Source organism: Theobroma cacao, chromosome 5 (genome assembly GCF_053813885.1).
Source record: "Theobroma cacao isolate CCN51 chromosome 5, ASM5381388v1, whole genome shotgun sequence".
In the NCBI taxonomy this organism is placed as follows: domain Eukaryota; kingdom Viridiplantae; phylum Streptophyta; class Magnoliopsida; order Malvales; family Malvaceae; genus Theobroma; species Theobroma cacao.
Genome location: NC_142643.1, coordinates 5557296 through 5629384, shown reverse-complemented (window position 1 = coordinate 5629384; position 72089 = coordinate 5557296). Strand labels below are relative to the sequence as shown.

At 33.1% G+C, this 72089-nt stretch overlaps 3 protein-coding genes across 3 annotated transcripts; all 3 read left to right on the top strand.

Moving 5' to 3' along the window:
* Window positions 1–22136: 22136 nt before the first annotated feature.
* Window positions 22137–25743, top strand: URH1 (uridine-ribohydrolase 1). The gene is made up of 9 exons (XM_007027624.3): window positions 22137–22467; window positions 23221–23336; window positions 23457–23516; window positions 23898–24080; window positions 24175–24279; window positions 24756–24852; window positions 24950–25057; window positions 25173–25308; window positions 25394–25743. The coding sequence occupies exons 1-9, from the start codon at window positions 22347–22349 to the stop codon at window positions 25500–25502; spliced, it is 1035 nt and encodes a 344-aa protein (XP_007027686.2). The 5' UTR covers window positions 22137–22346; the 3' UTR covers window positions 25503–25743.
* Window positions 25744–26886: 1143 nt separating this feature from the next.
* On the top strand, window positions 26887–27864 carry LOC108662080 (peptidoglycan-binding LysM domain-containing protein). The gene has a single exon (XM_018121214.2). The coding sequence runs from the start codon at window positions 27140–27142 to the stop codon at window positions 27458–27460; it is 321 nt and encodes a 106-aa protein (XP_017976703.1). The 5' UTR covers window positions 26887–27139; the 3' UTR covers window positions 27461–27864.
* A 17071-nt stretch (window positions 27865–44935) lies between these two features.
* Window positions 44936–48413, top strand: LOC18598201 (GDSL esterase/lipase At5g03610). Its single transcript, XM_007027622.3, has 5 exons — window positions 44936–45128; window positions 45215–45418; window positions 46276–46547; window positions 47595–47901; window positions 48004–48413. The coding sequence occupies exons 1-5, from the start codon at window positions 45068–45070 to the stop codon at window positions 48219–48221; spliced, it is 1062 nt and encodes a 353-aa protein (XP_007027684.3). The 5' UTR covers window positions 44936–45067; the 3' UTR covers window positions 48222–48413.
* Window positions 48414–72089: the final 23676 nt, after the last annotated feature.

The window sequence follows — 72089 nt, the reverse complement described above, 5'->3', positions numbered from 1 at the left end:
CCATTGGATCAACTTAAACTTTTTTAGGGTCGACTATTGACTTGTGTCTTCAAGATTTCTTGTCTTTTGGGCGTCTTTCTTCAACTCTTTCTTTCTTGCCTTATTCCTATAATCAAATATTAATTCAAGGCATGTTTGCTTTGCATTTTTTTAGCTGAAGATTCATTGTTTGAAAGCTTTTATGATGTTTTCTAATCATGCATGGCTTTTCAAATAGATGTGTGACTTTAGGGGATGAAAAACATGATTGAGACCATTTCAAATGCTTGACATTTAAATCAAGATATCATGTAATTTTCGTCAAATCAAAATATAATATAACTCAAGGCTAACAGAAAGTACTCGAGGTGAAGGATATGGCAGTGCTAGTAACATGCATGGTGAATGGAATGGTTTACAAGCTTTGGTACTTAACGATTGCCAATACTCATATTATGTGCATTGTTTTGTTCACAGGTTACAATTAGCATTGGTTATAGCATCTAGAGAAGTAGTTCATATTCATGAATTTTTAACAAAGTTGACTTGATTATAAATATTGTTAGTGTTTCTTCCAAAAGGCATGACCAATTACCAGCTACTGAAGCAATTGACATTGCAATCATAATTGCTAGTGATGAACTTGAAATAGGTAGAGGAGCAAATCAAGTGAAAACTTTACAAAGAGCTAGAGATACTTGATGGAGCTCACACTTTCATTCTATTTGTAGCTTAATGAGAATGTTTGATGTAAATTACATTGTTATTGAAATATTACTGACACAAAGGCCATTTATTCACAAAAAGGTGATGCTTTTGCTGCTAGTAAAATCTTATCATCATTTAAATTTATTTTCATATCACACTTGATGTTTGAGATCATGAGAATCACTAATGTTCTTTGTCAAGCATTACAATTACATTCTCAAGATATTTTAAATGTAGTTCATCTTGCTTTTTCTATAAAATCACTTTTTCAATGGTTAAGAGATGATGGGTGGTCTAATTTGCTTGAGAACGTGAAAAAATTTTGTCAAAAACATGAGATAGAAATTCCTAAGCCGCGGGAGCGAGGGAGAGAGAGTCTGCAGATTGGCGCCAAGGATCTGCTGCTGGCGCAAGGGAAAGAATAGTTGAGCGGAAGAATAGAGAGAGGAGCGGCTGCCGACGCAAGGGAAAGAAGAGTGAGCCTAGTGTCACGGCATCAGATCCGGTGAAAGACGGACGGCAAGAACCTTGGATCCCATCGCCGGTGAAGGGGGTGGAGAGAAGAAAGAGAGCAAGAGGGAACAAAAAAATGGAGATTATTTTTTAGAGAAAAAGGCAACATAATAGTCAGGAACAAGAAGAACGGAGAAGAAGGGACGAAAACCATACCTCAGTGCAAAAAGAGGCTCCAAACGACACCGTTCAAGAGAGGATAAAGTCATTTCTTCAGCTACCCATGGTGCGCATGGCAAAAGGGTGCAGTGGGTTGTGATCCTTCCACCCGGGCTACCATCTAATTCCAAGTGAGGTAAAAAAAAATCATATTTCTTTCATAATTTATTGTGTTTTGTATGAATTGGGTTTATTGTGGTGATTGATGATATATGGCAAAGTTAAATCATTTTAGTATAATGCTTTAAAATCTTCAAATAGCATTCTGTAAGTAGGGAAATTAGCGTGAGCAAAAGTGTAAAGATGCAAAAGGGGTAGAATGACAAGAATTTCATTTTAAAGATGGTTAGTTAAAAACAAAAACAAAAAAAATGAAATAGGTAAGAATAAAAATAGAATGTTTCATAATATAAAAAATGTAAAAAATGGAGATAGATAAGAATATAGGAGTATATATATATATATATATGTTTAAATGTATAATAAGTAATAATAAAATTATGAAGAGGTAGATATTTGGTTACAAAGGTAAATAAAAAATAAATAAATATATAACAAAACAAAGAAATACATCTAATTGCTAAAACTAAATATATATAATATGTATACATGTAAAATGTAATGGAATAAGATCGGTAAAATGACAAACAAATCAAAGGAGATAATTTTACGTAAAATGTAGAGTTGATAAAAATGGGATGAGATAATAGATTATTTAATATAGATAAAGAATCATTTAACTTGGTGCTGATGATGGGATAATCGATCGGGATGCGAGAAGTCGCAATCCCGAGCTTATGTTCCCTAGGCTCGGAATCCTGATCAAGGCTCCACCAGTACGATAGGAGGGCTTCGATTTCAAGATTTCGAAATTCTTAATAAATAAAGAGTTTGATTATACAAAAAAAATTACTTGATAAAAATAATAAATAAATAATAAGTGATAAAAAAACGATAAAATAATAAAAATTCAAACATATAATAAATAATTAATTTGTGAAAATACAATATACATGACATTAAATAAATAAAAATAAATAAATAATAAAAAAAAACAACTAATTTAAAATTAAGCATCGAATATTAAATGGCATAAACTATAAAAAAAATGTAAAAAATTAAAAATAAAAAAAATAAAAAAATGGTAATATATATATATATATATATATATATATAAAATAAGATCTTAGGCATTAGGTTTTGAATAAAAATCGCTTATGAAAAATATAATAATAATAAAAATATAAAAATACATAAAATAAAAATAGTATAATAAAAAATATATAATTTTTGTTCACTAAAATAACATAGAATTATAAACAATTTGTCTAATTATAAATGAAAAACATAAGAACTTAGAACAAAAAATGTAAAGTATAAAAAAAATGATAATAAGAAATAAGAATAGAAAATATGATAATAAAATATATAATAAAATAAAAATAATTAATTAATAATAACAAAAAATATAGATAATTGCATTAGCATAGCATATATATATCGCATCATACATATCATTGCATATAAATATTTCTGTTTTCGAGTTTAAGCCCCGATGATGGGATCTTCCGGGGATCCTGCGAAGGCGGGTATTTCTCGAAAAGTTCCTTAGGTGAAAAGATGTTCTCGGGTCTCACCAGTATGATGGAAGGGCCCGAGAACCATCTTTAATAAAAGACTTTTGCCCGAATTAGGTTCATTATACACAAAAATATTGTTTTAAAAAGAAAACGTACGATGACCCTGATGATGGGAATTATTCGTCGAATTTGCTAAGGCGAGTTTCTCGGATAATTCCCTAGGTGAGAGAATATCCCGAGTCCCACCAGTATGATGGGCGGATTTGGGAAAATATCCTCGATAAAAGGTTATTCGTCCGACATTTTTATCTCACGCCATGCATTCCATCTTGCCACCCATTTGCATTCCATTTTAGGTTAAATAGGAGAAAAAATAAAAAATAATAATTAAGGAAATCTAGTGAAATTAAAAATTAAAGCCCAATAGGATAATCTAAAAATGGTACCGTTCATGGAACGGGCGTCCGAGGGGTGCTAATCCTTCCCCGGGCGTAACCGTACTCCCGAACCTAGATCCAGAAAATTGTAGACCGGTTTAAGGTTCTTTTCGGTGGGCTTAAAATTAATTTAAGTTTTCATCGATTAGAATCGAGTCAATAGGTGGCCAATCGCACCTAGTAAAAAAAAAAGATTGGTGGCGACTCCTAGTTTAATTTTTTAGTGAGTTTTCACATTCACGTCTAGCGATCGGTTCCTGGACCCGCACGTTACGACAGCTGGTGACTCCACTGGGGACTGCCGAGAGTCGAACCATTAAATAATAATAAGTTATCCAAGGCTTTAAATAATTCAATATTTTCTTAGTGTTAATGATTTGTTCTGCATATTTTGTTTGGTGCATTAGTTTATTTCCCATTTATTACTTTTAATAATTGTGGGGATTTAGGATAGAGGGATGTGAGATTGTTACTTTGAACTCATGATTTCCTTCACACACACAACACATTTTGCATTCATGCATAAACCCTCCACCCGGGTTATGTCCTTTTTAGGAGGAAGTTTAGTAGCTACGCTCTCGTGAGGTGATAACCTCCGCACGGGCTAGTGAAGACTCCCACTCAAATCGAACTTAGTCCGTTTGAAGCCTGTAATGGGTGAGGACCGGGGTGCCTTACTAGTCCGTGTGGACGACAGTAAGGAACGATTTGGGAACTTTAGCTCTGTTTATAAACCTCGCTTAGCATATAGAGTACCGAGAGCAGCTTAACCCTAGAAAGGGCCATACCCATGAGAATATACCTTATAAGTAGGTACACATGAAGGAATTTCTTCCACTCCCTCTATTTTAAATTATGCCACGAGATAATAAAGAATCGTGGAGTAGACAATAATACCCACGATATTGCTTGTTATCCTCTCATTATTTTTAACATTTCATTCTTTCTTTTTACCATACTAACTTAAGTTTATTTTGCTTGTCATGCGCACGTTACATGTTCATTTGCATGCATCGTAATTGCATATAGGAGAAATATTGGCTACACAACATTCAACCTAAGAGATCCCGGTGATATCCATGGCATCGTCATCGGCAGGTCCGCTCAACATATACAGAAATGACTATGAGATAGAGTTACAGATGGGGCAGATCCAACAAGAAAAAGGAGACTGTTTGACCCAAGGACATGTCCCAATTTTACCCGAGAGAGTTCACTTGGACCTTCAGCAGAATGACTTTACAGAGATGGTAGGAATTTGGGAACAGTGGAGACGTGCTCACCGAGACAATTTTCAGAACAAGTATGGACACATTGCGTGGCTCCTATATGTACCTGTCGATGACCACATGCTCCGAGCCATTGTCCAGTTTTGGGATCCCTCATACCGTTGCTTTGTCTTTAACAAGATGGACATGACCCCTACCATAGAAGAGTACTCCTCTCTGCTCCGGATAGACCACATGCAGCCTGACAAGATCTATTGGAGGGCCCAGAAGACGGGACACCGACGAAAGTTGGCCAAGTTGTTAGGAATGACTACGGTAGAAGTGGATCAGCATTTGAAGAAGAAATGAGACACAGAATGCCTTCCGTGGAGTTTCTTGAACGGATATATTAAAAAACACATGGAGGATGAACAAGGTCTCTTGGCTTTTGCGATGGCAATTTACGGCTTAGTGGTCTTCCCGAAGGTTCTAGGTCATGTGGAGGTGTCAGTCATAGATTTTTTTGATCAGGTGACAAGGAGCATCAACCCGGCCCCATCCATCTTAGCTGAAACCTTCAGATCCTTGAATTTCTGTCGACGCAAAGGTGAGGGACGATTCATCGGATGTGCTCAACTCCTAACCATATGGATCAAAAGCCACTTCGAATGCAAAGAGAGTAAATTTCGAAAGCTTTATCTGTCTGCGAGTTGTCCTATCCTTGAGTTCTGCGAAAGTGAATGGCCAGACTGCAAAAGGAAAGAAGAGTGGGTCGTAAAGCTCCGGAGGTTAATGAGCATTGAAGTGACTTGGAGAGCTCCATGGATGCCACGAATGCAAGTAATGTATAAATGTGGGGATAAGCCATGGGTACCACTGATGGGACCATGGGGAGCCATCAGCTATGCCCCGATAATGGTACGGAGACAGTTCGGATCTGAGCAATTCGTGCCCATGACTCACCAGCTCGACCAGTTAGAGTTTACATATGGAGAGCCAGAAACGCTAAAGAGAATTGAGGAAATTGCACAAGACTGGAAGAAAACTTGCCGAGTAGATCAAGGAAGGGTTACCGATGAAGTCACCACAGGATATCATACTTGGCACGACCAAAGGGTGAAAAATGTCATACGTCCCTCGAAAAATCCATCAAAACATCTCATAAACCCAGAACCTTAAGACGTCCTGCTGAAGAGTGAGTTGACGAGAAAAAGACTTGAAAAGGAGATGATGAATATGAAGCGAAGACATGAGGATGAGCTAGAAGAAGTGAAGAAAGAGACTGTAAGAAAGGTACGGGTGGCTTTGAAAGAGCGAGATGAGTGGCAAAGCAAGTTTGAGGAAGTGAGCGTGGCAAATTCTTCTTTGTTAGCTAGAATACAAGAACTCCAAAGTGCCAACAATGCTTTGCAGCACGAGGTACGAAGACAAGGACAAACCATCCAAGAGTTGAAAAATGACTGCGACTTGTTGAAAACTGCCATGGAGGGCTACAAGGCACAGTACGAAGCAGTAAGGCAAGAATATTTCCAAATGAGGGAAAGAAACAATTCATGCACACAAAGCCTTCAAAGGAAAGAAGCTGAGATGCAATGGATACTGAGACAGATGAGAGAAGTGGCATTTAGAGCTCGAGTAATGGCAGACAAGACCGAAGAACTCAGGCTAGAGATTCTTCCCAAGGATGAATTAAGTGAGCGGTTGATTGATCACCTCAAGATGGTTAGGGACCAATATGACAAAGTCGGTTTTTCTTTTTGATAGTTATGTATGGTTTTAGACAATGATGTAATTGGATATTTAAGTTTTATGGATGCGGATTTTCTTATGGTAAATGTTGGATGGCCAATATTTTTCCTATTCAAATACATTTCATTTGCATCATAATGCATGATTCAAATAAAAGTAATAAATAATAATGCACTCAACATAAAATTCTAACTTATTCCTTGAACTAATAGAACAAAATTCTAGAAAAATAAATTCTCCACAGATACAATACAAGAGCCCGTTCTAAGATCATGGGGGACGAGCATTCAGAGAGGATGGATAAGATTGAGAAGAAGCAAGAAGAAATCATGGGTCAGTTATAAAAAATTTTGGAGTTAATATCTACAGATAAAGGAAAGAAAGCGACAGGGAGTTCTGGTACACCAGAAGACGTTCAACAGACAGAAACCAATACAGACCCCGTGTATCCACCAGGATTTACACCTCCACCTGCAAGGAATGCGTCTATTCCCATGCCATCCGTGGGTCAATATCCATTTTTTGAGATGCCAATAGGACCACCACCGACTTATGCTCAACAAAGGCCAATTGGAGGGGCAAGTCTTTCAGATCCCATCTCTGTACCTGATCTGGATGATCCAAAGGAACAAGAGAAGCTCAAATGTGGATCCGTTGAATCGAAAGATAATCCCGATACCCATAAAAAATTTGACCTTTTTGAGGAAAGACTGCGCATGGTAGAAGGAATGGGAATGTATTGTTCTATGGATGCAATTGAGCTCTGTCTGGTTCCAGATGTGGTTATACCCCCAAAGTTCAAAGTTCCAGACTTTGAGAAGTATGATGGAACCAAGTGCCCGGTCACACATATCACCATGTATTGTATAAAGATGGCCGCATATGCTCATGATGACAAACTCTTGATACATTGCTTCCAAGATAGCCTTACTGGTGCTGCAGCAAAGTGGTACGTCCAACTGGACCGCAATCGAATCCACACATGGAAAGACCTTACTCTAGCGTTTGTAGCTCAGTATAAGCACGTTACAGATATGGCTCCAGATCGCCTTTCTTTACAAAACATGGAGAAGAAAACCACTGAAAGCTTCAAAGAATACGCTCAAAGATGGAGGAATGTGGCCTCCCAAGTTCAGCCACCATTGACTGAGAAAGAAACCACTGTAATGTTTGTTAACACCTTGCGAGCCCCTTATTATGAACGATTGGTTGGTAGTGCCATAAAGAACTTTGCTGATATGGTGATTTCTGGAGAAATGATAGAAACTGCCATTAAGCAAGGGAAGATAGAAGGAGGTGATACGGCAAACACAAGGAAAGGGGGAACTTTCAAGAGGAAAGAGGGAGAAGCCCAAGCCATCACTTCAGGACAACACCAAGGAGGAACATACAACCCTTACCAACCATACCTACCATACCCCTATTACCCAGCTGTGAACAACACTTCACAAAGCCCATACCCATACCCGCCTATGCCAAATGCCTTCCCTAACCCGTACCCATATAATCCCATCCAACAGACACTTTACCCCACAAATATTCACCCACCTACTTCTACACCTGTTACAGCTTCAACCACACAACAAACAACACCTTCAAACAACCATACTACTGGTGAATCAAGAGGATGGCGAAACAAGCAAGAGAAAGTGCAGTTTGACCCAATCCCAATCCCTTATGCTGAACTCTTCACTCAATTAGTTGCAAACCATCTAGTAGCACCCTTATACATAGAGCAATTAAAACCTCCGTTCCCGAGATGGTATGACACTTCCGCCCACTGTGATTATCATTATGGAATCGAAGGTCACTCGATCGAGAATTGCACGGCATTCAAGCATAAGGTGCAAGGGTTGATCAAGGCAAGAATCTTGAACTTTGAAAAAAAGCCGAAACAGAATGTTAACAACAACCCACTGCCAAATCATGTTGGGGCAGGGGTAAATGCAATCGAAAGGGAGGTGTATGTTAAAAGGAACATTCGGGAAGTGGAAACCTCCATGGAGAAAGTATTTGAAGCCTTGGTAAAAGCCAATATGCTAGAGGTGTGGCCGGAATGTCCTAATGTGAATGACTAAGGAGATATCCAAAGACTATGTTGCTTGTATCACAAAGGATGTGTGGGGCATTTAATCCAGGATTATAGTTCTTTCCGGAAGGAAGTGCAAAGAATGATGGATGAATCAAAGATCGAGTTTTATACGGAAGTTTCAGAGTCAGCAGTAAACATGATATCCAAGGAGTCCACTCACCCAATGAAGATAAAACCTTTAACCATTTTCTACGAACCAAAAGGAAAGTTTGTGGAGGAAAAAACCCATGCCAAGATGATCATCGAAGTCCATAGACCCTTCCCCTACAAAGACAACAAAGCTGTCCCATGGAACTACAACGACAGTGTACAAGTTTCAAAAGCGAAGAAATGGATAGCTGAATCTCAAGATGATGCTGCGAATATAACTGGTGTTGGAGGGATTACCCGCAGCGGACGCTGCTATTCACCGGAAGCATACGAGAATCTCAAGAATGAGAAGGGAAAGGAAAAAGAGCAAAGTCCTAGAGAAGAAAAAGAACAACCTCCGGAATCGACAGATGACTCAAAAAGATCTGTGACAGAAAAAGAAGCTGCCGAGTTCCTCAAGTTCATCAAACATAGTGAGTACAATGTAGTCGAGCAATTGAACCAGTTGTCTGCTCGTATTTCACTACTATCTTTGCTCCTCAGCTCAGAACCACATAGGAACTCTCTGATGAGGATTCTGAACCAAGCATATGTGGATCACGATATCTCAGTTGAGAATTTGGACTACATCGTTGGGAACATTTCAGTGGGTAACATAATATCCTTTAGCGATGAAGAAATCCCTTCTAAAGGTAGAGAAAATTACAAAGCCTTGCATATCACTACCAAGTGTAAAGGTTGTACAGTAGCGAAGGTACTGCTTGACAACGGATCGTCTTTAAATGTGATGCCGATGAGAACCTTGGCCCGTTTACCCATCAACATGTCCTACATGCGAAAGAGTCAGATGATCGTGAGAGCTTTCTATGGAACAAGGAGAGAAGTAGTAGGGGACATTGAGATACCGGTAGAAATTGACCCATGTACCTTTACCATTGAATTCCAGGTTATGGATATTGCTCCTTCATACAACTATTTGTTGGGAAGACCTTGGATCCATATGGCTGGGGCCATACCTTCATCTCTTCATCAGAAGGTCAAGTTCATCGTGGAAGGGAAGATCGTCTGTGTTAACGGGGAAGAGGACTTACTCATAAGCAAGCCAGCAGATACGCCTTACGTAGAAGCGGCGGAAGAAGTGCCTGAATGTTCCTTCCGATCCTTCGAGTTTGTTAACACCACGTATGTTGGAGAAGGAACCACATTGCCTATTCTGAGGCTTTCCAAAACCACCAAGATGGTTGTCAGTCAGATATTAGGAAAAGGATACCGAGCGGGGGCAGGATTGGGAAAAGAACTACAAGGCATTAGAAGTCCCATACGTACTACCAAAAATGAAGAAAGGTTTGGCCTGGGGTACAAGCCAACAAGGAAGGAAAGAGAAGAAATGATAGCCGAAAGAAGAAAGGAAAGGTTGGCTCGCTTTAAAGGGCATGAGTTGGAAATCCAAGGAATGACATATCCTCATCTTTACGAGACATTCCGATCTGGAGGTTGCATCTTTCCTGAATTACTCACCGTTGGGAGTCGAGAATCAGTGTCAGCTATAGGGGAAGCCTTTTCTGATTTATCAATATGTGCAACGGAGGAAGGTGAAGAACAGTCAGGAAATGTGGATGGGATTCCTACTACATACCTCGGGCCACCGAATCTAAAGTTGAGCAGCTGGACCACCATGAGTTTACCAGTCACTTGTGATTCAATTTCAAAGTAATGCAAACTAAACATCCATGCTTATGCCCAAAAGCATTGAAATTTTATGTATCGGGCTTTTTTTAATCATTTATCATTTTAATAAATTGACACGCGTAGTGCATTTCTCATATCTCTTCTCATAATTAATCATTTCCATTTGTGTCATTTCATCCCTTTATTTTAACTGTTTACCTATACAAATAGCTCTACATATTTCAATTCCCTTTACCTTCCAGGATTCCAAATAATGAATGCGAAGATGATAATGACAGTGGTTTTGAAGTTAATTTTGAAAAAGGTACAAGTGTCAGTGAACTTGACAATACAGAAAACGTGGAGGATTATGATTTAACTCCGGACCTGTTAAGACTAGTAGAACAGGAGGGGAGACAAATTGTCCCATATCAAAAGACACTTGTAACGATTAATTTAGGGAATGAAAAAAATAAGAAAGAAGTTAGAATTGGTATGACGTTGGTGTCAATAGAAAAAGAAAAACTAATAAGGCTACTCCATGAATATGTAGATGTGTTTGCATGGTCTTATCAAGATATGTCAGAACTCAATACAGACATTGTAGCCCATAAACTGCCTTTGAAACCTGAATACAGATCGATTAAGCAAAAGTTGAGAAGAATGAAACCTGAAATGCTGTTGAAAATTAAAGAAGATGTGAAAAAGTAGTTCGATGCAGGATTCTTGGAAGTAGCTAAGTACCCTGAATGGGTTACAAATATTGTCCCAGTCCCTAAGAAAGACGGGAAAGTGAGAATGTGTGTGGATTATCGAGACTTGAATAGAGCTAACCCAAAAGATAATTTTCCTCTTCCCCACATTGACACCCTTGTTGACAATACTGCCCGTCACTCCATGTTTTCCTTTATGGATGGCTTTTCAGGGTATAACCAAATTAAGATGGCACCAGAGGATAGAGAGAAAACTACCTTCATAACTAGTGGGGGACCTTTTGTTATAAGGTAATGCCATTTGGTTTGAAGAATGCCGGGGCAACTTATCAGCGAGCTATGGTGACTCTCTTCCATGATATGATGCACAAAGAGGTTGAGGTGTATGTGGACGATATGATTGTAAAAGCTCGCAAAACAGAGGACCATGCGACCAATCTTGAAAGATTATTTAAGAGGTTACAAAAATTTCAGCTCAGATTAAATCCGGTAAAGTGCACTTTTGGAGTCACTTCAGGAAAGCTACCGGGTTTCATCGTCAGTGAAAGAAGAATAGAAGTTGACCCGGATAAGGTTCAAGCAATCCGTGATTTTCCTCCTCCCAAGACGCAAAAAGTAGTTAGAGGATTTTTGGGGAGATTAAATTATATAGCACGGTTCATATCACAGCTCACACTCAAATGTGACCCAATCTTCAAACTCTTTCGCAAACATAATCCGGGGGCTTGGAATGAGGAGTGCCAAGTTGCTTTTAACAAGGTTAAAGAATATTTGTTGAGTCCGCCAGTATTGATACCACCTGTGGTCGGGAGACCCCTCCTCTTATACTTGACGGTAAATGAAGGATCCATGGGATGTGTGTTAGGACAACATGATGAAACTGGTAAGAAAGAAAGGGCAGTTTACTACTTGAGTAAAAAGTTCACTGAATACGAGTCCAAGTATTCCTCGTTGGAAAAGATGTGTTGTGCTTTAGCATGGACGACGCATCGACTCAGGCACAACATGCTATATCATACCACTTGGCTCATTGCGAAGTTGGATCCGATTAAATACATCTTCGAGAAACCTTCCTTATCAGGTAGAGTGGCAAGATGGCAAGTGTTATTGTCTGAATATGATATTGTATATGTGTCCCAAAAAGCTATCAAAGGAAGCGCAATCGCAGATTTTCTTGCAGAAATGGTAGAAAAGGATTATGAACCAATGGAGTTTGAGTTTCCAGATGAGGACTTGATGTCAATATGTCAAACAAGTGGGGAGGAATCAAAGAAAGAGAATTGGAAGATGTTTTTCGACGGAGCTTCGAATGCCTTGGGGCATGGCATAGGGGTCATGTTAGTGTCACCAGAAAGAGATCATTATCCCGTCATAGCTAAACTCAACTTCTATTGCACCAATAATGTAGCTGAATATGAAGCTTGTGTCATGGGTCTTCAAGCAGCAATCGAGAGGAAAATTCACATTTTGGAAGTATATAGGGACTCTGCTTTGGTTATTTATCAGCTGCGAGGAGAATGAGAGACACGTGACTTGAAGTTAGTCCGGTATCACAAGTATGTTTCAAAGCTGATTGAAAATTTTGATAAAATTTGCTTCACCCATTTGCCCCGAGAGGAGAACCAAATGGCCGATGCATTAGCCACGCTGGTGGCAATGTTCAAAGTTGGTACTAATGTCAAGATCCAACCCATCATGATTAATCTTCGAGAGTGCCCCGCACACTACTCTAGTGTAGAAGAAGAAATAGACGGGAAACCATGGTACCATGATATTGTTCATTATCTCAAATTTCAGCAGTACCCGGATCAAAGCTTAGAAAATGATAAGAAAACCATTAGAAGGTTGGCAATGAATTTCTTCTTGGATGGGAACATCTTATACAAGAGAAGTAGGGATCAAACGCTTTTGAGATGCGTGGATTCAACCGAAGCTCAGAGAATAGTTGAGGAAGTTCACGAAGGAGTTTGTGGAGCACATGCAAGTGGACATAAGTTGGCAAGACAGGTCATGAGGGTAGGGTATTACTGGCTCACGTTGGAAACGGATTGTATAGACTTCGCTCGAAAGTGTCACAAGTGTCAGATATATGCAGACAGAATCCACACCCCTACTAATTCACTGCATGTATTGGCATCACCATGGCCATTCTCAATGTGGGGCATGGATGTGATTGGGTTGATAACCCCGAAGGCATCAAATGGGCATCGGTTTATTCTGGTGGCAATTGACTACTTCACTAAGTGGGTAGAAGCAGCATCTTATGCCAATGTGACCCAGAAAGTGGTATGTAAGTTCATCCAAAAGGAAATAATATGCCGCTATGGTCTCCCGGAAAAGATTATCACGGATAACGCTAGTAACCTCAATGGTTCGATGATGAAAGAGGTTTGTGCCAAGCTCAAGATCAAGCATCACAATTCAACGCCTTATCGCCCAAAGATGAATGGAGCGGTGGAAGCAGCCAACAAGAACATCAAAAGGATAATTGAAAAGATGACAGATATATACAAAGATTGGCATGAGAAGTTACCTTTTGCTTTGCATGCTTATCGCACAACAGTCCGAACTTCCACGGGAGCTACACCGTTCTCTTTGGTGTATGGGATGGAAGCAGTTTTGCCAATAGAAGTATAAATTCCTTCCCTTCGGGTCCTTAAAGAAGTACAGTTGGAAGAAGCCGAATGGGTTAATGCTCGTTATGAGCAATTGAATCTCATAGAAGAAAAAAGGTTGACGGCACTTTGCCATGGGCAGTTATATCAAAAGAGAATGATGAGGGCATATGACAAGAAGGCACATTCTCGACAGTTCCGAGAAGGATAATTAGTATTGAAAAGAATTCTCCCGAACCAGCATGATCCTCGAGGGAAATGGACACCGAATTGGGAAGGACCATTTATGGTGAAGAAAGTTTTTTCAGGAGGAGCACTAATTTTGGCGGAGATGGACGGAAGGGAGTTTTCCAACCCGGTGAATGCCGATGCTGTCAAGAAATATTTTGCATAAAAAAAAAAAACGAAAATTTTCAAGTTGAAAACCTGAAAAGGCGGCTTGAATCTAGGAGATGAGTTTAGGGCGAAAACCCGAAAAGGCGGTCTAGACACGAAAGAGGTCCAAGTACTACAAAAGCTTAACATAGAAAGGGTGAAGATCATGATCCGAGATGTTCATACAAAAGACAAAGGAGCTGACAAATGTGCCTATTTCGGGATAAAATTTTGAGACTACTGTTAATATCTATCGAAACAGTCATTAAGAAAGGACTGTATCCCCTTTGTATTAATCAATTTTCCCCTGTTCCTTGTCATTATACTTGATTGTAGAAACTTCACTTTTTTCTAATGAAAAGTAGCCTTTTTGCTCCCAACAATGCCCTCATTTCCATTCTGCCAAAAGAGGAGATATGAGTACATTGCATTGCATTTGTCATAAAATTGGAATGATACTTAATAAAGAACATGATAAAGTAAGAAATGTTTGCAATATTTTGAAAAAGGATCGTAATTGACAGGGAATGAAATGGAGTCTAAAAAGAGAAAGAAAGGAATGGAATTAGCAATAGAATGGAGCACAGTAAAAATGTGAAGAATGATTGGACCATGCATACGATAGAGGAAGAAAATAGTTATGAACAATGAATTGGGGAAGACGAGAGATCGGAAGCGTGATCGATTCATCCCTCATTGATCAAAGAGAAGGCTCTAAAAACACCAAAAAAAAGGGGGAAACTGATGAAGATGAATTGACATGTTCAAAATTTTAAAACAATTGAAAAAGAGGAAAATTCATCTTTAAAATCATATGAATTTCAGATGAGGAATTGATTATTTTTCACCATTTCAAAAAAAAAAAAAGTTTCGTTGCCTCAGTTTTGAGGAGTTCATTTTAAAGTTTCGGTGCCTCAGTTTTGAGGGGTTCATTTTTTAAAGTCTCGTTGCCTCAGTTTTGAGGAGTTCATTTTTTTAAAAAAAATCTCGTCGCCTTAGTTTTGAGGAGTTTATTTTTAAAGTCTCGTTGCCTCAGCTTTGAGGAGCTCACTTTTAAAAATTCTCGTTGCCTCAGTTTTGAGGAGTTCAATTTAAAAGTCTTGTGGCCTCAGTTTTGAGGAATTTATTTAAAATATATATATATATATATAATAAAAATTTGGTAAGAGAATTAAAAAATTTAGTCAAATACAGTGTCTACGTCTTTGCACTATTTCGAGTTTTCAAAAAGCTCAAAAAGGGGCAGCTGTAGACACTAAATTATAAACAAAAAAAATGAATTAAAAAATATATAATAAAATTTTAAAAAAAATGAAAAAAAGAAATGAGAGAGGTACGACTGGCAGGGTAGTGGAACTTGCTCCCTGGTGCCTAGGGACAAAGCAGTGGAGCGTGCCCCCTCTAGAGCCCAGGAATCGGGTATAAAGGGGAGGGAGCACTGTAGCATTTGAGGGGAAAAACGAGGGAGAAAAATCGGAGATCCGGCAGGCCAAAGCAACAAAGCAACCTGCAAGCAAAAAAAAAGGAAACCACCAGGTGGGGCCTCCCGTTTCGCCTTACGCAATTTCTTGATCAGAGCCATTGGCTTTCTCTTCAAACCTCTCTGAAACCTTCTACGAGCACGAGCGGGGAAGAGCTTGACGAGCTCATCAGTGGACATATCCAAGAGAGCGTCGAGATCGACACCTCTGAAACTGAACTTCTTGAATGTTCTCTTCTTCTGTATCCCTGGGGCAGCAACATCGGCAACCACATCCGCCATGGCTAGAGACAAAGCAGTGAACAGCACAAAAATTCCTAAGCCGCGGGAGCGAGGGAGAGAGAGTCTGCAGATTGGCGCCAAGGATCTGCTGCTGGCGCAAGGGAAAGAATAGTTGAGCGGAAGAATAGAGAGAGGAGCGGCTGCCGACGCAAGGGAAAGAAGAGTGAGCCTAGTGTCACGGCATCAGATCCGGTGAAAGACGGACGGCAAGAACCTTGGATCCCATCGCCGGTGAAGGGGGTGGAGAGAAGAAAGAGAGCAAGAGGGAACAAAAAAATGGAGATTATTTTTTAGAGAAAAAGGCAACATAATAGTCAGGAACAAGAAGAACGGAGAGGAAGGGACGAAAACCATACCTCAGTGCAAAAAGAGGCTCCAAACGACACCGTTCAAGAGAGGATAAAGTCATTTTTTCAGCTACCCATGGTGCGCATGGCAAAAGGGTGCAGTGGGTTGTGATCCTTCCACCCGGGCTACCATCTAATTCCAAGTGAGGTAAAAAAAAATCATATTTCTTTCATAATTTATTGTGTTTTGTATGAATTGGGTTTATTGTGGTGATTGATGATATATGACAAAGTTAAATCATTTTAGTATAATGCTTTAAAATCTTCAAATAGCATTCTGTAAGTAGGGAAATTAGCGTGAGCAAAAGTGTAAAGATGCAAAAGGGGTAGAATGACAAGAATTTCATTTTAAAGATGGTTAGTTAAAAACAAAAACAAAAAAAATGAAATAGGTAAGAATAAAAATAGAATGTTTCATAATATAAAAAATGTAAAAAATGGAGATAGATAAGAATATAGGAGTATATATATATATATATATATATGTTTAAATGTATAATAAGTAATAATAAAATTATGAAGAGGTAGATATTTGGTTACAAAGGTAAATAAAAAATAAATAAATATATAACAAAACAAAGAAATACATCTAATTGCTAAAACTAAATATATATAATATGTATACATGTAAAATGTAATGGAATAAGATCGGTAAAATGACAAACAAATCAAAAGAGATAATTTTACGTAAAATGTAGAGTTGATAAAAATGGGATGAGATAATAGATTATTTAATATAGATAAAGAATCATTTAACTTGGTGCCGATGATGGGATAATCGATCGGGATGCGAGAAGTCGCAATCCCGAGCTTATGTTCCCTAGGCTCGGAATCTGATCAAGGCTCCACCAGTACGATGGGAGGGCCTCGATTTCAAGATTTCGAAATTCTTAATAAATAAAGATTTTGATTATACAAAAAAATTACTTGATAAAAATAATAAATAAATAATAAGTGATAAAAAAATGATAAAATAATAACAATTCAAACATATAATAAATAATTAATTTGTGAAAATACAATATACATGACATTAAATAAATAAAAATAAATAAATAAATAATAATAAAAAAACAACTAATTTAAAATTAAGCATCGAATATTAAATGGCATAAACTATAAAAAAAATGTAAAAAATTAAAAATAAAAAAAAATTAAAAAATGGTAATATATATATATATATATATATATAATAAGATCTTAGGCATTAGGTTTTGAATAAAAATCGCTTATGAAAAATATAATAATAATAAAAATATAAAAATACATAAAATAAAAATAGTATAATAAAAAATATATAATTTTTGTTCACTAAAATAACATAGAATTATAAACAATTTGTCTAATTATAAATGAAAAACATAAGAACTTAGAACAAAAAATGTAAAGTATAAAAAAAATGATAATAAGAAATAAGAATAGAAAATATGATAATAAAATATATAATAAAATAAAAATAATTAATTAATAATAACAAAAAATATAGATAATTGCATTAGCATAGCATATATATATTGCATCATACATATCATTGCATATAAATATTTTTATTTTCGAGTTTAAGCCCCGATGATGGGATCTTCCGGGGATCTTGCGAAGGCGGGTATTTCTCGAAAAGTTCCTTAGGTGAAAAGATGTCTTCGGGTCTCACCAGTATGATGGGAGGGCCCGAGAACCATCTTTAATAAAAGACTTTTGCCCGAATTAGGTTCATTATACACAAAAATATTGTTTTAAAAAGAAAACGTACGATGACCCTGATGATGAAAATTATTCGTCGAATTTGCGAAGACGAGTTTCTCGGATAATTCCCTAGGTGAGAGAATATCTCGAGTCCCACCAGTATGATGGGCGGATTTGGAAAAATATCCTTGATAAAAGGTTATTTGTCCGACATTTTTATCTCACGCCATGCATTCCATCTTGCCACCCATTTGCATTCCATTTTAGGTTAAATAGGAGAAAAAATAAAAAATAATAATTAAGAAAATATAGTGAAATTAAAAATTAAAACCCAATAGGATAATCTAAAAATGGTACCGTTCATGGAACGGGCGTCCGAGGGGTGCTAATCCTTCCTCGTGCGTAACCGTACTCCCGAACCTAGATCCAGAAAATTGTAGACCGGTTTAAGGTTCTTTTCTGTGGGCTTAAAATTAATTTAAGTTTTCATCGATTAGAATCGAGTCAATAGGTGGCCAATCGCACCTAGTAAAAAAAAAAAGATTGGTGGCGATTCCTGGTTTAATTTTTTAGTGAGTTTTCACATTCACGTCTAGCGGTCGGGTTCCTGGACCCGCACGTTACGACAAAATTATTACATGATTGATAGATTAATTTGTCTTGTTTTAACTTTTTTCGATTTTTATAACAACTACAGAAAGAGTCTATTCAATAATAAAAATCGTGAAAATAAAGTTCCAGAACAAAATAGATGATAAGTTTTTTTGTAGATAATTTAGTTATTTATATTGAGAAATTTTAATTCACCTTGTTTATATTAAGAAAGACATTACTAGTCTTTTTAATATAGAGTAATAATTGATGAATTTGAATCTAAGAAACATGATTGAGTACAACTTTCTTAAAAGACTATTGTAAATTATTTTTTTATTCCTTTTGAATTACTTGTTTTATAAAATTATTATCTATTATGAATATTTTGATTGTTGGTTAAATTTAATGTTTAGTTTTAAAATTTTTAGCCCTTATTCCTTTTCGTCGTTGGCCCTTAACAAAAGTTAACTAGCTCTTCCCCTGTCCATGACCACTTTTCATTTTTATTACTTTTTTATAATATTATTATTTAAATTTAAATTAATTACATAAAAGAAATAATAATAAAAATTTAGAACCATTTTTCTTTTTTTTATTCTTTTCTTCTTCTTTTATCCCTTGTATTGTGTATAAATGCGGAAACGTAAACTTACTAAACTTGAAGAAAAGATTTTGAGGTAAAATAATTATATTATTCTCAAAAGAAAAACAAATACATAAGATTTTAAGCAAATAACCTAAATTACTAGAATTGCTTGAATGCTAGACTATTGGGGCAATTAACACTATGGCTCACAACTGATACCTATAGGTCATATTTATAATAGATTTCTCCTAATTTTAAAACAAATATACTTTTAGTGGTTTAGTACAACTAGAGTTGATAACAGGAGATTAAGGTATATAAATATTTTATGATTAATCTAAATTTTTAGTGTAAATAAAATAAATAATTATATAAAAAATCCTAATCCTATATGAATTCTCTCATATGGTACTCTATTCAACCTCGAGCTCTTCACGTGAACCTCTTGTGTCGTTAGGCGGACAGTCCTATGAGATTGGGTGACGTGGCATGCCTGTGACTCAATGATTGTTAATGGCCCCAATTAATATTGGTTCAAGGTAGATTTTTGGCCCTAAGAGGTACGTGGCACTTGTTTGTACTCTGTCCTGACTAGTCTTGTGGACTATGCATGTCATGGTTCTACGGACCGTGACACTACAACAACTGGAGGAGACTCAGATACGATTGTCCGCAACTCCAAGGTGGTGATTGGAGTTAGGTTGGCTATTGTGGCTGACAAATTTCATACGTAGGCCAAGAAAGAGCTCCCTTCTTTTTTTAGGATGGATTAAATTTGGCTTTTCTCAACACTGATCCGATGTTAAAAAGACCATTCCTACCTTTCGTCGACCGGATCTACGATAAGGGACTTGATAGATAGATTCTATTCTCCGGCCATTGAGATAACTTTTCGCTACAAACTATGAAGAACTAAAAAAAAATGCGAAATATTCAGATTAAATTGATGGAAACATGGAAAGTGAATCAAATGAGTTGCCTTATGAAAGCTTAAGCGGCAGTAGTCCAGGGCAAACCCAGGAACGGGGCGGAGGGTTGTGTCGTTATGCCTCCTCAAAAATTTCAAAATATTTTATTTATTATATATTTAAAATATTAATTCATACCAAATTCTTTTGAAAAATAACATTAATTCATATCATAATAAATAAGAAAAATATTTAGCTTAAAATTTTTTTCAAATATTTTATGTATTATATATTTAAAACATTAATCGATACCATCATTATGAGAATAGATAAGAAAAATATTTAATTTTAAAAATTTTAAAATATTTTATATATTATATATTTAAAATATTAATTTATATCACTATTATGAGAGTATGAATTGTACAAGAGATTAGCAAAAATAAGAAAGTCAAGAAATTATTATTGATTAATAGATTAATTTGTCATGTTTTGACTCTTCTTATTTTTATAGTAATTATAGAGTTAGTTATTTTAACAATAAAAATTGTGAAAATAAGATTTCGAAACAAATTAGATGATGAATTTCTTACATATAATTTAGTTGTTTATATTAAAAAAGACATTGTTAACTTTTTCAATATAAAATCAATAATTGATAAATTTAAATCTAAAAAAATTATCGAGCATAATTTTACTAAAGGACTATTGTTAGTATTTCTTTTCCTATTCTTTTTCATTCAAATATTATATAAATTTATTATCTATTATAAATCTTTTGATTATTATTTTAATTCAAAATATTAATTTTACAAATTTTTGACTCTTATTTTTGTTTGTTTTTGACCTCCTCATTAAAAATTAACTAATTCAGTCCCTGTCCAAGAATCCAATTATCGAGCTTGTTCAAAATCCCACGATATCACAAAATAAGCCGGGTCCTGGTCTTGCTCATATCATAACATTAACACCCAAGTCAGAGATTGCAATTATTAGAAATAAAATTTTATGAAAAGATTGAGAATATGTTGTCGGACGGGGTGGGAAAAAATTGCTGTAAGATGGAGCCAAGTTCACCTGTCGGCTCAAGCATGTGGCCTGTACCATTTCTTCTCTACACTTATCTGTTCGGAATCTTCATTGCCATGTGCTTCAACGTGCGGGCTCAAATATTAGGAGGCAAACCATGTTTTCCTTTTTCAGTAACTAGGACATTAAATTTTGTTAATGGAACAAGAATACTCCAAACAAAAATTCAAAATCCCTTCCAGATCCTTCAACATTGGTTTCGTATATAATTTGATTAGATGAGAAAATACAGCTGGCTGTTAATAATTTATTTTGAAAACCACATGTTGGATTGGATGTCCAAAATATAAGGAATGTAGGAAATTCTTTATAAGCATTCTGATTGGGTATGGATAGTTTATTGCTTTATTTCTGTAAATTCGTAATTTTATAGAGTAGAAAGATGGTTTCTTAGGCATGTGAATGTCATAATCCACTCCTATACTCCATGATCAAATGCCCAATAAATAATGCCAGGTCAATATATTTTATTGTGAACCTAAAATTTGGTGACTGATGAGGATTATTCAACAATCAATCGCACACGTTTTTTGAACTTGTGTAATTATCTAATTATCTATCATCATTCTTCATTAAAGTCATTTCATCGAACACTAAAATTTTTATTACAAAATATATTAATAAAAGAGTAAGAAAACATCCTTACAATTTTTATTAAAAGAAAATTAAATCATCTTTGATAATTTTTATGTTCACATACTTTTCGTCCGACCAATTGATTAGCAACCTTGAAAAAGTTTATGTTGGTATTGACGGAATGGCTAATCAAAAGATAAAAGCTTTTACTTAAGATTTAGACTATGAATTGATTAATTTTTTTTTTTTCTGATAAAAGATAGTTTCTTATTGTTATCAAATGTAAAATACTCGATCGTTTAAAATTAGAGATCTTTCTCGTCTAAGAAACTATTTATTTAGCATTATCTTCTTGCATTTCACTTTCAGTTTGGTGTGCCCAAAGTCAATACCAAACTTTTTGCATTGGATGTACACATTAGAATTGAATTACCTTGGTCGTTAGGCGGCCAATGTTATGGAATTTCAAAACTTGGTTCTATAATTATTATATATTTGAAAGTAAAGTAAGTCCAGGCTTTAATATTCAAAAAGAAGATCATAAAAGATCTTTGTGCTATATGCAACCCATAAAGTACGATATAAGATTTGGAACCACTCACGTTTGTCCACCTGTCAATCCTCCATTCGCTTTCTCCAACAAGGACGCTGACGTGAGCATTCTCCACTAAACTTCAAAAGGCTTTCGGGAGCGGACTTAGAATAAGATTTCTTCTTCTCGGACTCTCTCTCTGGCAGCGGCCGCTTCATCGTCTCGTCCCTTTCGCCTCACGACAATTCCCAATTTATTTTAATTTCGTTTTCACATCCATATTCGTTAAATTAATTACTAATAAATAAATTATTCGATCTAATTTCTGCTATATATAAATATTAGTAGTTTTCTGGAGATTGAACTCTTGATTTTGCGTGAATATGGATTGTGAAATGAAGAAAAATTCTCACGATGGGATTGTCGTTAATGGCAAAAACGAGGGCGTTTTCGGCTCACCTGCCAAGAGGATCAAGCTCATTATCGATACTGACCCCGGAATCGGTCAGTTTCTTTCCTTTTTATTATGTTTTTTTTTTTTTTGGTGGTTGGAAATGAATTTAGCATGTTAAGTTCTATAAAGAAGAGTTATGGAATTGGAATTTCTTGTTTTCGTTTTCTTGTTTTATAGTTGCGCTTATATTTTAGAAAAGCTCTAAAAATTGATGAAAAAGTTTTATTTTTTTTATTTTTATGATAAGCAAAATTTTCATTATCCAAAGAAGCAGGAGAATGACTTGCACCCAAGAGAAGATGATAGAAAAAGTTTAAATTTTAGTTAATAATCCTCTTTGTTCCTTTGTTTGACTTGTTATAAAAGAGACTATAGTCGTTTGCTTCGTGTAGGAGCATACATTTTTGAGCTAAGTGGTGAAAAAGAAAAAAAAAATAACAAGTTAAAGCCGTTTTCGGGTTGAAACTCTAGCCTTTAGGTTCTAGTAGTGAATGAATACTGATTCAATTTAGAGGGCAGTTGGAGATCTGTATAGGGAGTTCTGTTTTGGCTAGATTCATATGAAGAATCCTCTCGTGAAACTATATATAGAAGTGAAAATAACACTTGGAAAAGAATGTGAAGGCCTGTTGGGGACAGAACGTGAGGTTGATTGGTTGGCATGTTTAGTTATGATGGCGTGGGTGAGTTTAGAAGATTGTTTTTGTAATTAATAGACTGAGATTTCTATTCCCTATGTTAGATTGAAATGAATTATGAAGATCCTCTGTAAGATATGAATGTTTTCTTTATTTGATTAATAGATGATAGTATGGCAATCTTAATGGCATTCCAAAGTCCGGAGTTGGAGATCTTAGGTTTGACGACAATATTTGGTAATGTTGCTACAGAAGATGCCACCTGTAATGCCTTACTTCTGGTACGTGCTTGTTTGTTGATTTGAAATTTTTATATTTTCTAGGCATATATCTTTTAGGTTTTGATATGTTTATGGAATATGTTCATGATCATTTCCTCTTTTTGAGGTGCAAACGGATAGTGTGAGATCGCAGGGTGTCCAGATGTTCCTGTAGCAGAAGGCAGCCCTGAACCTCTTAAGGTAAATGCTTAGGTATTCTCTAGCATATTCTGCATCCATTTCCCAAATTAGATTGTAATTGCACTGAAAATGATTCATTTTATGTTCAGGAAAAGGACCTGACTTTTCTTCATAATTTCTTCTGTTTCTAGCATTTGCAATTGGCTAGCCCCAGTCTGATCTACTATCTTTTAGCATGTGTATGATGATCCAAAAGTTTTTCCTTCTTTCATTTTGTTTTTTTGTTTTTTTTTTGTGTTTGTAGCATGGGCCAATCACCTAGCTCTTGCTAGTTGAATTACCTTTGTATATCACTCTTATTTATTGTGCTTTCATATTCTTTTTCTGGGCATTGTGATATCCTTTATTTAATTTAGCCTAACCATGGTTTCTTTGGAAAAGGGTGGGAGGCCACGTATCGCTGACTTTGTTCATGGTTCTGATGGACTGGGGAACATATTTCTACCTCCTCAAAAAACAAAGAAATCTGAGAAGAGTGCCTCTGAATTTTTAGTTGAAAAGGTCTCTGAATATCCTGGTGAAGTATCCATACTTGCACTTGGACCGCTGACAAACTTGGCATTGGTAAGTCTTTGCATTGTTTCTTATTGATTTCCCCTTTTGTTGTTATTGATTCTAGACCTAAGAACTATATGCCTAAACATGGTTATATATCCAGGCAATCAAAAGGGACTCAACCTTTGCTAACAAGGTGAAAAATATAGTTGTACTTGGTGGTGCATTCTTTGCATTAGGAAATGTGAATCCTGCTGCTGAAGCAAATGTAAGTACAGACACTCCTAGTTTTATGTTTTTATGATGAGGAACGGAATATCATTCTTCTTTTTGAAAAGTTCCTTCTTTATGGTAACTTCTTAGTTTGCAGGGAGAAACTACAAGTTTTTAAAGTTGAGGCCCTGTAGGTGAAGGTTTCTTGATTGAATCTCCATCTTGATTTGTTACCTCTTTGGTGTTATTTACTTATTAGTTCTAGCAATGTGCCTTGCGCATAGTGTTATTACATTTTGGAGTGAACTTCCTTTCAGTTGAAAAACTCATCTAATTTCTTTTGCTAGCTTAAAATCATTATTATATCATCTTCCCTTTTTCTTGGCAACCATGTTATCTCATTGTTCATTCCAAGAGTGAACTGTGGTTGCAGCTTGCTGGTCAGTGAAGAAAATTAGTTTTATCTTGAACAAAGTTTAGTAGTTGACTATCCATTAAGAAGTCATTCACAATTTGTTTGTCTGACTTCAGATATATGGAGACCCTGAAGCAGCTGATGTTGTGTTTACTTCGGGAGCTAATATTGTTGTTGTTGGGATTAACATTACTACCCAAGTCAAAATGACAGGTAGGAACTTAATTGTCATTTCTCTTTGCAAACGAGCTTCTTTTGTATGTTTATTTGAGCTACTCTTCTTGACAAAGATCATTGTCATATCTGTTAGATGATGACCTCCTCAAACTGAAACAATCAAAGGGAAAGTATGCTCAGCTGCTGAGTAACATGTGCAAATTCTACAGAGATTGGCATGTGAAGTCTGACGGTGTATATGGTAATCTTTTGCAATTTTAAATTAATATAAACTAAATTTCATCTTTTCTTTTCACCTCCAGAATCTTGCTCTGAGTCTTATTATAGGGGAATAACTCTGAAAATTTTGGTTCCAGGGATATTTCTTCATGACCCTGTCAGTTTTGTGGCTCTAGTTCGGCCAGATCTCTTCACATACAAGAAGGGGGTTGTGAGGGTTGAGACACAGGGCATATGTGTGGGGCATACATTGTTGGATCAAGGATTAAAAAGGTATTCCAAAACAAGCATGCTGATTATCGAATTTAAATAGATTTGCAGTTATTGTTGCTAACATTTATGCCATATTTTGGTGCAGATGGAATGGAAGCAACCCTTGGACAGGCTATTCCCCAGTTTCTGTCGCTTGGACAGTCAATGTGGATGAAGTCCTCAAGTATATTAAGAAACTGTTGATGAAACCATAAAAGCTGAAAATAGGACTTGATATTATAAAAGATGTCAACAACCCAAACTGGGGTTTGGATTGCCTTTGATTTCAACTAAAAAAAGGCCCCTTGTAATTTATTCTCTTCATGCCACCCAAATTTGGGTTTAAAGAGCTCATAATTGTTTTCATATTGATGGATCTCTTATTTATTGCAAAAAACATTCACTATGATGATCCTCAACTAATAAGAAATATTGTAAATGATGCTTTATCTTGAACATGTAATGTTAATGTGGGGGTCTTTCGACTAACTCTAAAGTGCATTGCAGCAACACAATAGCTGAACTTAAAAATATAGGAATTGTCATCACCAAAATGCTGAGGTTATTTGATGGTCTATCTGTTCTATGTTAGAGTGGTTAGACATGACATCATGCTAATCTTCATCTCATATAATTCTGAAACTCAGCCCATTTTGTTTTCCGGAGAGGTTAAATGGGTTTCTACTCTTTCTCTAAAAATAGGAAATCTCTCTTCCAGGTAAATTCAGAGCTGGAGCCTATGCCCACGAACTTTAGTTTCAAATTTTGACAGGACCCAAAATAAATGATTAAAGGAACAAGAAGAAGAAGTGCATGGGCTTTGTTCAGCAGAGCAAGCAATTGTCAATTGATCTGAGTGATGAGTAACAAGAAGGATGATTTGCATCTTGTGAAAAAGGTTGGATGGGTAGTTTATGCAGTTACAATTGCCAACGAGTCTACGTCTGATTCTTTCTACAAATGTACGTGGACCATCCGGGTGTTGGCAGCTGCAAGCTTTCCCTAACTGCGGAGTGGAATCCACAGTAAAATTTAGGCGGCCATGCCTGTCAATGCATGTGATCTCACATCTTTTCTCTCTGATATCACTTTTTATTTTTCTTGCCAGTACCAAGTTCGTTGAAAACAATATTGTGATAACAAAACAAAGATAACTTTTAGAAAAAGAGAATGTGGATGCGGGGTTGATTATCCATAATTTGGCGGGGGATGGTTTTGAGTTTTGAATTTATGTTCAAATATTTTCTCTCTACTTAATGCATTCCTCAGAACTGTTTCTAGCCACTTCTAATTTGAAGGCTAAACACTCAGCTATTGATTTCAGTCCATCTCGTTGCAAATGCAAAAGCGTCAATCTTTAAAGTCCACCAGGGATTTCAACAGCACGAAACCGACCTCCTCATCTATTTGATGCAACTGCTAGGCTCTAGCTTTGCCCAGGTCAACCTTAGCATTCATGATTCATGAATCAAGTTAGGGACCCAAGCTTCGAGTCAACTTTATTTTCGATCCATAAGCTTTATATTTATCTCGAACGAACCCAAATGCAATAGAAGAAGCTTAGGTCAAAAGCAGTGACGAAAGCCCTTTTAATAAAAGCAGTTAAACCAACTCTTTTTCTCTCGCAAACTTCTTGATATTTCTTTCCCTTAGGACAGTCAACTACCACAACGAGAGAACCGTCTCAACTCCCGCCAGACACTGCACCCACTCCAACCACCTATAGAAAACGAACCCATCATCTCAATCTTATTAAGAACTCCAAAATTCTCTCTAGCATATCATTTCAAGAACCCTGGAATAAGTGGAAGGCCTAAACTATTAGACAGAAGCAAAAAGAAAATAGGAAAAGATGGGGCGAGTTTCGTCGACAACTGCAATGGCGGAGAAGCTTTCCTGGTACTGTGCTTTGTTCATGGCAGTGATGCTGGTATTGAGCTGCTGTGAATCGAGTGAAAGGAAATTCAGAGGCGAGGTGCTGCGTCTGCAGAAGGATTTGATGATGAACAAGCCATGCGATGAAATTTACGTGGTTCGGGAAGGAGAGACTTTGCAGACTATCAGTGAAAAATGTGGGGATCCTTATATTGTTGAAGAGAATCCTCATATACATGACCCAGATGATGTTTTCCCCGGCCTTGTCATCAAGATTACTCCTTTCAAGAACAGGTAGAAACTACTAGCATGAATCCTGCATTGCTCAATCTATATATATATGTATTCTGGCCCACAAAATTAAAAGAAAAGAATAGATTGAAGCGTATATCTAGATTGGCTGGGAAAAATTTAATATTGAGAGGGCAAGTGATTGTTATAATTTGCAGTTTTTAAGAACTTTCTTTGAGAGACTGCTTAATTAAAAGAATAGAATCAATTGTACTTTGATACTGAAGGGGTGATAGGATTTGAAGTAGTATTCATTTCAAAGAACTAAGTATTTTTGCATAGTTTAGTGCACTAGTTTTGTAAAATTTCTATCGAAATATTATTGTGTTTTGATGGAGTTTAATTAGGGAAGGTCCTTTTAAGATGGAACAACTTGTTTAATTATATGGTTAAAAAGTATTCTCTTCTGAAGGCGGGAACATTCACATATTTGATCCTTAATAATATTCTAGGTGTTTGTCATTAATTAGAAAATTACAGCAACCCATCCCAAGTGCCATTATCAAAATCAATCCACAATAAGAAGCAAATAAATGTCTGGTTTTGTTTTGGAAATACATATTGTAAAGATAAAATTCCAATTTTAAAAATGAAATAGTAATATAACATTTCAATAACCAATCAATTAACTAACTAAAATGATTGTAAATCTAATAAAAAAACGTAATCATCTGTAGAATATGCCACCATAATAACTTTTTCCAAATCCAATGGGAAACTTGTTTCGAAAACTATTAAGCAATTTCGACCCAAGCTCAAGCAACCAAAACAATTATTGGGCTTTCCTAACGTGGCAAAAAGTGATCACTTGATACCCATTCAGATTTTAATTCCATCTTCCACGAGGTTGGACATGGGCCGGTCGGGCAAGGTGGTTCCCAATAGCGAGCCCAACCAACCCAAGCCTCAAAAGCATCGTACCTTTAAAACAAGTTACTTAATATGGAATATACATATAAATGTACATTATATTACATTTTAAAAGTTTAGACTAAGTCAAACAATCTAACAAACAGTAGCTCAAGCAGGCCATGCAACCCAAATAGGCCAACAGTCCAACAAGCAAACATATGAGTGTAATCTGATTTGAATTTTTAAATTTAATTATGTATATCTAGATTTAAATGTAAATAGATTAAATTAAGATTAAAATTTAATTTAAATATTATCTATCCAAATAAAATCCTCTATATTATATTTATCTTGTAAATTCTATAAAGATTATTAGCATATAAATACACTTTCACTTCATACTTGTTTTTTAAGTTATATTTCACAGCACGTTATCAGTATGATTCTCTAATCTCTCAAGTTTTGGTATCATTTAGTTTTCATCATCATCTCAAAGTAGAAGTTCCATTTAGTTTTCATCATCATCATCATTGCTTCAAAAGAATTTCAATAGTTAGTTTTTTATGTTTGATTTTAACAAATTAAGTAAGTGACTTAATATCTTTTTGGTGTTTTCATCACTTGAAAATTAGTCTTAATGACAATTTGCTATCATGTAGTATATATTATATTTTGTCTCTTAATTTATTAAATTAGATTAAACAAGCAAATATATATAATCATATATGATCTCTTTGTTCTAGTTTTGGAACATGATTTGCTCAATACTTTATTTCTTTGTTTTGAATTTTGAATATGATTATACTTAGTATATGTAAATTTGTTTTTAGTACTATAAAATTTTACATAAGACATTTTGAATTGAACATATGAAATTGACTTTATTTGATATTTGTTTCGTAATAGGTGGATAAATAATGCATTATATACTATAGTAAATTTGAAAATACATTTTGACCATCATAAAGTAGTAATTTTTTCAAAAACTCATTATGATTTGATGCATTTATGATTGCAAGATTTTAAAACTATAAGCGAATATAATCAATATTATTTAGAATTAGTTATTAACTAAAATTGTGTGGAGTTTGATACTTGTTGTTTAGAATATCTTGAGAAACATTCTTTGTGAAAAGTATCACTACCTACAATAGAGGAATAGATACTTGAGGTCCAAAATGTCTTAGGCAGCATTTTGTGTGAAAGTATCAATATATATAAGCAGGGCCGACCTTGGATAAAGCCACCCAAGTAAGGGTTTTAAGCTTCAAATTTAGAGAGATCTTATAATTTTATAATAATTATAATATAATTAATAATATTAAAAATATATAAAAATTAAGATAATTAATTACCTATTTTCTCATGCCTAATAAGTATCTATTTTCTCTCATTTCTATGTCCCTATTAATCCTCAACTATGTATCTTATTTCTCATTAAAAATATATAAAAGTAAAAAATAATTAATAAAAAACATAGTCTCTCATTTATCTAATTATGTGCCTAATAAATCTTAATTTGTTATCACTTCTGAATTCCTATAATGTTATTAATTCTGAACTATTTCTCTTATTTAAAAGGTCTTCTTTCTTTTTTTGAAAAATATAGAAAAGATGGATTTGCATTTGTTGTGATTTCTTCTAAAAAGATTGCATCTAAAATGAACATAAAATCTAATTCGTGACACACATATCATCCGTAGAAAAAAACAATTTGATGAGAATGTTGATAATGAAATAACAAGATCTCTTGAAGTGTTATTTAGAATTGATTACTTCTTATATATATTAGATCAAACAATTTTTTCACTATAAAGTAGACTTAAACAATTTAGAATATATGAAAGAATTTTTGGTTTTCTATTTCGCAGTAAAACGTTAAAGTCATTAAATGATAATGGTTTGAAAGAATATTGCCTTAATTTTGAATGTTCCTTAAAATATAACAATTATTCTGATATTAATGGTTTATTTTTATTGTCAAAGCTAATTTTTTTAAAAAAAATTATTCAAATAAAAGATAATAGTCCAATCAATATACTTAATTATGTAAGATGACTCGATTCTTTTCCATATATATATATATATATATATATATATATATTGCTTTTAGAATAATGTTAACAATTGCAATAAGTGCTGCTTGAGGAGAAAAAAGTTTCTTAAAACTAAAATTAATAAATTTTATTTAAGATCAACAATTTCTCAAGAAAGATTAAATGGATTGACTATATTATCAATTGAAAAGAAATATTAGAAGAACTTATTATAAAAGCTTAATTAGAAATTTGTATCTTAAAACGCTAGAAAAATAAAATTTGAATAAAATTTTTTCTCTTAATTTTAATAAAAAGGCCTTATTTGAGTATTTTATTTTAAACATTTGAACTTATTGAGTTGCCCTTGTCTACAAAAGAGGCATCAATACTTGAGAGCCAAAATGCCTTGGTTGCTAGAAAGGTATTGCTACCTAAAATATCGATATTTCTGACGTTTCAAACAAAAAATAAAAAGGAGACTACACAGGCACTTTACCAAAGTACAAACTTTCTGTCTCACTTTTACTTTTGTTTTTCTCTTTCTCTCACACTTTCTCATCCTTTTTTACCCACATCAAAACCCTAGCTTCCCACTTCAATTTAGAGGCTTTATTTGAGGTTTTACATTTGGATTTACTCTTTGTCAACTCACCAAGGCAAGATTACAAGGGAAACTTAAGTTATCAAAATGGATGCGAATTATGTAAGTAATGTTGAAGAAGAACTTGGTTTGTTGGAATTGATGAGATGCTAGCTAAGTTCTAATCTTGAAAGGATATGTTAGATTTTTTGTTGTGAACCTTGTTGTTTTAGGTTCTATTGTAGCTCAAAAGGCTGATAGTTAGGAGAGCTTAACTAGGTGGCCTTGATTTGATAAAAGTGGCATAACAGGTGAATGGACTTGCATGAAAATTATTTTGATATAAAGAAAACATGAAAATAGATTTTGAAAGTTGGGTTTCAAAAATATGTGTTGAATGATCATACTCCAATTCTATGATGAGTTGCAAATGTAAAGTATGTTATGTATGTAAGGTTATAAGCACACATGTATATCTAATATGCATTTCGAGAAGAAGAACTTTTCAAAGGAAAATATGTTCTGTCTAGTTCAAAAATGTTAACCTTGTTGAAATGTGAAAACCTGATATGTTGAAGTTTCAAGCATGATGATATTGTGATGAGTAAATGAGCTGTATACCATATGACTAATGCTAAGGAGATGTACATGAAATGAGAATATGCATATGTATATGCTATAACCCTTGTAGGGATAGTGGTGTTGTTCCCACTTGTAAGCGTATGATTAAGTACACCTAGAGTTGCCTTTATAAAGATGATGGTGTTGTTCCCGAGTATAAGTGCCTTGATATGTGTAATTGTTGGGCAAGAATGGGGGTAAGTGTTGGTGCAAATGGGGTTTTTGGAATTCAAAGGAACCAAAAAAATTGACTTCAAGGCATGCCTTTGTAGACGTTATTTTTAAGACTTTTTTCACCTTCACCACTTGGTATGTAAAAGGAGAATTATATAAATAATCTTAAAGATACAATGAAGTCAATGTCTAATTTCGTCTTGCATTTACGAGATTAGGTCACTATTGTTGAAGTTTCTTCTCACGCAAGTGGACGCATCTAACAAGTAATATAGTAATGAAATAAAGTATCGTTCCCACGAAGAATTGTTTAATTCCTACTGTTAATTACTAAAATTATAACACCCTAATTTTATCCAAATAATTAAAATAAAAAAAATTAAAACTAATAAACTAAAATTAAATATTAAATAAATCTCACTTAACTACCAGACCTAAAATTATAATATCCTTCAATACTTCATTTGATTATTGTCTCTCTCTCTTAACTCAGTTTAATGGATTAAATTGCTAACCTAGAGTCCTAAATTATTTACAAGTCTCTGTCGAATTTCTCATAAAAATATCTCTCTCAATTAATTTACTATATATTTATGCAAATTAAATTGAAGAAAGATTCATTAAGTTTGTGCTCTAATTTTGGCTACGTATGGCTTATAGGTATATGTCTACCTTATATGCAAATCAAACCACCTAATCAACTAAATATATTCGATCATACGCTATTTTATTCAAGGTCTACCTAAATATCATTCGTCAAGGTTTAACTTAGGTTTTCAATTCAATCTAATTGGTGATCAGATAATTAGAAACATTAAGAACAGAATAAAATAAACAACTTAAATCTATCAAATATAAGTAAAAGAGAAATAAATAATTTAGACTATATATTGAGTTCAATCATAATCTTAGATTAAAAATTTAGTTCCTCATCAAGTCATACATCATCATTGAATAAAATATAAACAATAAAAACAAACTAAGAAAATAAAGAATAATAAAAAAGAATAAACTCAAGAATTATAATCTTGATCTTCCAAGTTTTCTTGAATCTTTCAAAATCTTCTTAGCTTCAATGACTTTGTGGCTTGACTCTCAGCTTTCAATCTGATGTTTTCTTCCTCTTTTTTTTTTTAAGTTCTCCGAAAAGGTTGTTTTTATAGGCTTTGAATTTAGACCAAGTTGGGTAAAGAAAGAAGTCAATTTCAGCTGAGATTTCCTCATCAAACTATGTAAGTCACAATTTTATCAAATTAATTAACAGAAATCGTAATTACTCTAGGACTGTTGTAGTATGTTAACTTCAATCAGATTTTTAACTATCTTACAAGCCGAATTGGTGAAGTGGTAAACATAAAAATTGTAGATCTTTCTCTTAGCTTTTCAATGATTCAAGAATCACTTCATTTGGAGCTCTGTAGTGAAAGGTATGGTCAAAATACCAAAACATATGCATCGAAAATCTGCACCTCGAAATTGCTCTCATTCTTTTACTAAAATTATTCTTTTAAATACCTACAAAAGCATAAGTAAATCAATAACAACCTATCTTAATCATATTAACACCAAATTAAGCATAAAATTAACCAAGATTAGATTGACTCACCTAAAATAACTAATTTAAAATAATTAAATAAAACTTACTAATTTCTATACATTACTACAAAAACCTAGTCAAATTATTATCAAAATTAAGTTCAAATAACTCTATATCATAGAGTTATCAGTCACTAGACACACTTGAAAGTTGCAAAGTTGTTTGACCTTAAAGTTTACTTTCTGCAATAAGTAGATTATGAAGAATTTAAAAACTTTTGGTAAATGATGGGAATTCAAATTGTTTATGTCTTTTTTTGAATTTTTATGAAAAACATAACACTTCTCTTGTTCTTGTTCTGCTTTTTGTTTGTTGTTTATCAAAATGGTTAGTAGTAAGTCATTTATATAGACTTGTAAATGTCTCTTCTTTAATGACACAACTTTTTTATTAAAACACCTTTTGGTCTTAAACACATCTTTATATGTTACAAGACATAACCTTTGGAAAAAGGTATTGTTCCAATAATTATCTTATGAAAGGACAAACATTTATACCATTAGATATAACATTTGAACTACAATATAAAAAGTTAACTTTTCATATCATAACTTTTGAGTATTGATGTTTTTTCAATTGCCTCATAACCTTTGGATTTAGAAGTAATTTTCCTAATGTCACTTTACCAAGAGACATAACTTTTGATATGAAAAACCATAAACAATCCAATAGTCACATTTTGTGACATAACCTTTCAATGGATATGCCTTTCCAATAGTCATAACTTTTCATATAGCAAGACATAACTTTTCATATGAAGAGACATAGTTTTTCATTTTGAAAATACACCAACAGTAAGCAAGGATGGTAGTGGTGTCTCACCTGCGATTTTCGCCTATACCAGCCATGATATTTGTAATGTTAAGTATTTCATGAGCTTGCCTATATATGAGTTGAGTATGTCCAATGTGAGTGTACTTTTAAGATGATTAATTGAATGATCTTTGCTTGAGATAGCATATTGAGTGAACTTATACTTACTAGGGAGGCTTGGGTGAAATAGAGATGCCTCAAAGTTGCCTTGAGCGTAGGTTGATGTGGCTCAAGGTTAAAAAGGTTGAAAGTGCCAAAGAGCTTTAATTAGTGTAGAATTTGAATGAGGTATCGATGCCTTTACATGAGGAATCGATACTTGTTCTTTAGAGTTGAATTTTAAAAGCCTTTCGGAACAAAAATACCGATATTCCTAGCGAAAGTATCAATACTTTCAATCCAAAATAAAGTAGTAGGGCATTTTGTGTTGCAACTATCGATACTTTCAGCTTGTTTTCACAAAATTAATGAAATTTAACACTATTTTCACATTGGGATGCCCTGTTAACATGGATTATAACACGAAGTGATATAGAAATGGTTTGGACAACACCATTGCATCATGGATTTGGTTTTAAAGTGAAAATTGCATTGTTTCAAAGGAAATTGCATAGTTTTATAAATTCCCTATGTCTATATCTACTTGTTCCCCTTTTATGTCTCTCACTGAGTTTATACTCACTATTTTCAACTCATGTTTTGTTTTTTAGATTCGGAGATATTTAGATCGTATATTGCGGAGTCCTACCTATACCCATTAATTGGTAGGTATTACCATGACATTCAGTAACAATTATCTTACATTTAGAGTCATTTAGTTTTAAAGACATGGGTTTATTTTATATGTGATGGATGTCAGAATACATTTTGTATAACCACGTGTTGGCGAACACTTGTTTTGTTATATGATTATGAATGATAATGTTTAAGGTATAATATATGGATATATCAAGATGATATGATGAGTTTCAATTACGTATTTACTACATATGAGTTACAAGTTCTAATAAGGTAACACATATGTATATGTAAATACGAGGCTTGCTTAGCCTTAATGGGTCCATGCACTGGTCATGGCTCAAAGTTGGGTCATGATATTAATAAAGTATAAAGGCAACCCTAATATAGGTTTGCCCATATTAGATGGATGAAATTTAGTTGATAGTATTGTAGGAATTACAGGTCCTTAACATGTTTAATATATCATTATCATTATGAGTTACATACCCTTAATATGTTTTGTACTACCATTCTGATGAATTACATGCTTCTAGCATGTTTTGTCTACATGTCGTAGCATGTTCGGTTTATAAGCCCTTGGCATGTTCTAAGTATACATATTCAAATAGAGCCAAAAATGTATGTCTTGTTAAGTAGAATATTAGACTTTGAATGGTAATCTTATGCTTGAGATTTTGAATTTGATATTGATTTTTATTTGCTTATGTAATGAATCGGTCGAATTTATTTTTGTACATGCATTTTGACTTGATTTAAGTCTAAAAATTGAAAGATTGAAAGTAAGATGGTTGGTTCTTTGGTTTTAGTTTGAATTCTAAAATTTTTTCTTGAATTTTGGAAATTTATGAATGAAGTATTGATACTCTTAAAATAAGGTATCGATACTTGGCCGATTAAATGCTCTAAGAGGCAATTGGTGTTTCAAGTATCAATACCTAGAGGTCAGTAAGCAATTTGTGTGAAAGGTATCGTTACCTTTAGTGTAGGTATCGATACCTAGCAACTTAAATGCCTGAGAGGCATTTTGTTTGCAAATGGTTAAAAATCTATCACTATGGTGCTTCTTGGATGCAAATCAAACTCACTAGACCAAACCCTTTTGAAAAGTACCAAGACTTGACAAATGTTCTTAAGCAAAAAGTTGTCTATCTATAGGAAGCTTTGCCATAAGCCCATGTTGACGTAAATGGTGATAAAGCATGGGATGCTCATTAGACTCGTTAAGCCACATATGTGATGTTGGCTATTATGACTACAAAGCTTCAAAAGCAACATGAAAACAGTTGTGCAACATGATACGACTTTGCAATCATAAGAATTGTTCTATAATCAAGGTCATACATAAAGGTATGAGATAACATAGGAATTGTTTCTATGTGAGAAGATAGAAGGTAGTTCTATTAGAAGAAAGATTTAAGGTTGCTAAGTTTTATGGTAAAGCTAGAGCAATGTGTTTATCATGAATTAAATATTAACTTCGTTCCATAGTCTCTACCAAATACAATTCATAGTTAGGATTTGAGAATTTACATTGCCTTAATTATGAATTGGGAAGACAACCACGATAAAGGCACTAACTTGGAAATATTTTCCAATATCTTTATGGTAAAGACAAATAAAGGAAAGACTGAAAAAAAATCTTTCTTTGACAAAGTTAAAGAAGAAGAAGCTTACAGAAGCTTTTACTTTACCCAAGTTTATGATTGAGCTAGAAGTTACTACTATTGTATTAACATCATAAGTATTCGATACTAGATGTTGAATGCATTTAAGTAATGACATAAAGCGCAAAATAATAGTAGTAAGTCAATGATCAATATAAACGTCAAGAAAACTGATTGCATATGATCTTGGTTATGGCATTTGAGTCTTGGTCATTGAAGGAAGAATTAGAGTATGAAGATACTTAGATCCTTTTTATTGTGAATCATAAAGGAGCTAGTAATTCTTATCTACATGACCAAATCACTTTTCATGCAAAAGTGAATGACTTGGTATGTTCAAAAGGTCTTACACATATAGATGTATACCAACCATTCAACATAAAATATTATGGCAAATGTTCCTAATTCATTAAGTTTACACAAGACCAAATTGAGATTTTGTCTTGTATACTTAAAAAAATTATAATTTGAATTCTTGAAATGCTTAGAGAATTCAAAGAGAATATCATATGAGCTATATAGTATAAAGTACTCTTATTAATATATGATCTTAGTGAAGATCACTTTTACTTATTAATTAATCATTCAAAAGATGAATGTAAATTCATGTGGAACGGAACTTTTTTATGAATAGGACATAGAAATGTTTGTTCAAAGAAGAAAATAAATTCATAGAGTGATATGATTTGATCCGTATCTCTTTAATATATATGTAGCCAATTATATTATTCCAAATCAATACGATTCCAAGCATACATTGAGATGTATGTATGTAACATTATGGAATATTCAAAAGAGTTCAAATATTGCTCTCACAAAGGATTTTGGATTTAGAGGGAGCATGATGACATTAAGAAAGGAGTTTTTTTACGTTACATGGTTACATTAGAATCTAACTCTTAAGATTTTACATAGAGATGCATAGTCATATGTATGAGAACTCCATGAATTTAGTAGGATACATTGGAGATGTATTATTCATATAAAATGAATCTATTAAATATTTTTTTCATTGAAGTTACACACTTTGTTCTATTAAATGGGATCCAAAGGGTTGGATTTAATAGAATGTACAAGTGTATTTATCTCATACACATGAGGAGGTTAATAGTAGTGAATATAATTTTTTGGTGATACAATTACATGGGATGCAATGTGTATACAAAGAAAGTGCAAAAATTTAAAAGAGGCAGATGGCACAATGAAAAGTGAGAAATGAATATGATGCATACAACATAGTTTAGTTGGAATGGTTCCAAAGAAAGAAAAAGGACTATGTACATATATATAATTAAAGTCATATACAACCTATTGAAGACTTAAATAGAAGGATATTTAGATCATTAGTTCATGAAACTAATATAGGATTCTAAACATTGTGAATGTAACAATGAGGCCATACTAAGAGAACTCGAGTTTCATTAAATCTAGGTATAGTAATATGACATGATGTGATGCATGACATCACAAAGATAGATAAAAGCAATTAACCATATTGAAGGGCACAAACAAGTCTACATGGAGACACAATTGCTAGATGAATTAGATCCATATACAATGAGTAGCAAGTAGCTTTATTCTAGTGGGAGATGTTGAGATGAGCCCTGTAACTAATTAGGATTGGTTAAAGCTTGATTCCAATCATGCAACAATATCGTTCATGTTGAATGATTAGAGGTTTTTCTTCATCAATAAGACATTAATTATAATGGGTTATAAGTCTAATTGGATGAAGTCTATGATATTAATATGCCTTGCAAGGGAACTGTAATGGGTTGCAATTATGGGATCCCTATGCATTAAAGCATAATCTCTAAATGTTCTTAGTCGATGTATCACTGAGACTAGACATGAATGATACTTAGAGACTAGTACATTCTATGTTTCTTTTTTTGAGAAGTAAGCAATCTATCTCATAGGTTGAAGTATAGAGATATTTGGAATTAGAATGTAAGTGCTTGTCTAAGAGAGCAAGTGCACTGAACATGACCTACCATGAAAAGTGCATTTGAGATTTCACTCTAGTGTCTATGTAATACTTCTTATGTGTCAGTTGTGTAAATAGTCCCTAGACTTGAGACACCAAATTCTTATATATGGAGTGCTATGCTTTGACTTCATCCCTAAAGATGCCTAACCAAGGATGCCAAAACAAGATGCTTTTGGGTATAACATGAAACATGTAAAGGCAAATGAGTGGTGAAGAAAGAAATCATCACTCTAAGTGATTTAGGGGACATATTCTAATAGTTCTTAGTTGATATTAGTTTGTTGAAGTCCTTGGCCAAGGCGACTTGAAGATTATGAAAAAGAGTTTCATAAGTCTCTATAAAACTAATGATCTAACTCTAAGAACGAATATGAAGGTTAATAAGAGTAGACACTACACCATGTTCTTTTCATCTCTAAGATATATGATGAGAGAATGAATTACACTGATAGATTGTACACTGAAATGTTGTCAAAGAACCTTTTGACTTTTCTAACAATTGGGTCGCCATGATACATTGCTAGATGTTAATCTTAGTCTATGGAATTGAATTAATTAATTTAATAAAAATTATAATTCAATTCCATTACCAACATGTTAGGAACTTAATGGGTCGCACACAATAAGTTACATTATAAATTAAATTGGAAGTGTGATGATTTAAGTTGAACTTAAATCATACATTAAGTTTTTAACTTCTAAGGCCTTAATTAAAATAGTTTAATTAAGTATAAAGCCAATATTATAATTAGTTATAATATTAAAGTCTTAATTGCAAACAAATAAAGTAAATTAAATTTTATTTTGTTTTACAATGACTTAATTAAAAAGGTTTAATTAAGTGTCAGGCCTATATTAGAAGAGGTCATAATATTAAGGCCTTATTTGCAATTTAAAAAGTTAATTAACCTAAATATAAATATTACTTTTCAGCTACTCCTCATAATACAAATGAAACACAAAAGTTAGTTTTTTGAGTCATTAGAAAACTAACAAGAAAGCCTAGCCGTACACTATCTTGAGTTACTTGAAAAATAGTTTTTCAACTTTGTGATTCGGCTAAAATGAGTGTGATTATGTGGAAAGAACAAGTTGTTGTCCACCTTGCTAGCATGGAGGCATAGTTGAGAAAGCTCACTCCTTGTGAAGGTTCAAATGCAACCATGTGTGCAACTGTTAGAGGCCAAATGCTTGGGTGGCTTGGGTTCTTTCTCCTTTTGTGGTATACACGGGCTCGAGTAGAAATAAGAGTAGTGTCGTATCTTCTCTTAATCAAGAGGATTTGCCATAGTGATTACGACATCACTTGGTTATGTAGCATTTTTTTTATATTAAAATCACCAAGGTGATCCATGAGTAGTGGCATGACATGGTACATTTAAAATTTTTATTTTTCATTGCATATGATAATTATTATCTATGAGTTTCATCCCATTCCGGTACTTTAGTGGGTAAAAGTATCCATCCATTTTTAATGATTAAATGTATTCTTAGAAAAGTGATTGGTATAACCACTATGATTGTAATTATTATGACGACCTCTTTTACGTCTATAATCATAATTCTTAAATTATGTCGCATTCACTTCAGGGAATGGACAAAGTTTATGATTTTTTCTTAGTAGCTTGTTATTTTGCTCAACCACAAAAAGACATGAAATCCAAAACAAAACGTATTTCAGATTATTCAAAGTATAATATTTTTCACTTGTTACAAAAATAGATATCATACAAAGTCAATTTCAAATGTCCAATTCAAAATGTCTTATGCAAAATCTCATAGTATCAAAGATAGATTTACATATGTTGAGCAAAATTATAGTCAAAATTCAACAAAAAAAATCATATATTAAGAAAATCATATTCCAAAATTAGAATAAAGATATCAAATAAAATTATACAAATTTTTATCCTCAATCTGATTTAATAATTCAAGGGACAAATTATAATAAATACTACATTGTAGCAAATTCATGTCAAAATTAATTTCAGGGATGAAAACTTTGAAGAAATATCAAGTCACTTACCTATTCGCTAAAATCAAAAAGAAAAAAAAATCAACAATTGAAATCCTTTTGAAGTTTGAAAGAACTAGAACTTCAACTTTGAGATGATGATGAAAACTAAATGATACTAAAACTTGAAGGATTAGAGAATTGAATTGATAATGTATTATGAAATATAACTTGAAGGAACAACTAGTAAAGTATGAAAGATCTTATTCAAGTGTATAATTACAAATAAAGTGAGAGACTTATTTATAGGCTAATGACCTTTTTTACAATAAAGTGAGGGATTTATTGATAAACTAATAACCCCTTAATTCTAATATTAATCCAATTCAATTTATATTTAAATCTAGATATATATGATCAAATCTAAAAGTTCAAATCAAATTGCACTTCTTGTGTCTGACGGTTGTATTGTTTGACTTGATCTGAACTTGTTTGGTCATAAAATAATGAACATTCCCATATATATTCATAACAATTAGAAATTATCTCTAACAAAATATTTCATTAGAAATGTTCATCTACAAAATTTCACTTGGTGTAAAAAATTTCACTTGGTGTCAAACTTTTCTCGATGAAAATTTTTTTCTTCAATGAATGTAAAAAATTCATTGGAAATAAATTCAAAATTCATAACATTATTCCATTTGGAATAAGATAGTATTACTCGTGGATATTTTTCAATTAAAAAAGTTCCGTCAAATCATTTGACTTTCTTATAATATTTCTGCCTTAATTTGAAACGTTAGCTTGAGCACCAACTTGAAAAAACTAAATGAAAACTAAGATAAAAAAAAAAAACCTCAATATTTAGAGGACACTCTGTCTCATGTAGACCTTCACCAATTCTATATTACAAGCCAAAATTTAAATTATAAAAAGTGCTGCTTCCACACGCATTTCTATTGAATTCACTTATCTTTAAAAAGACTTACAATTGGACAAAGTCGAGTTAAATTATTGCATATAATTTTCTTCTCCAATGATAATAGTACAAAGCTCAATTTGCATCCTAAAACGATCATTTTTCTTCATTTCTTTTCTTAAAAGCAAGTTTGTAATCAACGAAATTTGCTAGTGACAACTGTTTGTTGCAAATATGGAGCAAGTTGATTTATTTTATTTTATTTTTTTGAGTGCTTTTAAGGTCAATTTAGAGCAAGTTATCTTATTTTATTGTCTCCAATGAGTACTTTAAACTATGTTATTGGACACGAACTCGTGTTGCTATAATTTAGAGGACACTCTGTCTCATATAGACCTTCACCAATTCTATATTACAAGTCAAAATTTAAATTATAAAAAGTGCTGCTTCCACACGCATTTCTATTGAATTCATTTATCTTTAAAAAGACTTATAATTGGACAAAGTCAAGTTAAATTATTGCATATAATTTTCTTCTCCAATGATAATAGTACCAAGCTCAATTTGCATCCTAAAACGATCATTTTTCTTCATTTCTTTTCTTAAAATCAAATTTGTAATCAACGAAATTTGCTAGTGACAACTGTCTGTTGCAAATATGGACAAGTTGATTTATTTTATTTTATTTTTTTGAGTGCTTTTAAGGTCAATTTAGAGCAAGTTATCTTATTTTATTGTCTCCAATGAGTACTTTAAACTATGTTATTGGACACGAACTCGAGTTGCTATAATTTAGAGGACACTCTGTCTCATATAGACCTTCACCAATTCTATATTACAAGTCAAAATTTAAATTATAAAAAGTGCTGCTTCCACACGCATTTCTATTGAATTCATTTATCTTTAAAAAGACTTATAATTGGACAAAGTCAAGTTAAATTATTGCATATAATTTTCTTCTCCAATGATAATAGTACAAAGCTCAATTTGCATCCTAAAACGATCATTTTTCTTCATTTCTTTTCTTAAAAGCAAGTTTGTAATCAACGAAATTTGCTAGTGACAACTGTTTGTTGCAAATATGGAGCAAGTTGATTTCTTTTATTTTATTTTATTTTTTTGAGTGCTTTTAAGGTCAATTTAGAGCAAGTTATTTTATTTTATTGTCTCCAATGAGTACTTTAAACTATGTTATTGGACACGAACTCGTGTTGCTATAATTTTTGGCCCCCCTCGTATAAATCTGTTGTATTGGTGTATAAAATCTGACCCTTTAAACTCTTCTTGGTAATCATTAATAGTATACCATTTTAATTCTTTTTCTTTGGTGTTAATTGGGCGCTTATAGAGTTAAAATTCCACATATGAAATAGACAGAGCAGGCATTTCTAATTGATTAAACCTTCATTAATTATATTCAACAAAGAAAATCAAAATAGGGGTTGGGTCAACATAAATTAATTTCTAAACTACAAGTAATGTTGTTTGTTTGACTGAAGACGAGAAAAAATACATGTGGAAGGCATGCTGCTGCTGAACCAGAATGAGTCCTTGAAAGGGAAGAAAGAAAAAATACAATATAAAGAAAGAAAAACTTAACTTCTTACCATGCGAGGCCACATTCCTCTTAACCATGCCATTTCTAAAAGATATATAATACATAAGTCCAGAACCAGATTAAGGGACAACTCAATAATTTCAAAATTTTAATGTTAAATATTCAAATAAAAATTTTCTTTTAAATTAAGAAAATAAGACTTCTTTTTATTGAACTTGAGGAAGAAAGAGAAAATGAGGAAAGAAAAATTCATAGGTGAATATTATAAATTAAAAAAGAAATAGTATTATATATAGAAAAAAATAGTTGTTGTACATAAAATTGTGGAAATTGAGAAGTGATAAAAAATTAAGATTTATGAAGCACATAATTAGGGAAATGAGCAAATATATTATTTTATTAATTATCTTGATTTTTATATATTTTTAATGAAAATTGACATAAATAGTTGAGAACTGATCGAGATATAGGAAGTGAGAGATAATAGATATTTCATTAAGCATGAGATGATACATAGATATTTTATTAATTATATTAATTTTTACATATTTTTAATATAATTAATTATATTATTACAAATTATGGGACCTAAAGCAAGGGTTTTGCTGGCTTTATCCTAGAGCGGCCTTGATCACATTGTCAAAAACACTAACGACAGTAGTTAAGTAGATTACATAAGTGTGTAGCCATCCAATTGGTAAAAGATTCTAGTTTTTTAACATTAATTTTTGCATATTTCTTAAATTTATTAATGAAATAATTTTTTTTTATTTTATGAAAAGATAAAAAAATAATATGAAATTAATTTAAAATATTATTCGTTTAGGTTTAGATAATTCAATTTGAACTGAAATCAAAACGTATATATTAAAAATTCGATCTGCTCCGAACTTAATATTACGATTCAAATCAAAGTTTTCTTGATTTTTTTCTTAACCCTACTCACAATAGGGTTGAGAAATCAATATTAACATAGCATTACACTAAAAGGCCAGTGTATTTTATTAAAGAGAATGTTTATCGTTTATCACATGGAAAAGATCTTATCGAACAAGAAAAGAAGAAATATATACATTAGAGTATTTAAACTAAACAATAAATACATGTTACATATATGTAAATACATCTCATTATATTTAAATAGTTAATTCAATAATAAATGCAGGTTACATCATATCATCCCCTAAACTTTCTAAACTCCACCGATGTAGCTCTCTGCCGCTGCTGATCCAGATTTCCTGTTTCTTCTCCAGTCTTGCCTTTTTGTCTCCAATTGATTGTTTGTTATTTCTTCGATGTTGCTTTGATTCTGAGTTGGTTCTTCTTATATGTATGACTCTGTTTTTTCCAAGGATTTTTCCTTGTGATCAATAAAATCCTTTCACTTTTCAAAAAAAAAATCACAATAAAATCCTTTCACATTTCAAAACAAAAAAAAAAAAAAAAGAAAACGCAGCCAATGTAAAGCAAATTAGCAATCATGTTGCATTAATCTAAATTAAGTCTGTAACCTCAATTTAACTTAATTAGGTAGATGATTGAGACAATTAGGTGGCACAAAGATAGAATGTCCAATAAATTTTCCTGAGATTACTCGGTTTTAGGATAATTGAATTTAAACTTTAATTATTCATAAAAGCAGAATAAATTACTGAATCAGATCTGGATTATTCTGCTATAATCTGTAAAGGAACCACGTGCGTTATATTAAAATCAAGACTCATCAAAGCATACTACAAAATTCATTAATGGAGGCCATACAATTCCACTGGAATAAAACTTTCTGTGTTGTCTTCATGTTCATTTGGTATACAGTAGCGTATTTTAAAGTTTTCTCAATAATTTTACTTGGTCATATAACAAGTAATAAAAAACGGGAGATAAAACTTTCCTTTCCGTGGCTGCTTCTTTCCCTATTTTTATTCACTCACTTTCTAAAATTTGACCAACTGGTGGGCTCTCTTCACCGCTCAACTCGAAGCTTACGTCCACTATATAAAGTGTTGAGATTCTTTGTTATCCTCCAAATATCCTACCAAGCTTAGGCACTTAGCACCCTTCCCTCTCTCTTTGCAAAGTTTTCTTTGTCTAGCAGTTCGCTCCTGATTAATGGATACTCAAAACTTACTCTTCTCCTTGTTCTGTTTCTTTCTCCTTTCTCTTTTCTCAGGTAAGAGAAAACGAACTCCATTTCTTTCTGCCCCATGCCTGGCCTTTCACTGCAAGAAATTTGTAATCGTTTTCATAAAATTGTAGGTCAACAACAAGTTGTTGAGGGTTCAAGGGTGTCTCCGTTCGCTTTCGGACCCAAGAAGCTCTTTGTGTTTGGAGATTCCTATGCTGATACAGGGAATAACAGGAAAGCTATTGCAAGTTCCTGGAAATTTCCTTACGGAATTACATTTCCTGGGAAACCAGCTGGCCGTTTCTCTGATGGGCGTGTTTTGACTGATTACGTTGGTACACCTCTATCTCTCTCTCTCTCTCTTTCTAATGAGTAATGATAGTGTTTTTCTTTTTCGGCTTTAGCTTTAGCACTCTCTTTTCGGTACAAGTAATGCGGTTGCTTGCTTTAGTTCCTGTTCATATCAAATAATATATTAAAATGGGTGGTGGGTTCCTCTTCACTCCAAGCTTGTCTCTTTTCCTCTTCGTGATAATTACTACCGAGCTGAGTTGCCGCTTTCCCTTTCCTAACCTGTTCATTTTGCATTATAGGGGTTCATCTTTCTATTCTCTTGTCAGGCCATCATCTATCTTTTCCTTCTTGTCCGACCATTTTCACGTGATTTGAAGTTTTGTACACTTTTGTTCTTTACCATTATTTAACATTAATCATTCTCTTCAGTGCTTACATGCTTTATCACGAAATACCCTCTTAAAATGCTTCTATGGACCCATTTCCTCATTTTCTTATTCCCACTTCGATTAAGTACTTAAGGAAGAAGAGGATAACTGTAATGATTTACACCTTTAACCTTTGTTTCATTTTAGTTTAGTACCGACAGTGTCAAACCCTCAAACGCTATGCAAAGTAACAAACAACTCAAAGAGAAAAAACAAATGATCAGCTGTGGCAGCATTTCTTCTCCATAAAGATCATCAAATATAAAGCAACTTTATCTTTTTCTTTATGTTTAGTTCCTAATCTCCTAAACTTTACTGTTAGTGCTTTCCAATCAAATCAGTACTTTGGTGACACAACATGATCAACAACTCCCTTTGGAATTCATTTATTCTAACCATTCTCAATCATTTAACAAAAAAAACATTTTTTTATTACCGAAAAAAGTCTTACCTTGTTTCTTGACAAGCAGCCGGGTATTTGGGAATCAAGACACCCATACCATACAGATGGAGGAAAGAACTGGCTGGTCGCCTTAAGTATGGAGTGAACTTTGCTTATGGAGGGACGGGTGTTTTTGACACGTTAGTTCCGGAGCCAAACATGACCACCCAGATCGATTTCTTGCAACAGCTCCTCAATGACTCGGTCTACACCAAGCGGGGCTTGAAAACTTCTGTCGCACTTGTCAGCCTTGCAGGCAATGACTATTCAGCTTACATTGCCAGGAACGGTTCTGCTGCGGTAATAAAAATTAACTGTTTTTCTTAAACACTTTATATATTTCCAGTACTGTTGATTTCGTCAGGCACAAGGCAGCGTTTTATAGATGGTGACAGGCATTGACTATGGTTCACTAATTACACTACGAAATTGTTAATGGTCCCTTTAATTTTATGCCTTGTCATATGAATCTGATAATCACTGTTACGCTTGAACTTGTTGAACCCGCTTGAAGTGACAGTTGCTCTACCACATAATGACCCGATTAATAGTTAATTGCAAAAAAAAAACACCCAAATGGTTTTTTTTTTAAATCGATGAAAGGGACCAATAGTTGTCTGCCATGTAGATATTTTAGGAAGTAACCTATTCATAAAACTGTTGTCTTACTGTCCAAGTGCAATATCTAGTTCCTACTAGCATTTTTGGGCTGTTTTTTTTCTGGCGCGGTCTTAGAGAAAATCTGAGCCGTCCAACTGACACTTCATTTTCTCTTTATCCAACCCGTGCATCTTGTACCTCTAGTTCAGGCTAAATATCTTTGTTACAGTGAACTAGGGTGCCCCTGCCCAATGCTTGCTCGATCAGTATATGATTATAAAAGGACAAGAGTTATAAAAGGAGATGCCGTGCTTTTGGTAGTACAAAAATTGGACTCTATACTAGCACTTCGCAAACATTTAAGTCATGCTTATATTTGTTCTTCGTGGTGTCTCAATATTATGTAGGGCCAGGTAGATCTTAAAGATATCAAGGTCTCTTTCTCTTGTTCTTATTGTTGTATGTATGCATGCAAAGAAAAAGGAAAAAGAATTACCAAGGATTTTGAGATCCGGTGAATGATGAGTTTATTTGCTCTTATAACGGAGCCCAAGCCATAATGTCATAAGCTTTAATTAAAAAATTGTCCCTATTATTTGTTTATTGCAAGCAAGCTAATACTGGGTCATCAAGATAAGTAATTAAAACCGATCAGAATGTATGAAAATCATTCTTAATTACTGTGAAAATCAACAAAATAGGAGGTACGGAATGAGAAATTTGCTAAAAAGTACTGTTTGCTGACAGGGTTTTCCAGCTTTCATCGAAAGCGTTGTGAGTCAACTTACGGTGAACTTGAAACGCATCCATGGCTTGGGAGTGAGGAAAATAGCCGTGAGTGCCCTGCAACCGTTGGGATGCCTCCCTCAAAGCACCGCCCAATTCTCCTTTGAGCAATGCAATGCAACTGAAAACACCCTTGTTAATCTCCACAACCAGCTGCTGGTTCAAGCTGTGAACAATTTGAACAAAAAAACCAACAGCACCTCTGTCATTGTTCTTGATCTTTATGATGCCTTTTGGACCGTTTTCAATCAGAAAGAAGCTCATCAAGGTTATGATATATACAATCTTCACTTTGATTCATTTTTACTCAAAACTGCCAAAATGATATTTTACTTTTGCTAACTAATTTCTACATGTACTTCTTTTGCAGTAAGTCCAACATTTGAGAACCCATTTCAACCATGCTGTGTTGGGGTGACTGCTGGATTTTCGTGTGGAAGTGTAGACGAACATGGGGTAAAGAAGTACACACTTTGCTCAAATCCTAAATCAAAATTCTTTTGGGATACAGTTCACCCTACACAGGAAGGATGGCAAGCTGTATATTCAACTCCAGCTTTTCAAAACAGCATCAAGCAACTCCAATAGGAATTTACCATGGAAAGGAATAATATTGTTTGGGACTTGTGACTTTGTAATGCTTTACATTTTGTTTCAGGTATATGTGGAATTCCTTGTTATCTCTTTATTCATTTGTTTAGTACTTTTCCTATTGATGTAATCTTGGCTTGAGGTTAGAGTAAAATTGTATGCAGAAATAACGAAAGTTCTTACCCGGTACCTCTGGTCTAACAAGAGTCTAGAACCCAATAGCCAGACCCAATATCCAACTTTTCGAGTTTAAACTATGTTCTTCCCTAGTACCTTTTGGGTGAAGCGCAATATGAAAGGCCACAACGAATTGGTGCAAGTCTTTGATACTAATTGTAATGATTCGAGTCTAAACATCATTAGGTCAATAATTTTTTGAATTTAACTTATGTGACCTTTGAAAATTTATATTCAAGTTGTTTATATTGATTGACTCTAATTTTTATATAAATTTGATTAATCACATTAATCTAGGATGTGGGATGGAGTATCACGGCACACTTGAGTAGATCTCATTGGTAGTAATTTAACAAGGTAAAAATTTATTTTAGAGGTGAAAAAAAACTTAAAAATTAGAAAGTAGATTTTGCCTAAAAGAACAATTTCGTGGCTACTTTCTACAATAAGCAAATATGGGCCGACCTATTATTTTCATTTTTGTTGAAGCTTTTTCATATGATATTCTTTTAGCTCATGCAATCTGTTTTTTAAGAAAGTAATATTCGAATTCAACATAGATTGGGTCTCTTTGGGTTTGGCAAAAGTTGCTACGTCCAAGGACCTTGGCCCATCCCAAAGTCGCAAACCATTTTGAATTCAGCAATTAAAGGATTGAGGTGATGGATATGTAGGCCCAAAGGCCAGACAAAAAAGTGATTTTGACAAAGACCCATGGCCGTCAAATGAATCTTATCCTCTTTCATTTTTCTATTTTCTCTTTTTATTCCTTAATCGAATAATTATTTTCTTACTGATAATCACAGGTTGAGCTAACATGAATTTTTATACTAAAAAAAGAGAAAAAAAATGAAAAAGAAAAACATTAATTTTACCGCTTAAACTTAACTAAAGTGATAATTAAGGGTCGGACAGAATTACCTCTGGTCCCCTTCCCATTTATTTTGGGAGCCTTTCGCATTCGGGACCATTCGATAAAAAAAAGGGACAACTGAATTTGCCTACGTCAATGCATCACCTACCAGTTGTGATTTATAACATGACATAAAATAGATTGATTGTTCACCTTAAAGGATATGACCATTGTTTTTTGTGGATTTAGAGTGTTATACTTAAAATTTATTTTCCATTAAGTCTAATAAAAATAGTTAAAAAAAATAAAATCATACGTTTAAAATAGTATGATACTCTAGCAACGATGTTGGTGTATATATTTATTTATATATTTGTCGATGAATATGAAAGAGTAATTAACTGGTAAAAAAAAAAGTCGTTGCAAAGATTACTGTAGCTATCTTGTTAAAGATTTTCTTTTCCCTTGTAAATTAGATATTAGTTTGATACTATATATATATAGAAGAAGCAATAATTTATAAAAGGTGAGGGGTCATTTTCTGTATCAATAGATGGTTCATGATTTCACCAACCAAATATGATAGTTAATGGAATGATGATGTCATTTTGAAGTACAAGGACATTGAAGCCAAAAAGAAAGAAAGAAATGAATCACTGGCATTTGCTTCTCCCTCCTGGCACCATGTTGTAAGATCATTCTCTCTTTTTTAGTGTAGATACATTCTTTAGCTCCCTTTTTTTTTTTCAATTTCTACTCAGTTTTATTTTTTTTCAAAGTCATTATAAATTACTATTTCATATTTACTATTTTTTTTGATGGAATGATTTTAAGTATTCAAGTTGATGTTACCTCGATTGGAAATTAAATTCTACTTAAATAGAGAGCAATTGTCGTTGGGTAGGCAAAAACTTCCAAAAGCAGATATTAGAATATCAATCTATAATTACAACAAGCTACAGAATTCGTCTGCTCTAAAAGAAAAATTATTGTGCTACTGTTTTGGATTTTCAGTTTGGTTGATTAAACTTTTGCATGTTACTTTATTTAGTGTGTGATTGTACTTGTGTTGTTGTGATCAGTTAATAGTGCTATCCATAATGCTTTGTTTGCTGACAACGAGCTGTATCAAATGCACACTAGTTCAAGTTTATTGGTTCTCAGTCTAATCCAGGAGAGAATTGAAGGAAAGTTGAAGCCAATTGCTGAGATTTCATTTTTGTTTTATGAAAGCCTGTTGTGTCAAAATTATGTGCTATACATGCAAGATATACTAATGCCATATATACCTAACAATTTCTACAATGTCCCTTCTTATAGCCATCGCATGGTTGCTGTTCACTGACACTGCCCCTTTCAGCGAAAAGGAGGATATATGTTTTCTTCTCTTTTCTTCTGCAAAGTAATTTTAAGGGAACTCGAAATTTAGATGTTAAGTCAGCTTGAAGCAAATGATAATCAACTTTATTAAAAATGAGCTCGAAGCTAATTATTGAAAGTGATTTCACTCCTTGCATGCAATCATTTCTCCTTTCCAATAATCCTTTATGCCTTAGTCATAGAATTTTGAACTAATCTCGATCACGTCCTATTAATCACATTCTTTTTATCTCAGAATTAATTTACATCTCATGTGTGGTAGCCCAGATTCTTACAAATATACTGTCTCTTTGGAAACTAAAATTCAACCAAATACTTGTGTGCAATAAATTCATGTAAAGTTTGTATTGCATGCAACAGTGCATTTGAAAATAGTAATAGTATTATTACATAAAATGGTATTCAGTAGTTATTTAATTTAATTTTGGATTTAATTATTTGTCATCCGAAAAGTTTACAAACTTCACTCTGATAACTGATCCACCTGGCAAAAACAATGTAAAGCATGTGTTTTTTTCAGATAGAGGCAATTCCAGCTAATAAGAGACTCGTTTTCTCGTTGGGCGAATAGGCACCACAAAAAACCTGTCTGTCAGTGAGTCGGGGGCCTTTTCACTAAAAGAGATTACAGGTGGTCCAGATGTCTCGAATCTGCGACTTTCCAGATAAAATCTCAAATGTAAAAAGAAGGATAGTAATTGTGCAGAAACGTCTGCATCAAGCAATACGTTGCCTTGCCGCCCAGGTGTGGGCTCTTCTGACTATATCTGCAAAGGACACAGGGCGTTTTCCCAAACCTGAGTTTTTAATGAGCCTGAGCCACGTCAACCCGCATTAAAAAGTTGACACGCAGCTCTCGATAGCGAGTTACTCTTAACGTTTTATTATGGGATATTTTAAAAAATAATTTTTAAAGATAAAAAATATTTTTAAAAATAATCTTTAAAAATAAAAAATATTTTTAAAAATAATTTTTTATAATTTTAATTATTTTTAATTAAGTTAAATAAAATTATTTTTAATGAAATTATATGTCATGATGTTACACGTCATGGTTAAGTTGTTACACGCCATGTACAAAAATATATTACACGTTATGATTTGATTGTTACACGCTATGTTAAAAAAAAAATACTGTTGTTACAAGCTATATATAAAAACATGTTATACATCACGGTTAAAAAATGTTGTTACATGTTATGTTGAAAAAAGAATATTATTATTACACGTCATGTTAAAAAAATATTGTTATTACGCACCATATTCAAAAACATTTTGTTACACTTTAATGTTTAAAATATTATTGTTATTTACAAATCAAAACTTCAAATCCTCTCAACTTTCTTCATTTTTGTTTATTTTTTTTGATAATTTGACACCGATTAAAGTGTTTTTAACATGTTTTCATAAATCAAAATACAAATTTTCTTATCTAAAATACCTATTTCGACTAAAATTCGAAAAAAATCCTTTGAAAACTTAGGTTTATAAATTTTAAAATTTTGAGTTTATTAGTGTCTAGGTCTCGAATTGATCCAATTAAAAGCTATTTCAAACATCTGTGATTATTTTTACCGTTTTAGTTTTATCAAAAATACATAAAAATCAAAATTTTCAAATAACCACCCACCCAAGCACATCAAAACCATCCCTTGGTGTCTTCAAAGCGCAAGAACGAAATATTTGAAAACGCAAGAGAGAAATCGAAAGTATAGCAGATAAATGCTGAAGAGAGAAATAGATAAACTTAGAGAGAGTGGAATCGTGAGAGAGAGAAATCGGAAGCACAAATGGGGAGAAATTGTAATGAATGGTTTAATTTATTTGAAATAGATTCAAGGGTATTTTTATCAAATCATGACTAAATATGGGTAAAAACAGTTAAGTTTATTTTAATGGTTATTTTTAAAATACCTTTACTAAGAAAGGTTATTTCTTATAATTTTCTCTTTTAATTATTATTATTATTCTTCTCAACACTTGATATCATCTGTTTTTGCCAAAACTTTCTCTCACTTGCAACCATCAATGTTCACTTTGTTAGTTCTTAGGATGAAGGCAAAATTTTATTTTTTGAAAAAATAACAATAATTATTATTTAATATAAAAAGTAAGAATCTATACAGGAAAATTATATATTCACATACATCTAATCAAAAGCGATTCAAGTGCCTCCAAAGGCATTCTCAGTTCTTCTTTTTTTAGGATTTTTGTTTTTTTTAAAAAACTATTGTTAATAAATTTTATGACCAATTAAGTAGCAACTATTGCATGGATATACTAATGGACTAGGATTTACTAGACCCAATATGTAGTTCAACAAGATTTATATATAAAATCCAAAAGAAGAACATGCATGGGATCTTTAGGATCTCTCTATAGCTATGAACTCAACTCCATGTCATCACATGTAGGGATGTTAACGGGTCGAGTACCCTATAATTTCGAGACACCCGAACCCTAACCCTATAAAATCAACCACCTTAATCATATTAATTACCCAAATAATTTTAAAAGTTACTACCCTAACCCTAACCCTATTACATTTTTTGTCAAGCCCAGCTCTATTATATACTTGCCATGTCATTCATGTATTTGATAGCATGTCTGCATACTTGAATGCCTTGGAGAATTGTTAAAAGTTGGTATCGTACCTAGTGGTACAATTAAGTCGATTAAAACCTCGAATTAGTTTGAATAGAGATTTTGGGATGTATTTGAGAGTTATTGAACCTTAGAATGTTTTAATATGATGATTCGGAGTTCGAGAATTAATTTGGAGTCAAATTAGGAATTTTCATAACGTAGGGGTAAAATGGTCATTTTGCCACTTGAGAGCAAAATTGGAATGTTGGACGAAATTTTTGACCAAGTTTGGCTAATTGGAGCATGATTTGAATTTTAGAAGTGAAAAATTTTAATTTCGATATTTTTCCAAACATAGGGGCAAAACGATCATTTTACGTGTCCACGGGGGACGTAATTGAAATTTTTAGAATTTTACACTACCATAACACTTGTCAAGCCCATAAATTTCACCTATTATCATTTTATACTTTGGATAATTAAGAAATTACATGTGGTGGTGAGCAAATACTAAATTGTTAAGTTATTAACCATGGACCAATTACATGGTGACACGTGGTAAATTTTAATCCTTTTATAATTCCCTTTAAAAACCAGCACACACTTCTTCCAAATCACTCTCTCTTGGCCGGCCAAAGCAAGGAACAAAGAGCAAAGAATAAGAACAAACCCTAGAGAAGAAAATCCAAGAGAAATTTGTTGAATTTCAAGGAACAAAACAATTAAAGGTAAGATTTTTCAATTTTAGCTTAAGATCTACCTTTCCCATGTTCTCTTTTTCATTTTCCATAGTTGAAACTCAAGATTTCATGAAGGAAAGTTGCTGGCCGAACCTAGGGGGAGAGGTTTTGATCACGGGTTTTGTTAGATTTCATGCTACATACGCGTTTTTAGTTGTTTGGTGATACTCGGTGTGAAAAATAAGCATGAAAACCACATGTTCTTCATCAAACTCTCCTTGGCCGAATTTACTAAAGGACATGTTGATGATGGATTTTGTTGTATTTCAAGTTATTTAGCTCGTAATTGATGATTTATGGTATCGGATATCAAAATCGGAATGAATTTCGATTACGGTGAATTAAGTCACAATTAAGCTCATTGAGGTACTTAGGTGTATTTGGAATTTTGGAAGTGAAATGAATATATTTGAAGTTGAATCGGATGTTTTGGTTAATTCAACAGTGTATAATTCGAGTTAGATTGAATACAAATTCAGTCCGATCATAATTGAACCCACATAGAACACCGTCTTTAAGTGATTATTCGGACAATTTTCATTCAATTTCATGCATTCATATAGAGTTTGAAATAGTTTTATAACAGTTTGGCACAAATATATTGAATTACATGTCATGTATTATGTATAGGTGGTGAGCACTCTAGACATTGTGAGTAAACTTACTGTCATTTTAATTATCTAGGGTGGTTTTTAGGGGATTTCATGAATTCTATGGAAAAAGGAATTTAAAAAGGTAAATTTTCATGTTTTATGAATAAATGTGTTTCAATGAAATTAAATTATAAATTGTTTTAAAATTAATAATGATTTTGAAAAATAGAGTACACGGAGATTGTTAATTTTGGCAATTTGATTATTTAAATTGATTGGCTTATGATAAATCGGGTATGATTGGCTAGTTGGCAATTGTATTGAAATACGAATTGTTTGGTTGCCTTGAAAGACTGCGAATTACAAAATTGCCATATCATGTTATTGAGTTTTATTGTATGGTGGATTATATATTAATTAATCACTACAGTAGGGGGTTTCTGTGGACTAGCCTTTTAGAGGGGTACGGTAAACCCCATTATATTCTTACCTCGAATGGAGAGGCGCGTAGGGTATCTCTTGGAGTAAAGCTTAGGGTTCACTTCACGCCAAACCACCACGTGAGGGGGAACTCAGCTAACGCCAAGGAATGACTATGTTTTTAAAACAAAAACATGATTTATATGAAATGTGAATTTTAATAGTTTTGGCGGTCTCGGTAGGATGCCTCGGCCAAGGTGTCCCTGAGAATGGATTTATGGCACAAGCCTAGTTTTTATGAAATTCATAAGCCTCTTTACATATTTTAAATGAAATATATTCTAATGCTGTGACCCGGTTTATGATGATTTACTTTATTGTCTCCATGTACTCAACTCTAGATGTTTATGATGATGTCTGTTTACTTATTGGGATTTTATAATCTCACCACCCTCCTTTCCACCAATTTCAGGTTTAGTATAGACTGTAGATAGCTGATCTCATCGAGGACTACCATTGGATCTGCATTTTCCAAACTGTAGGTTCACAGTCCTCTTTACTTTTGTTTATTCGGAGGCCCTCTTGTTATTGTAAATTAAATTAAATATTTTGGCTTACTGTATTACAGTATGTATAAATTTATTTAACTTTTACGCTATATAAATCATTCACGTATAACTCTATAAATATTGTTTTATAAGAAAATAGAATATTTTACTTAATGTTTCTTTTATTTTCTTATTATATTCAAATAACCGTAACTTCGTTTTAAATGAAGATTTTAGACTTTTAAACTCATTTTGATTATGAATTATGTGTTTTGTACTTGTATATTATATTTTAGCCAGTTTCAAAATTTTTGAAAAAAATGACCAAAATACCCCTGTGAGACGAAAATTAATATTTTATTTGTTTTAAGTTGGAAACAGTTTAAATTCTTTTAGAACGCGATATTTGACAATGGTTGCTCACAAGGAAAATGAGAAACTGATAGTAAAGCCTTGTGAGGTTTCGGGTTGACATTTCGGACAATGAGTGTCTATCGGGACACCGCGACGGTTGTCACGGGCTCGAGGGGAGTACTAGGTCGTGACAGTAATACTCATGTTGACATTGATCTAATGTGCAGATGACTATTTCCTCCTAATAGTATCATGAGCAATCTAAGACACCTGATTATAATTTGAAAGCTCTATGGAAAAAATAAAGTCCACTTGATTTTTGGCTTTATGATTCTCACTTCATTCACCATGACAATGACAAACAATGGGATTTGTTTTGATATTTATAGCTTGATGATAGTTCGTTCAAAATTATGTTATGATATCTGTAGTTGATCAACAAAAGTAAAGAGGTTTGTAGATATTTCATGTTCTTTCATTAGAGAATTACAATGTGGTTGAATCTTGTTTAAGCTCTTCATTAGGGATGAAACATCTTGACCCCATTATGATTAGATAACCTTTTAGAGCTAAGAATTGTGACTTAGGAACTCCATTACTTGCAGATAAACATGAGTTTTTCGAGGACAGGTTTATAGATTGCTACAATGTTGCAGAGGCACTTGTGTGAACTTATGGAGTCTAAGAAGATACATTCAACTTCGATTCCTTAGTTTTAGAGCTTAAATATTACATCTTAGGCCAGACTCTTATATCTAAACTTTGTGCTTGAAGCTCTATCCCCTTAGTTTAGAATTGTTGATAAAGGAACCATTAAAAGATTTTGCAACATTTTGTACTGCCTATAAGGGATTCTAGTATCATATTTTCTAAGATGGTTTTGAGGTCTCATTAGCAAAACAACTTGTGTGCTCAACCTTAGATGTACAGGAAGTTCTTCTATTCATGTTAAACAAAAAATCAATCTTTATTCTCCTTTCAAAAAAAAAATTCACGATTTCTACTACATTTCATTTCAAAAAAACTATAAAGGTCTTATTGTCTTTTAAGTAAAAATTATAAGGTTTTTATTGTCCCTTTTGTAAAAATTTAATATTGTTACCCATTGTAGGAACAATAACAAAACACACGATTTTATTTGAAAAAAAAAAAACAACCTCAGGGTGTTATGTGAGAAAATATCATATCAGAAGGAGTATATGTGGAGTTTATCTTCTATTAAATTAGGTAGATAACCAAGTTTACCAACTACATCTAGTGTAACTCTTAAATCCATTAGGAGACAACTCTTTCACTAAACACATCATATATGTTTCGGCTAATGATTGCCTTTAACACTATATGATCATGAGTGACTTATCCAAATCGTAAAAGTTAGTCAAGTGTGACTAATTTTCATAGTATAAACATATTCTTGTTAAAGTTAACCTTGGGTGACTCAACAAGTCGACAATGAAAAAAATTTGGCTTTCACTATGAAATGAAAGGCAGCTTAATCATGTTGAAAACATGTGGCATAGTATTTGATGAGGCATTTATTAGTTATTGATTTTAAGGTCTCATCATATTGCATGCATAGCATTTATAAATATCGCATAAAAATAAATCTATTACATGCTTACAACTTAAATGATTATGGACTTTTATCTAGCATAGTATCCTTAAGCCATCAAAGGAAACTAGTTGGTCTAAATCCTAGGTCATTGCATACATAGTTTTCAAAAGTCTTTGAGTGCAATCTCCTTGTAGTTCTTCATGGCGCATGCCTTGGTCTTTGTCCTTGTCAATTTTACGTAAATTCTTTCCTAATCACTATCCTATCAACTATATAACAATTATATACTTTATTAAGAAATCTCAAGAGGGGACTTTATATCGATTTTATTTTAGCTTTCAAACCATAGGATGTAGCCTAACACTTAGTTACACCATTGGTTTGATTTCATAGTCATTAGAGTCCTTTAACATCTAACAATTACATGAAGAAGTTGTTATTTAGAATGTTGAAACAAATTTTTTGCACTTTTGATATTAATTTTAGACTAACATTAAACAACCAAAACCAACTCCCATTGCTCCCAAATATTTACCGTGTCTATCCAACATTGTCATACATATATGTAAAAAGATGAAAGCAAAAAAAGGAATAAAAAAGGTCAAACTGAATTAAGATAAAAGTTGTCCAAAATATTGAAATTGTTTTCTACATCCGACCTCTTCAATTTCGACCTTCTATTTACCCAACCAAAACAACTTTCATTAATCTCAAATATTTACAAAGTATAGTTAACATGGTGATATATCATGCTTAAAAATTTTAGTTTTAAATAAGCAAGTTAGGTTATTGCAAGATCATCTTTGGTTGTTTAATATCGATTTAAGGGTAAAACATACTAACTCCTTGGACTTTTGACTATAATTACACGTGAGTCAATTAGTTTTCAAAATGAGCACTTCGTCCCAAAAAAATATTTTCGCTGGACACATAAGTCCTATCATTAGTCAATCTTCAATATTTCTGTTAGTTTGATGATGTGGCAAAATTTTAGGATAATTTTGCTCTTCATTAATTTTAAAAATTACTACTATATAAATTATAATTTTTCATTTAATTTTTTTCTCTTTTTCAAAAAAAAAAAAAATTCCATCGGCCACTCATGGTCGATGGTGCTGCACCCTAAGGGAGCCCAAGGAGATTCGAGTGGTCAGTTAGTGTCAAGAAGCACTGTTGGCCGGCTTGAGATAAAGGAAAAGAGTGGAAAAAAAAGAAATATATTTTAGATATTTCACATTTAGGCATTAACGCTATTTACACGTTTGAGAAGGAGTATTCATTTTGAAAACTAATGGGCTCATGTGTAATTAAGGCGAAAAGTTGAGAAGGTCAATGTATTTTACTTTAGATTTAATCCTAGCTATTTGGTAGAGTTTGTTTTACCTTTGTTGCTTTGATGTCTAAATAAAGAGCCCCACAAAAATTTGTTCTTTAAAGAACCTCCCATTAAGTTTTGGTTGTTAGAAATCTTAATCTCTGTAAGTGTGCAATGTACAATGTCGTCCACACAAGATGCCATCTAGAAAAACATCAAAGGTGGTTATGGGGTTTGCATGCCGCCAATGTTAGTCCTAACTAGGTATAAGAGATGTTGGTTTATCATTCTTCATTCAATGGAAGATGAAAAGTCAAGGAGGAGTAGGAGGAGGGAAAATCAAGTGGCAAGACAAGGAAGAGGGAGGTGAAACAATTTTAGGGTTTTTAGCTTTTTTGGCCAAACCTTTCTCTCTCTTTTCTTATCTTTTTAACTATTGTCACACCCACACACCCTTTTACGGAAACATGACATAGATTATATAGAAACGATTAAGTTAATATAAATTTTATATTAAATACAAATATTTCCCCAACTTAGTTGAACACATTCAATTAAGTCCTTAGAGTTCACAACTTCTTTCAGTTAAGTCCAACTTAATCCTCGATTTTCACATTATTAAATTGACATCTTTTAAATGTGTGTGACCCATTAGATTCCTAACATGTTAACAATAAATATGAAGTATAATCTCGTATAAATTCGGATTCGATGAATTAAACACATTTGCATCTATCATCAATTTCCAGATTGATTAGTTTATATTTATAAGTCAAGATTGACATCTATTAAAATGTCATGACTACTCAAATGTTCATAAGTGTCAAAGAGGTTTAACTCAACCCTTTAGTGTTAGTTTATCAGTGTAATTTAATCCTTCATCATCCAATATATCCATCATGCATAGAGCATGGTTCAATGTCTACTTTGTAATTATCTTTTATCATTTTACCTCTTGAATTTGTTTTTAACTCCTTAATGAAATTAAAAAAAAAAAACTCTTTTTTTGAATATTATACTATCTTGGTCAAGGATTTGCCTGAGTTAAAACATACAAAAAAGCAATGGGATATCTCCTTTATAATCACTCAGGGTGATATATCTTTTATGTATCATTTATTTATCTTCATGTGTTTCATGCTATACCCAATGTATAGCCCATTGCACATCTTTGGCGAAGACCACTTAAGGTAATATCAAAGTATAACAATCTCCACGTAAGACAACCACTACCAAATTTAATGATTTTATAGACGAAATTTTTTGTCAATGAAGAACAAAATTCCATCAGTAACATAATTCACTGACAAAAAATTCTATTGGTATTTAGTCGACAACATTGTAGTCGGTAAAGCTCATTTCATCAATACCTAAGTATTCCATCAATAAATGGCCGATGAAATATTTTGTCGGACATTCAGTTGGCAAAGCATCCAATCTATTGGTAGCATGAATGGTCGATATTGATACGTTTTTGTATTCGATTTTGATTGGCATTTTGCCAATTGAATTCACAACCGAGATTTGTCGATGTGTTTCGGCAATAATGGCCTAATTTCATCGATGATAATGCTAATTACGTTGGTAATACTACCCTTAATACTATCGGTAAAGTGTCTATGTCACGACCCGAAACTCCCATCGAGCCTGTGATAACCGTCGCGACGTCCCGATAGGCACTCATTACCCCGAATGCCGATCGAAACCCCGCAAGACTTAGCATCAGCTTCCGCATCTCCCCAGTGAGCGACAGTTATTAAATTTCACATTTCAAAAAAATCATAAGTCATTTCCAAATCAAAACAATAAAATATTACTTTCTGGCTCACAAGGGCATTTTCATCATTTTTCTTTGAAAATACCGAAACTCGCCAAAAACATGGTGTAAAAGCTAAATATATTCATACATACTTTAAATCAAATAACTGAAGAATAAAATTACTTTTACAGTGACACGTGGGCCCCCAACTGACTAAGAAAATGTAAGGCTACGAACCCTTACTTTCTAGGATGCAACTCTGATATTAATTCTCGTCTTAATCAACTATCAACAAATTGTCCTGAGCCTGAAAAATGGATAGGAAGAGGGGTGAGATTATGATTACATAATCTCAGTGAGTAAACAATTACCATCAAAAGCATCTAAAGTCGAGTAGATGGAGACAATAAAAAAACGTTATATCTCAATAATGTTCATAACACAAAATTCGTTTCAATCTATACCAAACAATTTCTTTTCATCAAAATTTTTCGACTTATGAATTTCTTAAACTTGGCCCCTGCCAGAATCATTCTCGCGGGTACCTTCGTCAAGGTATCCCACTGAGACCGCCAAGGCTGTTCAATGACCCATACCCATAAACATGTTTTCACATCTGACACACAGTCGTTCCTTGGAGTTGGCTGAGTCTCACTCTCACGTGGTGGCCCGAACGTGAGGTACACTCAAATCATACCTCAAGAGATACTTCACCCAACATCTCCCCCCAGAGGTAAGTATATAATTGGGTTATCGTACCCCTCTCATAGGCAGTCTACAGAAACCCCCACCACTGCAGTGACAGTTTAATATACCACTAGACCCATAAAAATTCTAGTAGCATAATATGACGAATAAAATGTAATCCAGTATACCGAGACCAATCCAAAACTATTCAAATATTTCATGCCAACCCTAAAAAGTTAGCCATCATGCTACCATAGTGTCATAAGTCCCAATTTCAATAACATATAAAATCATAAATTTCAACACAGTCTCCATATACTCAATTTTCCCAAAACAATATTTGATTTCAAAACCAGTATAAATTTTATTTTTATTAAAAAACATTTTAATTGAAAAACATAATATTTTATAATTCAAACTCACCATTCAATAAAAACATCAAACACGTATAATTACTCTAGATATTTAAGACGATATATTATCCACTCACAGTTCTAGGAGTCGATATACTTCTAACCCCAATCTTCAAGCACAATCTCTGTACTTTTACTAGTGTAATTTGCTCACCACCTATCCACAATGTACAATACATAATTCACCACATCAATGTTTGACCATTATAAAATCAATTCAGGCTCGGTGTATATGTATGATATGACATGCAACTTATCCGACTACAGCTTAAATGCGGTGCTGACCTAATTTGGCCTATTATCTCCAGTTTAACTCTAAATCAATTCTTCTCACTTTCTACACTCCAATTATACTTAAATTACCTTAGTGACTGTGAATGAGATTCAATTTATCAGTCTCGATAGCAAATTAGGAAAATACCCCTAGTGGGTAAAACTTTTTATTTTTGCTCCGAAAATTCTCATTATTTTTCTAGGCTCATAATTCATCATTATTCATCATAATTCCTCAAATAAACATCAAGATCATCAGCTAATATTCCCCTAGAAATTCGGCCAATAATGGTACACTGACTCCGTGATTTTTCCTACTTAATTTTCTCTCCATAATTCATTAATTCCTACACCAAAAACTATTATTTCTTAATCAAATCACCTAGAATAACATCCCATTCTTCCTCTTTATTCACTTAGAGAATTCTGCTATTGATGGGCACCAAACCTTTGGTGATTTTCTTCACTTGTTTTCATGCTACACATCATTAATCACTTAAAAACACTAACATACCTAAAAATCAAACCAATCCAAGATCATTCTCTCTCCATACCCATTTTGACCAGCCATGAATTCATCATGAAAACATGTAATTTAACTATGAAAATTAAGGGAAAATGCATGGGTAAGGTAAATCACTAGCAAAATCAAAGAAATTTTACCTTTGCTTGATCAAATCCTTGAATTCCAACACTTTCTCTTTGATTTGTCCCACCTAAGGTTTGTTCTTCCTTGGTTTCTCTTCTCCTCTAGTTTGGCTGATCACTATGGGAGAAATGGGCTGATTTTTTTACCTTTTTATAAAGAGATAATAAAATAATAAAAACATGACACATGTCATTTCCTTATTGGTTCAAATTTTAAATATTTAACTTTTAATTCTTTAATTCTCCACCACACATTTCTCATGTTTATCCATTTCCATGATGAATAAAATCCCTTGGTATGAACAAATGTGGAGGTGAAAATTTACAGATTTGCCCCCGGGGTGGCAAAATTACCATTTCGCTCATATACTCCAAATTATACCAGAATTAAAATTTTTCACTTCTAAACTTCAAATCATACTCCAATAAGTCAAATGGGGCTAAAAAAAATCTTTTCTAACAATTCTCATTTTGTCTCCAAGTGGCAAATGACCATTTTGCCATTGGATAGTGAAAATTCCGGTTTGACTCCAAATTGATCCTCGAACTCTGAATTACCATTTTGAGTCATCCCTGAACTGTGAAACTCTTAATTTCACCTTAACATTCCTATATGAACTAGTTCGAGGCTTAATCGACTTAATGATACCATTAAGGGCAATATCGTCTTTTAACGATTTCTCAAACTTCCTAAATATGTGACCATTCTATTGAGCATGTAAATGACATCGTAATTATTTTATAGAACAGGGTTTGACAGTATAAGTAGTTAATATTTAAAAATTAAGAAATACAAATAAAAATTAATTTTAAATATTGCAAAATATGTAGAAAAATATTTTTTATTAATAAAAACAAAATTACAAATTGTATTATTTTTATTACAATCAATTAAATTTAAAAATGAAAAATCTTACAACTATATTTAGAGCACAAATGGAAAAAAAAAATACAATATATCTACTAGCATCATCCTTTCGTTGCGCACCCTTACTATTAGCAGGGCTGCCAATGGCTTTGATGAAGATTTTGCATGGACACTTCACGATATCACGCAATTGATGACAGTAAACTCCAAGTTCATTAAATGATTTTCCATCGGGTTTACATTTTCCTTTAGTGCCTTGTACGCCTTTGGATTCTATGAAGAATCGACACCTAATCTAGTGATTGGCATCAACCTTCAACTTTATTGCCTTATGTTTATTGTATTGTTTTTATAAGATCACCTCCTTAATCAGTTGAAAATCTTAAGTTGATTGGGTATCTTATTTTTGAATCTCCTTTATCAAATATTAAATATGTTAATCAAAGGCAACGCCTTTTGCATAATACATGAATGTGGCTAGTGGATATAGAAATTCCTTTTACTTCTCTTCTTTGGAAAGAAAATATTTGCATAATAGTTGAAAAGTTTTTTTGTGGGATAGGAAAGCATCTTTTGCCGATGTGAAAAACCTGTTCAAATCGGTATTCGGTTGAGTGGTTGTAGATATGATTTTGCCTTCGACAAAACAACGTGGAGATAAATTGACAGCCAGCGATTTAGGCCTCGCACCCAATTCTCTTTTTCTTCTTACCTAGCCTTGGCTAGTACCGCCAGATATATCCAACTGAATTACAGATAAGAGTGTAGCAGGATGCCAATATACATTGCTAAATGCACGTTGAAAATGTGTTCTCCTTAGAAACAAAAAAGAAAAATGTATTTTGACATGCACCATGTGAACCGCACTGCAAAACAAAAAGTTGATCAGCGATGCCCATCCTTCATCCATGTGATTCTGTTCAGCTCGTACTGGTACCCATATATATGTGTATATATATATATATATATATGGAATTTGAGAACAAGGACAAAAGCCAAAATGAACTTGGAATGTCACTCTTCTTTTCTAAAGTAGATCGCTTCTTCTAAATTTTTTGCTAAGAACTTGGTTCTTGACTGTAATGCAACCGCCAAAATGTACATATATATATATATATATATATATATATGTATGTATATAAAGTATAATTTCTATAAATTAATACTCGATAAATTAATAATCTCGATTAAATAAATTTTTTTATCAGTTTTAACTTAAGACTAATGTGGTTAATTAATAATTCGTTAAATTTATAAGATAAGTCTTTTTTAAAAAAAACATATATGTCTCATTTGATATATAAATTAATAATCTCTTAATATATCAAAATTATATATATATAGATATATATATATATGACTCATTAGGAGGCATTTGTTAAATATGACTCTAATGTTACTTGTTTTTTTTGAATTGATGTCTCTTTGGACCTAATATCTAACTTTTCTTAGTGCACTAATAAGCTCTGTTGTAGTGTTCTCGTATTGCAAGATAAAATTATATAATATGATTATTGCTTTGAGTACATCTTTGTGTAAGATAGGCTCCAGTACCAAGGGTGATGCCAAATGACTAATTTATACATCAATTAAGTATAAGAAAGATTAATTGATGTATAAATTAATAAATTATTAATTTATCAATTAAATAATATATCGATTAATTAATAAATATTCATGATCTTAAGAGTATTAATTTATAGAAATTGAAGTGTATGTACTTATCAAATATCCTTGTTTTTTGTGGGACAAGTTTGGAATAATAACGTATAATTGCAAATGTGTTTTATATGAATTTCATTAATCACATTTGTAAGCAATGTGAGATGAAATAATATAATAAAAGAGATATGATGCAGATTTGATTCGACATTTATTCTCTTTGAAAAGATTAAGGTTCAAAGTTTGAATTCTAGCTTTTGTTTATATTTTTCATATATATATTTTTTGCTCAACATATTTTTCATGTATGTATATATAAACAAAATAATAGAAGAGAGATAGATGATGAAAATAACTAAAGATTATATATTATAAATATATAGGGGTAGGACTTGATATGGTTTCTATTTGAAAATTTCTCTTTTGGTTGATAAAAGGTGACTGCGTTTAATATGCATTTACTTTTATTTAAGAGAAAAGAGAATTTGAATTCTGTCTTTTGAGCAACGGATCATACTCAATTATTGAGTTAAATTTTCGAACTTTTTGACTTGCATATACAATTTTACTATATATAGGAGACATGCATTGAAAGAAAATCGAACAAAGTGTTATTTGCAGGAAGAGACCGAACTGACTCATGGGGCAATGATCGAGCATGCATCTCATCTAAGATCAGACTTCGGAGTCCTGGAGTACTTATCCCAAAGTTTAATCTTCCCTATTGTACTTCATTCCCGGTACAATAGCCGGCAGTTACGATTCATCTGTGCTATGATATAATGTCTTCATCGATGTCTGACTTTGTCGTGGTATTGTTGTTGACAGGGATGTTTGATAGAAACGTTTAAAAGGTTAAAAGAGCTGATTATAACATTGAGAATGCAAGAAGCAGGTAGACTCGTGAATGATTGCCTCATTCTAATGTCATGCTCCCTTGGGCAGCCTCAAAATTAAAAAAAAAAAGGAAGATTGTCTTTATGCTTAATTTTTTTTTTCATTTATATTAGTTATGTTATGCTCCTTTTATCTCTTTCCTACATCAAAATAATTAGGCTTAAAAATGTCACTTAATTAAATACCTTTGAAAGGTCAAAAGTTATCAAATATATCTATTTTTTGGCAAAATAATCTTTTTAAAGTAATATGGAGATTACTCTCTACTAAACCAATTTTTTAACACTCAACTCAGCTTATCTCATTCATGTTTCAGTATTTACGTGATTCATGTTGATCTACATAAAAGAAAAATTTCATAGAAAGAAAATTAAGCAATGTAGCTTCTATAGTCCAAGAATTAATGTTTTGTACTCTTTCTAGAAAGCAACATGAATTTTTACTGAACATCGAAATGTCTCCATATTAACTAAAAGAAATGGAAGTGAAATAATGCAATAACTGTAAAAATCATATTAACCTTTTAAGGACTTTTCGGATTCAAAACTTTAAGTTGTTTGTGGCTATATATATGTATAATAGTTATATGTAAACGGCATTTCTAGCTATAACTCCAAATGAATTGGATAATCAGTAATCTTAAATAGTTGATTTATTTTCATTGAATTGTCGTAACGTGCGGGTCTGAGAATCCGACCGCCAGACGCGAGTGAAAACTCTAAAAACTAGGAGTCGCTACCAATTTTTTTTATTATGTGTGATTGGCCACCTATTGACTCGATTCTAATCGATGAAGCTTTAAATTAATTTTAAACCCACCAGCAAGAACCTTAAACTGGTCTACGTTTTTCTAGATCTAAGTTCGGGAGTACGGTTACGCCCGGGGAAGGATTAGCACTCCCGGGACGCCCGTTCCATGAACGGTACCATTTTTTAGATTATTCTATTAGGCTTTAATTTTTAAGTTCACTATATTTCCTTAGTTATTATTCTTTTATTTTATCTCCTATTTAACTTAAAAAGGAATGCAAACGTGAGGAAAGGTGAAATGCATGTCGTGAGATAAAAATGTTGGACAAATAACCTTTTATCGAGGATATTCTCTCGGATCCGGCCATCATACTAATGGGATCCAGGGTATTCTCTAACCTAGGGAGTCATTCGAGAAATTAGCCTTCACAAATTCGATGAAAAAATCCTGTCATCAGGGTCATCTTACGTTTTCTTTTAAAATAATATTTTCATACATAATGGACCTAATTCGGGCAAAAGCCTTTTATTAAAGATGTTTCTCGAGCCCTCCCATCATACTGGTGGGACCCCAGGACATCTTTTCACCTAGGAAACTTTTCGAGAAATACCCGCCTTCGTAAGATCTTTGGGAGATCCCATCATCGGGGCTTAAACTCGAAAACAGAAATATTTATATGCAATGATATGCATGATGCAATATATATATATGCTATGCTAATGCAGTTGTCTATTTTTTTATTTATTATTATTTAATTATTATTTTTATTTTATTTTATTTCTAATTATTATTTTTTCATACTTTACATTTTTTATTCTAAGTTACTCCTATATATTCATTGATATTTCTTATCTTATCATTTTTACATAATATTTATTAATCTATACCTTATACCATTAGATATTTAATACCTGATTTTAAATCATTTAGTGTTTTGGGTTTTCCTCATTAATAGTTTTTATTATTTGTCTATTGATTTAATGTCATGGATATTACCTTTTCACAAATTTATTATGTACATATCTGAATTATTATCATTATTGTTTTATTTTATTTATTTTTCATTTTTTTCCTTTTTATCTATTATTTGTTTATTTATTATTTTTTTGATGATTTTGTGTTGTTAATTTTTTTATTTTTATAAAAACTTTCGGGATCTCGAAATCGAGGCCCTCCCATCGTACTGGTGGAGCCTTAATTCAAATTTTGAACCTAGGAAAAATTGGCTCGAGATTGCGACTTCTCGCGTCCTGACCAATCATCCCATCATCGGTACTAAATTAAACAATTTTGTTGATAATTCTTTATCTTATCCTAATTTCATTCTCTCTTCATCTATATCCCTCTCCATTTTATATAAAGCCTCCTTTTTTTAATATTTTAATATTTTTGTTTCATTACATTTTAATTCCAATTCTTCCTAATTTATTCTCATTCCTATGGTTTCTATATACATTGCCATAACTATGTATCTTATAAATATATTCCACATTTCATCCTTTCTCACACTTATATTTTTTCTAAACAATATTCTAAATCCAAATATGTGCATATATTATTAATCTAAATAAATCTATTTCTACCATTCAATGTTTACTTTTCCTATACTTACTACTTAAGTGAATCTATTAATCTTTTTTAATAATTAAATGTTTATTTATTTCTGTATATATTTTATGCTTGGACCTATTTTTATAGTTAAATAACTATTTCACCAGATATTATTATTATTTATTATATAATCAAATATATATACTCTTATATTTTTTTATCTAATCTCATTTTTTTATCATCATTCATTCATCCATTCATCATTCATTTTTTTTGTATCATTAAACATCCTATTTTATTCTCATCTATTTTTTTTAAATTTATTTTCTAATATTTATTTTTTTTAATTTCCATTGCCAAACACAACCACAAAATCAAAACAAAAAATAAGTGTATACCTTCAGTGGGTTAACAATAGTCCAACACGATCGGCCTGACCCAACTAGTCTACTTCTCAAAGCCCAACGTTTGGTCCCTAGTCCAGCAGCCCCCAAATGCCCAAAACGGCGTCGTTTCACTCTAACCCTAACTATAAAATCCTTCTTTTCTTTCCTCTCTCCCCATTTTCCTTTTTTTGTTTCTCTCTCTACCTGCCGGATTTTCTCCTCTCTTTTTAAAAATCTCACTTTTCTCTCTCACACTAATCTTTTTTCACCGACCGTCGGCGGTTAGTGAAGCTTCCTGCCGTCGCCGGCGCAGGGACCCTGATGGCCGGATCTAACTCTCCTTCTTTCTCTGGCCGCCGATCGATCTCTCTTGACCCGATCGATCCTCCCTCTTTTACTCTCTCTCTCTCTTTGGCCGCCGACCGGTTTCCCTTGGCCTAATTGGTCCTCCTTCTCTCACTCTCTCTCTTTCTCTGGCAGTTGACCGGTCTCCCTTGGTCCGATCGATCCTCCCTTTTTCACTCTCTCTCTCTCTCTGGCAGCCGATCGGTCTCCCTTTCTTTCTCTCCCTTCAGCGTCGGCTTCCCACCAGTTCTCTCTCTAGCGGCACTAGAACCCAGGCCTCCTAACCAGCGGCGACACGACCCCAAAGCTTAAACACCCCACCGGCATCACAAAGACCCCAAACTCTCCCTCTTTGACCGGCGATAACAAAACCCAAACCTCAAAATCTCCCTTGTTTTATATTTTTTTGGTTGTGGATATTCTTGGTTGCTAGTGAATATATAGTATTTGTTGTGGCTTGGTATTTTTGGTTGCTAGAAAGTTAGGGTTTTTGATTCTCTGTGATTTTTTGGCCGCTAAGGATTCCTAGGTTTTTTGATTGTTTGCTCTTTGATTTTTTACCCCCCTCCGTTCCCCTCGGATGAGTGCTACAGTGCCCCCTTTATACTGGGTTAAAGGGGCAAGCTCCACTACTCTGCCAGACGCGAATTTTTCACGTCTGGCAGGGTGAGGGTGGCTCCTGGCAGGGTGTGTCCGCACCTTGCCAGTCGTACTTCTCTTTTTTTTTTCATTTTTTTCTTTATTATTTTTTTGTTATTTTCATTTATTTTTTGTTTATAATTTTTTTAATAAAATTTTATTATAATTTTTATAGTGTCTACAGAATAATCTTAAAAAAGGTACATAAGATCCTTCCTAAACACCTGCACGAACTTATTATCTTTAGATCTTTGGATTCTTTCTCTGCTAGGTTTGAAAGCATCTTAAAAATACAAGTAGTGCAGACATTTTGAGATTCCATCCCCCCTATGGAGCATTCCTTTTAGCAGTATTTGTTTTACATCAATCAAGTTTTATTTATTTACTTATTTATTTTGTTTGGTAAAGAGACCAATCAAGTTAACACGTGCATAATTGGTGATATTCACTCTGTGAGTTGTTAATGACAAGTTGTTTGACAAATTGTTGATGGACTTGACTCAATGAGAGTGACAAAAAGTAAATCCCAACAACGTCACCCTGAATATATATCATCTCTATTAAAATTGGATGATCTTGACTGCTTATAATTTATCATTTCCACACATTTTCATACAATGGAGCTAGCACCTACCATTAAAAGTGGCCGACAGGCGACATGTATGGCGGTGTGATGGAGATGAACATTTTCAGCCTTCACCTTCACATTCCCCATCATTATAAACCCCGCAAAGTGGTTAGCTATGTTTGCAATTTTCTTGTTTCCGTTATTTGATTATTATTTTTGTTATTGTCTTGACTAGAGAATTCCTTTTTTTTTTTTTTTTTAAAGCATCATTTATTATTATTTATTTTTATTTTTGAAAAGCTCATTGAATTAATATGGTAGTACAAAAACAGGCATTGTGACAGCAAAAAAAGGCCATTGCCTGTGCGTGGGGGCTGCCACAAACCGCAACGAAAGACAATATACACAATCAGGACCCATAAAATTTACTGCCCACCATGAGTCCTGGAAACACAAAATATACAGACCAAAAGGTGCCGGCATTAATCGAAACAAAAATATGTACACCCCCAACAGCGAACAGTAGACATAATGACAATCACTCCTTAACAGTCGAAAATACCAGACGTAATTGCAGGGATATGATGCCGACTATTATGTAAAATCTCATCTTAAGTAAGAGGATAAGTTAAGAAAATTTTAGGTGAATATGCATGTTTTATGTTTTAAACATTTAAAAAATAAGTTTTAAAGTTAAAAAAATTCATATTTTTATGCATAAAGATGATTTACAAAGATTTAATATAAAATGGAGTCCAAATGGACAAAGTTTTGAGTTTATTTTTGCTTTATGGAGTCTATATGTGGATAGATGTTCTTCATCTATCCATAGATACAAACTCAAAAAAGTTTTTAAGAAAATAGAAGAAAATCTATCAATAAATGTTCATCATCTATTGATAGACAGGTCTGTCTATTGATAGATGAGCCACATCTATTGATAGATGGCAATCCGAGAGCCTTTTAAAAGAACTCTGAAGCCCATTAATCAATAGGTGACCCCGATCTATCGATAGATGAAGTCGTTTTCAGAAAAATAAAATAGATAAAATGGTATTTTCACACTCCAAACTATAAATAGGTCACATATTATGAGGGTTAGCAATCTTCAGCTATTTTTGCAAGTTATTTTCTCAACCATAAGCCTTTTCAAACCCATTTTTAACCCAAAACACTATTTTTGAAAATTATGACATTTTTCAACTTTGAAATCTTTAAATCTTGATTTTTAGATTCTAAAAAGATGGTTTTGTTGTCAAGATTATTCTGTGGATTTTTGAAGCTCAAGTTTTTGTGATTTTCTAAGCATCAAAGCTCTCCTAAGGTAAAGATGAAGGATTTATGGGTTTCTAAGCATTATTTAGTTAATGTAGTAGTGGATTTATGCTAGAAAATTAGTTTTAGTTGAATTTGATTAGTTTTGAAAGTACTTGGAATGGGTATTATGAGATTATAAGTCTAAGTAATTGATTGTAATGATTGTTGAATTTTAGGAACGATTGAAAACTTTGAGGAAATTACCGAAGAAGGGTTTTGATTGGAGCTAGAGGTTGAGTCTCCAATTAGGTGAATGGATACATGATGAAGCATTTTTTGATGATGTCATTCAAAAGATTGAATACAAGGGATTTTCAATTGGCTTTGAATCAATGATTTCAAAGGATTTAAATGCAAGTGGTTTTTAAATTTGATTTGAAACTATATCTCTTTTAGATGATTGAATGCAAATATTTTCAAAGTGTTTATGAATCTACTATGTATGTAAATATCCTACTAAGTACTAGTTTTGAACAAGGGAGGACAAGCCCTTTCAATGATTTTATTCAATCTCATTCGAACACTTCGCCTTATGAGCTAGTGTGGGTGCATCAAGATGCATTTAATGTTAAGATGAATG

Coding starts and splice junctions, on each gene's coding strand:
- URH1 (XM_007027624.3), top strand. CDS start 22,347: ATGGATTGTGAAATGAAGAAAAATTCTCACGATGGGATTGTCGTTAAT. Junction 23,337..23,456: donor CCTGTAATGCCTTACTTCTG/GTACGTGCTTGT, acceptor GCAAACGGATAG/TGTGAGATCGCAGGGTGTCC. Junction 25,309..25,393: donor TTGGATCAAGGATTAAAAAG/GTATTCCAAAAC, acceptor ATTTTGGTGCAG/ATGGAATGGAAGCAACCCTT.
- LOC18598201 (XM_007027622.3), top strand. CDS start 45,068: ATGGATACTCAAAACTTACTCTTCTCCTTGTTCTGTTTCTTTCTCCTT. Junction 46,548..47,594: donor CCAGGAACGGTTCTGCTGCG/GTAATAAAAATT, acceptor GTTTGCTGACAG/GGTTTTCCAGCTTTCATCGA. Junction 47,902..48,003: donor TCAGAAAGAAGCTCATCAAG/GTTATGATATAT, acceptor CTTCTTTTGCAG/TAAGTCCAACATTTGAGAAC.
- LOC108662080 (XM_018121214.2), top strand. CDS start 27,140: ATGGGGCGAGTTTCGTCGACAACTGCAATGGCGGAGAAGCTTTCCTGG.